The sequence below is a fragment of the Archocentrus centrarchus genome, chromosome 13, assembly GCF_007364275.1.
Source record: "Archocentrus centrarchus isolate MPI-CPG fArcCen1 chromosome 13, fArcCen1, whole genome shotgun sequence".
Lineage (NCBI taxonomy): Eukaryota > Metazoa > Chordata > Actinopteri > Cichliformes > Cichlidae > Archocentrus > Archocentrus centrarchus.
In genome coordinates this window covers 32,644,100-32,716,188 of record NC_044358.1, presented here as the reverse complement: position 1 = coordinate 32,716,188, position 72,089 = coordinate 32,644,100, and the positions used below count along the sequence as shown (strand labels likewise).

Here is a 72,089-nt window from a genome sequence, read left to right as displayed (position 1 = left end):
ATCCTGCAGTCACCTCTTCACTGCTGGTGCTGATACTAGTGTTTTGCCAGTATGATTCAATGAAACTGTCTGTTTATGATTTGAGTCATCATTTACTAAACTGCATACATGTATGCAAAATAGTGTATTGGCAATGCGCTTGTCTTTTGACCCTGTAATGCTAAGTGTATCATATTTGATACCTGAGTTTTTGTGAGCTTTTCAGACCTCTACATCATCAGTGTGTAGTTTTCCCCCTGAAAAACCTAACTAAACTGCACAATACATTTGAAGTAATAAGCTGTACAAAAATGCCAGATGCAGCAATAACTATACAAATTAAAACTGATATTTGATATTTAATTTTTATTATTATTTTTTTTTAATTTGCCAGAAAGTTCAATAAGCACACTAGTTAGAAATATATGTATAATTTTCTGGGAATTATTTCATGGTTCAGGCTTTACAGGAGTTAGAATGAATGTATGCATAAAAAAGTCCTCATTGTCTTTCTTCACAACTAACTGCATTTCTTACCTTGTTGCTCTCTTTCCCACCTGTCCTCGGTTTTATTTTTTTCTATTGATTTATTTATAGTTTACTGTTTATATCCTCAGTGTTAGTTTTGTATCTTTAAATAGAAGACAATGATCAGAAATCCTGACATTTGCTTCTGTGGAATCAAAATAATTACACTTCAATTAACCTATTTTAACACCTAAAGCAGCACAGTAAAATATTTGACTGTCCACAATAAATACAGAGGGGATTTACATTATTTAAAATGCAAAAACTCCCCCTAGTTTCACCCCCAAAATAATTTGCATTTGTGAGTGGCAGACTTACTTGTGTGAGGAAAATATGCAAGCCTTTAAGCCTATAAGCATATGATCACATGAAATTAGGCAGTACATCTTCAACAGCCTAAATGAAAGTTTGACTTGACAGCAGAGTCTTATTCTGAGCATGACTCTCCTTTACCTGTACACTAAAATCTAGTGCACTTCCTGGGAATTATATTGATGTCTTAAGATCCACAAGACATTTAGGTGCTGCTCATTGAGCTCTGGCCCGTGTTAAACTCATCACTAGCTGCGTGAAAATAAACCAGATGTTATTCTCTGCAAGAATAATATGATCATATGCTCCTGTAGCAGATCTCTGCAACTTGAATAATCACATAGTACACTCCATCTGTGCAGTCTTATGTTCACAAATGACAGTCAAGGACAAAAATATCTTTTGGTGTTGAGCAACACAATGACTCTGAGTCTAACAGTTTCCACTTGCTTTTCAATGCAAGAAGTGGAGATCACCCATCTGAGTATCACAAGGATTTCCCTATATATTCTCAGACTGTGACTGTGTCATTTGCTGTAGCACAGAATGAGGCAGTTCCATCTGGGAACAGCTAACCTTCAATGTGTGGATGCTTGTCAACATTCTCAGACATGTTCCAGCAAAAGCACCCTGCCCACGTCTTTCTTAACAGACCAGCCGGCCTGCTGTCTGCTGTTCCTGCTACCTAAGAGGCATCTAATTTTCTATGTTGCATTCTAGATGTATATGTTTTGTGCTAGAGGTATATTCATTGAACACTACACAATTTATTGCCAGAAAAGACACATTTTAAAGGACTGTCATATGACTGAGAAAAATGTATGGTATGAATTTAAGCATCTGTTAGTCCTGTGCATATTCTGTTTGTTTGTTTTCTGTGTGTCTGCTACATTATTATTATTATTATTATTATTATTATTATTATTATATTTTGTTTATTTATTTATTGCTTTTTTAAATTCAGGGTTTGTCTACATTATGTCTAAAATTGTGTTTTTAGGGACAATATTAATTTGTATTATAGCATTATATAACACTAAAACTATATTGTATGTTATATCATATATATTATATTGTTTTTAAATAAATCTTATTATAATGATGATGAAAGACAGACACTCCATTAGATTGCCTATACAGACATGCATTACACAAAACACCAATCCTGTATACTCTCTTTAGCTATAGTATGGTATAGGGGCAGGGAAATGGTCATCAAAGTAGCCTGATGGCAGAAACATGACATCTCATTTTCCAATTTTGGAATTTGTAGTTTTCTCAACCTTTCCCTCTCTTTGACCCACAATTAATGGGATGTCTCTCATATCTCCAGTCTATAAGTGACAGAGCAGATGTGTAGCATCATTTGGTCCATATGGTTCTGTTGTATTGAGGGTATAAATCCAGCAAGAGTTCCTCTGCAACAACAGTTTGGTTGAAATATGGCCTCTGGGATTTGAATTGTCTAGTATAGTCACTGAATACCAAATAATGTAAGTGAAGCTGTGGAACCACCATTCCTCCCATGAACCTATTAAAAGTAGATATGTCTGTTACCATATGGGTGACTGTCATGAACATTAACTGTATGGTTACATCAGTGCAGTCTTTTGGGTAAGGGTCAGTACAACCCTTATAACTAACCTCTTTGGGAATGCTTATTTGATGTGACCAGTATTAACTTCATATTTTAGCTGTACTATCTCTGTATTTATCTGCTTATTACTAGTGGCATTTGCCCAACAATATATTATATTTTGCTGGGTGAACAGTTATTATCATTATACGGGCAGTTTCTTCTAAATGTTCCTTGTTGTTAATTAGTGCTGAGGAACATACCAGAATCAGAATATACCAGCTTCAGATGTTGGCCTTTAGTTCTTGTTATAATTTAATCTTAATTTTAGAGTTTAATTTCTTCCGTCAGTGTTTCCCGTCTTTTCCTCTTGTGCCAACTCCCCTAGGTTAAATTCACGTACATGTCTGCATTTCTCCATTTAATTATGGTTCTCACTTCCTGTTTTATTTTGATAGTTTCTTGTGTCTAGTGTCTTAGCTTTAGTTTTACTTCCCCTCCTGCAGATGACAATAATCAAAGACAATATTTGATTCTTGTCATCTGGTTCTTGTTGCTGTCCTTGATCCATTTCCCCTAATGATCTTGTTTGGATTTAAGCCCTGCTCTTCTTCTGTCCTTGCATTTCAGTTACCCTGTGATTCCAACCAGTTTTGGTTTCAATTTACTTTTCTGATGGACTTAGCATTATGGATTTTTCACCTGCCAAAATAAAGCTTTTGGTTTAGTTTCCTTGTCTCCGTGGGTCTGCATTTGGGTCCTAAACTCTGTAATTCATGACAGGCTTTACACCTGCAGGAAAATAGGCCCTGTTTCTGAGCAATTGTGTGTTCGTGGGTACTACGGAAAAGAGAGTCACAAAAGTTTGTGTGTGTCTATGTGTTTGTGTGTGTGCTTGCTGTTCTTTGTAGATGGTTAATTCATCCAGACTTTGCTGTGATAGTCTCATTAATGACCCAGAGCCTGAGCGGAAACAGGATGAGGGCTCCTTTTTCTCTCTTTGGATTTGTTTGTCTTTCCTCCTTCTTTTTCATTCTTTTTTCTCCATCTCTCTATCCCTTTCTTGAAATATTTTTTCAGTCATCAGGTTGTCCTATTTTATCATTGTCATTTGATTTGCTTTATTTTTGTTGTTCCTATGTCTTAAGTGGCATTGGCCTTGCCACCTGATCTCACACAGCACATTTTGACAAATAATATTTATTCCCTTCCTAAAATAAAGCTGGATTCAATCACTCTGGCATGACATCTGTGCAATGGCACCTGTGTTGTAAGATGGTTCCATCTTATTACTGGCAAACAGTTCAATAGGCCAGGTGCTGATTTCACAGCACACAAATCCTAAATAACATCCAGCAATTAGTTAGTTTTATGTTTGTATATTTTTGCCCCAAGTGCTCTAGCAAAGTGCTGAGCTACTGTGCAAAATTGACTGATTGTTTTCAGATATGTTGTGAAGTGTGTTAACTAGGTTTGGGAAATGTCCAAGGTATAACAGAATATCACATGATTTAGAAGGGTAGGATTTTGAATACCATCAAAAATACATACATTCCTCTTTTACTAAACCTATTCAGAAATTCTGCAGTAAGGTGATAGATTTTAGATCACCCTACAGAAAGTGCCACCAAAGGGCAGTCTCTGTAAATGGAACAGGCAGCTTCTGTCAAAGATGTTGATTGCAAGGATATCAAATGATTTGGGCAGGAAATGACAGGAACCAACTGTCTGGCATGGACACGCAGAAGCTTTTGGTTTGCATCTCATGACATCAAATCCTGCCAAATTAAAAATTTCACACAAGGTGTCCTCTATTGCTGCAGCTGGTAATTTGTCCAGCCGTGGCAATATTGTACACCCAGAGTAAATTGTCCTCTTTCAAAGAGCTACAGAAATTACAGTCATTTTTATACATAGTTCCCCAGTTTCAGAGGGTCAAAGGCAATTGGACAAAAACAAACAAAATTTTAAATATCAGGATTGGAACACATGGACAACACCAAATGCTTCATTCCCTGCCTCGGGATGCTCCACCATACCTTGACAACTTCTGTAAAAGGCTGTTCAAAGAAATCTTACCATTAATTAATGCTCTGATTTTGAATATGATAATTTAATCTGTATTGACAAGCTTTTAGAGTTGCTGTAATTAAATTGCTATTTAAGCCCTTACTTGATCCAGCTGTCTTAATTAATTATAGACTGAATTTTAACCTTTCTTTTATTTTGAATAGGAATAGTTTAAAAGAATTTCATTCAGGTTTTAGTGTTCATGATGCAACAAGACAAGTAGTGAACAAGTAGTCTCTGTGCTTGTCCTGCATGCAGCATATGAGAATGTTGATTGCAACATTTATGCAGAAATTAAAATATATTCTCCACTGTTTTGAATTGTATCTTAAAAAAAAAAAAAAAAAAAAAAAAAAAAAAAAACAGAATGGAATGATTTGCAAATTTCATAAACTAATATTGAACAGAACATTATTAACTCATTTTGAATTTGGTGGCAACAACATGTCTCAGAAAAGTTGGGCCAGGGGCAAGAAAAAGCCTAGAAAAGTGAGTGGTACTAAAAGGAAACAGCTGAGGGAACATTTTGCAACTAATTAGGTTGATTGACAACAAGCCAATAGAATGAATGGATATAAAAAAAAAACATTTTAGAGAGGCAGAGTTTCTCAGAAGTTAAGATGGGCAGAGGTTAACCAATCTGCAAAAAAACTCTCAATTGTCATGGTTCCAGAGTCTTGTATCCAGTGCTTTGAGCTTGTTATGTTGTCTTAGTTAAAGAGTTCATAATTATGATTTTCTATGTTCTTGTATTTATAATACCCAATTATATTTATCTATGAAGACAGATGACATAACTTAATTAGTTAAATTACAAGCATGTCTTAAAGCCATAAAGCCTGGATGATCTCTGATTTCCTGCCTCTAAATTCAAACGTAATTGGTGCTATTGTATTTTACCCTGAAAAATCTCCGAGGCATTCCAACCAGATACTTACTCTGGTTACTATTGTCTTGGGAATCTTGGTGTCATTTTTTTGACCAGAAAATGTCCTTTAGTCCTGACATTGAGGGACTGTGGTCTTTTGTTTGCAAAATATTGCTAAAATTATAACCATTTACAACAGGAATTGGACTATGGAAACTTCTTATATGCCTGTTCTAGACGTTCCCTAAAAATCTTTCAGTTGAGCAAGATTTCTAATGGGGACTAGAAAGAGATCACATTTTTCCCATATTGATTTGTCTTCATTGGCTCCCTGTTGAATCCAAATTTGACTTTAAAATTCTTCTCCTCACACACAAGGTCTTGAATGGTCAGGCACCATAATATCTTAAAGACCTCATTGTATGATATCCCAATACAGCACTTTGCCTTCAGAGTGCAGGCTTATTTGTGGTTCCTAGAGTTTGTAAAAGTAGACTGAGAGGCAAAGCCTCCAATTATCAGGCCCCTCTACTGTGGAACCAGCTTCCTCTTTGGATTCAAGACACAGACACCCTCTCTACTTTTAAGATTTGTTTTAAAACATTCCTTTTTGATTAAGCTTATAGTTAAGGGCTGGACTGGGCAACCCTGAAGCATTCTTTAGTTATGCTCAGACTGCTGCAGGACTTTCTGTGATTTCTCCTCACATTTTTTTCAGCTGAGAAAACCCCAAAAAACAGTCCATATGGCATATACATTCATAGCCAGTATTGCATGCCATTAAATTTTGTCATCTCTCTCTCATAGTTTGTTTTGTCATTATGTCTCTTTGCTCTCATTTCTTTCTCTTTTCTTTTCCCTCACCTCCCAACTGATTTTGGCAGATAGTTGCTGGCAGATACTTGCTGGTCCCTGAGTATGGTTCTCTTCCTGTGAAAAGGGGGTTCTTCTTTTCCATCATCACTAAATACTTGTTCGTATAGTCATAGTGTTTTTTTTTTCCCTCAAATATTGTAGGGTCTTTACCTTACAATATAAAGTGCCTTGAAGCAATTGCTGTTGTGAATTGGTGGCGGATTCAAACCAGGACCTTCTTGCTGTGAAGCAGCACTGCTAATCACCATGCCACAGTGCTGCCCTGAATTAACAGTTTAAATTAATTCAGTGAATTAAAGGTCAAAGTCTGTACTTCAATCATGTGTTGATTATCTGATTGAAAATCTAGTGCAGTGGTATATGGAGGAAAAATCACAAAGAAATTTGTCATGGTCCAAATGTTTATGAGCCTCATTGTATGTGACAACACACTGATACTAAAACAGCTGTATTTCAGTGTGGGAAGGAGAAAGGAGCTGGATGCTTTGGTTGTTTTTGGAGCAATAAGGGCCCTTTAAGGAAATTATCCTCAATCTGCTGTGAGAACAGATTGATACTGGCAGTGACACTGGTATTAAAAAAAAAAAAAAAAAAAAAAAAGAGGTTCATCTGCTTCTGTACTTTGTTAGTTCACACATACCACTGGGTCAGACCCAATCTATTATGCTTAAGAATACCAGCTGTCTAGGATAAAACCAGGATTGTAAAGGATTTTTTGCCCTTTAGGCAAAGGGGATGAAAAAAACTGCATCACTTATGCGCTTCATCATGCTATGTGGAATGTACAGCCTGTACAGCTGTTGCTTGGTAGCCAATTTGTTGTTCTCTAGCACAGTACTTAATGAGTTATACTCTGAGTGGATTTTTTAACCACCATAAGCAAACTTGCATTAAAGTGGAATGTCAGAGGGAGCAAGGTAAAAAATTTCACAAGAGAGCAGATTGCCTGTTGATTTCACTAAGAAACTGGAAATAAATTAGCATTTTTTTTATATATATTTTCACCTGTGAGCATGTGTGTGTGTGTGTGTGTGTGTGTGTGTGTGTGTGTGTGTGTGTGTGTGTGTGTGTGTGTGTGTGTGTGTGTGTGTGTGTGTGTGTGTGTGTGTTTATCTATGTATGAAAGGAATTGTATATATGTATCTCTTTATATGTAATTCTGTTGATAGGGCAGAATAAGCTCTTTTGGCATTGGCATGGAATATTTGGCAAGTTTTTCATGGGTGCAACCCACATATTCATCTCTGTGGGTTGCACTGGGTTTGATGGGGGTTGCTGCTCAACCCACAAATGCATTTTGCACATTGAAGGAGCCAGTTCAGGCAACTGACCAGGATTCCTCCTGGGAACCTCCAAGGTGAAGTGTTCTGGACATATCCCACTGGGAGGGGGCCCTGGGGTAGACCCAGGAAACACTGGAGAGATTATATCTCAGGAAGGGTATTCCCCCAGGATGAGCTGGAGAAAGTAGCCAGGGAGAGGGAAGTCTGGGTGTCTCTGTACCCATGCAACCTTGGCCTGAGTAAGCGGCAGAAAATAGATGAATTTTTATGCTCTAACAAGTTACAAGCCTAAGAGCTGTTGTATTATGACTTATTTCTTTGCCTCATTGTAACTATGTGTCATAGGTCTCTGAGAGCCCATGCCCCTCCCTCTCCTTTTCTTTTTCTCTCTCTTTGGCTCTCTTACTTTCTCTATTGCTCTTAGGCACCTTATGTTTTGGGCTTTCTAGTAGCTGTGGTCAAGGGCTGCAGCAGATGGCTTGTTGCACACCCATTCTCCATCTCAAAGTTTCCATCTAGCTTAATGGTAACTTCAGGCTCCTGCGTTCAGTTTTTGGATTCCTTCATGAGTGTTACATGCTTTCATCTTCTCCCATGGGAATCTTTTAGTGTCTCACCTAACTGTCAGCAACTTTGTTGGAAGCCAGTCACTTGGATCCAATAGAATAAGGACTGTGAACTCTGTGACCTACCTGCTCTCCTCAATAAATCTTTAGTCAGAGCTGTTTCTAGTCAGTATACTTATCTGCCAGGTATCTCCTCACTACTTGCAGTGAATGTGGTTGTCATTCTCATGTAGTTTTTATTGGAGTAGTACGAGGATTGCTTATGTGATCAGTGTGTTGGTCATCTTTTTCCCATCCCTACTTTGTTTCTTATATGAAACATCTCAGTGAAATCACTCTTCAAACAAGGAACCATTAAATCAGCCAATCCTGGATCACTCAATTTATCTTAGAGCTCATAGTGAGCAGGCTTCCACACAGCTTTTGTCCTAAATGTCAAACGTATGCAATTTGTCATACCATGTGCTATTTTTTAAGTATCTTATAATCACTGTCTTCAGTCAGCAAATGAAGACAAAAAAGTTTATGTACACAGATACAATCTTTCAGAGAATATTTACTACATTTACTTTCTGCCAGGCTTTGAATAATATCCATTAAATGTTTTAAACAGCAAAAAGAAACGGAAAAAAAAGCTAATATGAAAGTCTCATTTGTGAAACCAAAGAAAATCTTTTTGAAAAGCTAAAATGAGTCAAGTTGTCACAGTCTGAGGAATATAGACCCAAATGCAGACTCTCAGGCAAAACAGGTGAACATAAAAACTGACCTTTATTGGAGTTAAAGCAAAAGTCCATAAGGTACAAATATCCAACAGAAAAAAAAAACACAAAAAACAAACAAACAAAAAAACCCCCAGAAATCCAGACAGTCCAAAACACAAACTGGGGGAAAAAAAAAGGAGGAAAAACAGATGCTCTGACAAAGGACAAACTGAGCTTACAGAGTGTTGGAAATAATTATTTGATTCCCTAGTTGAATTTGTAGGTTTGCTCACTTACAAAGAAAAGAACAGTATCTAACTTTTATGGTAGTTTAAATTTAATGGAGTTAAAATCAACCAAAAATCCAGAAAAAAAAAAACACATTACATAAAAGTCATAAATTGATTTACATGCCATTGAGTCAAGTAAGTATTTGATCCTCTTCAACCCAGCCAGAATTCTGGTTTACAGAGATTGGCTGTGTGCCTATGTGGCACACAGATTACAATCAATCAATCAATCAATCAATCAATTACAGATCTCAGCTCGTTATGGATATAATGCACACCTGTCCATAAAATCAGTGTCTTCCATTCCAGCCTCTCCACCACAATGGGCTAGACCAAAGAGCTGTCAAAGGATGTAAGGGACAAGATTGTAGACCTGCAGAAGGCTGGAATGGGCTACAAGGCCATCAGCAAGAAGCTTTGTGAGAAGCTTACAACTGTTGGTGCAATTTTTCAGAAACAGAAGAAATACAAAATGTCCATCAACTGCTCCACGCAAGATCTTGCCTCATGCGGTGAGGATGATCATGAGAAAGGTGCCGGATCAGCCCAAAACTACACAAGAGGAGTTTGTTAATGATCTGAAGGCAGTTGAAACCACAGTCACAAAGAACACTGTTGGTAAAACATTATGCTGTAATAGACTGAAATCTTGCAGTGCCCACAAGGTCTCTCTGCTCAAGACGACACATGGCAGGTGTACAGGCCCGTGCCAAGTTTGCCAGTGAACATCTAAATGATTCAGAGAAAGCTTGGGAGAAAGTGCTGTGGTTAGATGAAACCAAATTTAGCTTGTAGGAAGAGAAATGCTGAGAATGACCAGACAAGAACACCATGTTAACAGTCAAGCATGGAGGTAGAAGCATTATGATTTGGTGCTGTTTTTCTGCTAAGTGTGCAGCAGAACTTCACTGCATCCAGGGGCCAATGGATGAGGCCATGTACTGTGAAATCATGGAAGAGAACCTCCTTCTGCCAACTAGAACACTGCAGATGGGTTGTGGGTGGGCCTACCAGCATGACAATGAGCCAAAACATAACACCAATGTCTCAGTGTGTGTATATGAACACAGAGAGTTTATGGGGAATGAAACACAGCTGATCTAAGACAGGAAAAGTAAAACCAAATACAAAGCCCAGGAGACAGCAGGAAAACCAAAACATGAAAATGCCTGAAACACAGAGAGAGCAAAAAAAAAAAAAAAAAAAAGAAAACCAAACAAACAAAAGACAAAAATAAAAGCTAACAGCACAAGGAACATAAAAACACAGTCCATTGGAGGAGGCTGGAGGTGAAGCAGAGCAGGGTGGCAGTTCAGGTGGACGACCTGAAGGGGTGCAAAACCGAGGATCAGATCTGTGACCTAGCCTGGAGGCCAATAGAGGAAATGAAACAGTTCAGGGGGCCACACTGGAGTCCAACATGCTTTGTCAGAGACAAAGCAGTTCAGGGGACCAACTTGGTGGCCAGCCATGGCAATGAGGGAGCCTGGCCAAGGTGTCAAGACCATTCGTGGGCTCAGCCGCAGCATCAAGGCAGTTCATGGGGCTGGCCACGGCATCAAGGCAGTTCATGGGACTGGCCACGGCATCAAGGCAGTTCAGGGGCCCGGCCATGGCTTTGAGGCAATTCAGGGGTCCAGCTGCAGCATGGAGGTCTTTTTTGAGGTCGAGAAGGAGGTTGGCAGCGAATGCAGCGAAGAATCTCTTCTGGCTGGATTGGAGGCCAGAAGTGGTGACAGAGGCCCCTCGGAGGCTTGGCTGGGGGTTGACTTAGATGGAGGCTGGAGACCTGGTGGCTGACAACAGTGACACAGACCCTCAGGTGGCTTGCCTGGAAGTTGGGGCAAGAGACAGAATCTCTCAGGAAGCTGGTGGCCAAGGATGAATCAAGTGAACCCCTCTGGTGGTTGAGGAGGCTGCCGCCAGCGAAGGATATGTAGCCCTCCTGGAGGCTGACCTACTTAGGTGGCTCAAACTTGTATCACAAGCCCCAGGGTTCATGGCACAAGTAATTTAGAAAAAGATAGTATGATAATCAGAGAAGGAAATTTAATTTTCGTGTATGGTTCTTGAGTATCATAATCTTAATTTTTTCTTTCTGGAATACCTATCAGTCCCATATACTAAAATTTTCAAATACACACACATACACACACACACACACACACACACACACAGATATATATATTAGGGGTGGGACTTTAACGCGTTAATTACGATTAATTAATTACGGGGAAAATAACGAATTAAAAAATTTAACGCATTTTAATCACACTTTGCACCATGGATTGTTTCTCACTGCATGAGTTCCAGGCATACAGATTATATCAACGCACAATGTGATGAGCGTTATGAGCTGTGTCCAAATTCATGTCGCTTATTTGCAATAAGTGCTCCTCTGTTTTCTGAGCTGTCCGTTGCCGCTGCTCTACCAGAGGCTCGCCTCGCTAGCTGTCAGCTGACCGGGCTATCGAGGCTCGCTTTAGCCGGAGAGAACACCCGACTGCCGTAACATCATTTTCAACCCCCTCGCTGGTTTTCGCCGCTGAGTGGAAGTTAAACACAGATATAACTCACTCAGATGATCTCTAATGGATGGTGTTTGGTTTGTTTCAGTGTTTCATTTGTTCCTGAGCAAATCGGTTTGGCTGAAATTAAAATTAAGCATCATAATGTTTATTAAACATTTTTAATTAAACGTTAATGCCTCACTTAATATAGTTGGAAATTAATCATTCGCTCGGCTGTATTCCTTGATGCTGAAATGTCTTATGCTTATTTTAACAGCTTATTTTGAATTAAAGACTTAAAATTAAACCACAAAAAGGAGCAAAAGTTCATTCTCCATTTAACCAGCTGCTTTTACACAGCTGTATGTGCTTTGCACTGTCACGGTTGCTACGCTGAGGTGAGGGCAGGTGACGCAGATATGAAGGCTAGCCCGTCCAATTTCACAGACACTCACTTCCGGCCTTTGCGGTCTTCGTGAGCTGCGAAGGACCCGGTGGGTTGGGTCCTTCGAAGGATGCCGCCCCTAAATTTGGACACAGCTACGGAGATGACGGAAGAGACTATGCTGGTGGATGGGAAATTTAAATACAAGAAACTATGGAAGTACAAACAAAAATGCTGAGTTTGCTAACTGCACAAGAGCACTTCCACCCTTTATTGGTCTGTGTAGTAGACTGGTGGGAAAATAAAAAAGATTTTGAAGTGTAAGCTTATGTATATTGATTCATTCATCAACCAAACTTAAATCAATATTTCTCATGTTAAATACTGAAATGCGATTAAAATGCGATTAATTTCAATTAATTAATTACAAAGCTTCTAATTAATTAGATTAATTTTTTTAATCGAGTCCCGGCCCTAATATATATATATATATATATATATATATATATATATATATATATATATATATATATATATATTATATATATATAATGTGTGTGTGTGTGTGTTTAGTGTGTGTGCATATACACAGTACCAGTCAAAATCTTGGACACACCTTCTAATTCAGTGGTTTTTTCATTCTTTAAAAATCATCTGCATTGTAGATTAATACTAAAGTGATCCAAACTATGAAGAAATGCATATGGAATTATTTAGTAATAGTATACTGCCCTCATCACATGCAGCGAATGCATCTAGACAGTCAGCTAAACTCTCCCTGAATATCACGACTCTGAGGAAAGTTGCTTTCTTGTCCACAGGTTTATTGACACCACGGAAGTGTGAAACTAAAACACACAAAAGGATACATCACTTATTCAGTTTTTGCTTTTCTTTTTAACATGTACACATACGATTAATGTGAATAAATGAAATGATTCTCTACATGAATTAGCTTCTAGTTCTTAACTGTTGCTGTTCTACACAGTCTTAATTTACGCCGATAATATGTAACAATTTCCCGTGTATATATGACAATGAACTAGCGTATTTATCACGGTAGCTTGGTCTGATGATGAATCAACAGCAATACTATGACCTTGCATAGAACATTCACAAATATTTTAGTACAAACTTCACAAACCAAAAATTCTATGAACATAACGATCTACAACAAAATATCAAACATAACATACCCACAATGCTACGTTCAGAGCGAAGATGTATGCAGATGTTACTGGATTGACTAAACACATGGATAACACTCAGAAATCTCACTCTCGACCTACTTCCTGGTTGAGGTCACATGACACATAGTTGGGCTGTACCTCTTAAAGGGAAAGTCACGTATATAGATACACCCACTAAAAACACTCAACAGCACACTCCCCGCCTGGCGTGATCTCACGCCACTGCCAGATTATAACAGTTCTTAGCCATCTGGAGAGAAGAGAAGCACTATCTCAGTGACAGGCCTGAGAAAGACTGAAGAACCTCCTGCTTTGCAGACCTTCACCTCAACTTTCTGGACTTTGTCGTCTTTGCTCGGGAAAGTCTGCGTCACAAGTCCAAGAGGCCATTCGTTTCTTGGCGACTGAATGTTCTTAAGGAGTACAACACTTCCTGTTTTGATGTCTGGATGAGCTACCAGCCACTTTCTGCGTGGTTGCAGTGTTGGGAGAAACTGTTTCCGCCATCGGTGCCAGAAGGTGTTAGACAAATGCTGAACCTGGCGCCACTGATGCTTGTAAAGGTCCGAAGCTCCAAACTCTCCTGCAGGTGACATTTTGGTGTATAATCTGAGAATCGAAAGGTGAGAGAGTTCAGTCAAAGATGCTCTCCACGCTAACCAGGCTTCCTCCCTTTCCTTTGGTAGAGGTGCGTCCCAATCTCCACTATCTTGCGTGAGCTCTCTTAAGATTGCCTTGCCTTGGATAGTGACTGGTGCTGCAAATCCAAGAGGATCGTAAAGACTGTTGATGGTAGATAAGACTCCACGTCGGGTGTAAGGCTTCATCTCCTCTGTGACACTGAAATGGAAACAGTCTGTCTGGAGGTTCCAACCGAGTCCAAGACTGCATTGCATTGGAAGCTGATCGGCCTCAAGGTCTAGCTCTTTCAAATCGCTGGCCCGATCAGATGGAGGAAAAGCCTCCATGACCTCCTTGCTATTTGCAGCGACCTTGTGCAGTCTCAGATTTGACTTCAAAAGTACATCTTGTGTTCTTTTGAGCAGGCTGATGGCAGCCTCAGTTGTAGGTAGAGACTTCAGCCCGTCATCTACATAGAAGTCATGCATCACGAAATGCTGAACATCATGGTCGACATGGAACTCACCACCTTGAACAGACTGGTGCAGACCGTTGATGGCCACTGCAGGAGAGGGGCTATTGCCAAAGACGTGGACCCTCATACGATAATCGACAATGCCTTTGGAGAGGTCATTGTCTTCATACCAAAGGAAACGTAAGAAGTTCCTGTCCTCCTCTTTGACTAGAAAGCCGTAGAACATCTGCTCGATGTCTACTATGAAGGCAATTGCTTCTTCTCTGAAGCGGATCAGAACTCCAGGGAGTGTATTGTTCAAATCCGGTCCAGTTAGCAGCACATCATTGAGGGATATGCCATTGAACTGGGCACTCGAATCGAAGACAACCCGGATTTGTTTCGGTTTCCTCGGGTGGTAAACACCGAATGTGGGTAAGTACCACCTTTCTTCTTCTTCGCTGAGTGGAGAAGCTAACTCCGCATGGTTCTTCTCAAGCATTTTGCCCATGAAGCTCAAGAAGTGCTCTCTCATTTCAGGCTTCTTGTCAAGGTTGCGCCTGAGAGATGTGAGACGTTTCAACGCTTGAGACCTATTGTTGGGGAGCCGTGGGCGTGGATGTTTAAAAGGCAATGGCGCTATCCAGCTATTGTTTGAGTCTTTGCGAAGTCCTTCCTGCATTATGTTCATGAAGTACACGTCCTGAATTGACGGTGCTACTTGGTTGTCGTTTTTAGTTCTTTGAAAGACTGAGCATCCTAGGTGGTCAGCCTCACAAACAGATGACTCCTCCAAGCATGCTGGAAGGTGTTCATTGGCTGGGAATCCGCCATAACTTTCCTTAACATGAAACACATTTGGACATGGTCGGAAAAGTGAGGGGCGTCCAATATCAGAGGCAGTGGTGAAGAAGGTGCAAACTGTTGATGGCTTGTGCACGTTGCCCAGGCATACATTGCCGACTATCACCCACCCCAAGTCCAACTTCTGCGCGTAAGGTGAGTTGTGAGTGCCGTTCACCTGTCTGCGGACTTTGTGAACACGGAGCATGTCACGGCCCAGGAGAAGCATGATTGGGGCATTTGGATCGGCCTCTGGGATCAGGTGTGCCAATGACTTTAGGTGAGGATGGTGGAATGCCACATCGGGAGTTGGAATCTCATCTCTGTTGTTCAGGATGTCATTACACTCTATAAGACTTGGTAATGGGAGGCGAACAGTTCCATCCAGAGATTCCACTTCGTAGCCCGAAGCCCTTCTTCCCGATACTTGCTTCACTCCAGCACATGTTCTCAAAGTGTAAGGAGAACTTGAACTTGTGTCGCTGAAGACTTCGAAGAACCATGAGGTAACTAGCGATCGGTTGCTTTGTTCATCTAAGATGGCGTAGACTCTCTTAGCCTTGTCTCTTGACCCAGATGGATAAACCTTTACAAGGCTTATTTTGGAACACGACCTCTCAGCAAGATCTCCACCACAAACTTGAGTGCATTGGGTTTTGACCTGTGGTTGAAGGGAAAGTTCGTCCTCCCCGCCGTGCTCCGATGGAGGATCTACCTCTGCTGCCCAAGGTGGTGGCCCAGGGTGAAGCGCTGTTGGATGCTTTTCACTATTACATTCAGCACACTGGATTTTAGCTGTGCAGTTCTTTGCTACATGCAGTGTGGAGGAACAACATTTAAAGCAAACACGATTCTCCTTCAAGAAGCTCATACGGTCTTCAATGGACTTCTCCCTAAATGAGCGACATTTGCGCAGTGGGTGTGGCTTTTTATGTAGAAGACACACTTTGTTGCAATCATCAGATTTTGAGAAGAGCTCGTTCGTTCTTGAGATTGTTTTGGAGAAAACCTCGGTTTTGTGCGTAGAAACCTCTCGGTGTTTGTTTGACTTCCAAGCTGTCCTCTCAGCCCTTGGACCAATCTCCTCTTGAGTGTTGAGATTAAAACTTGGGTCGTTCCGAATGCTTGCTTCTTGACTGATAAAATCCACAAAAAATCCAAATGGTGGATATGCAACCTGATATCTTTGCTTGTATGCTGAACCTACTGATGCCCATTTCTCCTGTAGGTTACAGGGGAGTTTTCGCAGGATTGGATTGATACCTCTCGCCGTGTCAAGGAAGGTAAGGCCAGGTAAATCTCCTTCATCCTTGGCTGCCAGGAGTTCGCTCAGTAGATCGCTCAACTTGATTAATTTGAAATAGTCTTGGTTCGTTATTTTGGGAAAGGTCTCAATTCTTTTGAAGAGGGCGTCTTCTATAATTTCAGCAGAGCCATACGTTTGGTCGAGTCGGTTCCAAATCATTGTCAGTCCTGCATCTGGGCGGTTTATGTGGATTGCTCTAATTTGCTCCACATGTTCAGCTGACTCTTTGCCTAGCCACTTAAGCAGAAGGTCCATCTCCTCACTAGATGTCAGACGTAAACCATGGATGGCAGACTGAAATGATCGCTTCCAGGCTCTATAGTTCTGAGGTTTATCATTAAACTCGAGTAAACCCGTAGATACAAGCTCCCGTCGAGCTAGATATCTCACAAAGTCATTCACATTAGAATCGTCGAATTGAGGATTTGAATATGATGAATGAGGGGGATGACCGCTGCTGTTCACTCGTGGCATGGAAGGTTGCACTGGAGTAAAATGGTCATGCTCAAATCGGACCGTGTTTTTCTCATGAGTGAGCTCCTGATGGACATGAGCCTGCTGTGGAGTCTGGGAAAAGAACTGAGATGCACGATTATCTTGATTTGGAATGAAGGGCTTAGCATCTGGCATAAGGTGCATAGGTAAGGCATCAGTATCCAGCTGTGGCTTTGAAGGAAGGGTGACTTTTTGATGTTCTACATCCAACTGTTGAACTTGGTTGAGAACATACTCTTTAGTTCGTTCGATGGTTTCTAAGGAAGGCATTTCCCAGTTTGACTGGTTGCTGGGTGGGTTTTTTTTCAAATTGACAGCTGCTTCAAGTGCTTCAGCTTCAGCGACAGCTGCAGCTGTTTCCTTTTTGATGCTAAGAATTTCCATTGAGGCTTCTAATTTGGCCTTTTGAAGCTTTAAATTAGCTTCCTCTTCGGCGAAGGCGAGGCGAGCTTTCGCTGCTTCCGCTTTTGCTCTTGCTTTAGCAGCAGCAGACTCTGTATTTGATGCTCTTGATCGTACTGAAGAACATGAGGCTCGGGATCGCGTCTCCCATGTTGCTGCTTCCTCTGTCATCATTGCCTATTTTCTTGTAATGATTTAGAGAGGTGTATGTTCTATTGATCGTCCACTAGCTGGGTGTAGTGATGTGTAGTCGGATCTTCCAGCTTGCACTGCGATGTCTAGCTCGTTGCGAAGCCGTGGTTTCACTATACTGCCCTCATCACATGCAGCGAATGCATCTAGACAGTCAACTAAACTCTTCCTGAATATCACGACTCTGAGGAAAGTTGCTTTCTTGTCCACAGGTTTATTGACACCACGGAAGTGTGAAACTAAAACACACAAAAGGATACATCACTTATTCAGTTTTTGCTTTTCTTTTTAACATGTACACATACGATTAATGTGAATAAATGAAATGATTCTCTACATGAATTAGCTTCTAGTTCTTAACTGTTGCTGTTCTACACAGTCTTAATTTACGCCGATAATATGTAACAATTTCCCGTGTATATATGACAATGAACTAGCGTATTTATCACGGTAGCTTGGTCTGATGATGAATCAACAGCAATACTATGACCTTGCATAGAACATTCACAAATATTTTAGTACAAACTTCACAAACCAAAAATTCTATGAACATAACGATCTACAACAAAATATCAAACATAACATACCCACGATGCTACGTTCAGAGCGAAGATGTATGCAGATGTTACTGGATTGACTAAACACATGGATAACACTCAGAAATCTCACTCTCGACCTACTTCCTGGGTGAGGTCACATGACACATAGTTGGGCTGTACCTCTTAAAGGGACAGTCACGTATATAGATACACCCACTAAAAACACTCAAGAGCACAAATAGAAAGAAGAAAAAAGAACAGAGACTAAAAACTATTTAAAAAATATTTCTCATGTTAAATATTGAAATGTGATTAAAATGCGATTAATTTCAATTAATTAATTACAAAGCTTCTAATTAATTAGATTAATTTTTTTAATCAAGTCCCACCCTATGGATTCTTCAAAACCCAACATCCAAACTGATGGCGAAACAACTTGTGGCTCAGTGTTCCAATATACGAAGGAAGCAACTGCTATTGCAACTAGAGATTGACGAGGTACAACACAAATGCTATGGCAAAGGAGAGCCAGGATGACAGGTCAGGGGGAAATTTAATCATCCCCACAAACATCCCCAATGCCAGAGCAGCTGACCTGAAAGATAAGATCATGGCTAAGAAGGAGCACTGGACCCCTTGACGCCGACTACCAAGACTACGTGAAGTACTCTCTGAAAATCTACTAGAAGATGCGAATGCAGCATTACGGACAATCCCTGCCATGACTATCACTGAAACCAATCAGTTGATGTATACCACGGCAGCAGTGATCCTTGAGATGCTTGGCTATAAGATGAAGGGGTGGCTGTAGCTCAGGAGGTAGAGCAGGTCACCTACTGATCGGAAGGTCGACGGTTCGATTCCTGGCTGCTTCCTGGCTGCTTCAGGCTGCAAGATACTGAACCCCAACTCCGACGCAAGCGTTGGAGTGTGAATGTGTGTGAATGTTAGATAATAAAAAAAGCACTTAGCTTAGTTAATAATGGGTGTGAATGAGGTAAATGTAAACATGTTGTATAAGCGCTTTGAGTGCTCAGTCAGAGTAGAACAGCGCTATATAAGAACTAGTCCATTTACCAACAGCAATAAGGAGCAGTACCCTCCATGGAAATGATGATGACTAGAGGCTAAAATCAAGACAGCAGGGGAGGGAAGTTAGCCAGCTGTCAGAGCTGCAGAAAGGTGTAATAAAAGAAGAAGAACAATAGGCTGTCCATACCTGAGGCCTTAGAGCTGGCCAAGCAAAGACTCACAGCCTTGGCTAACCGCAGGAGAATAAACCGGATGTTCTCCACCGAACCATCCAAGGTATACTCTCAGTGGCAGAGAAAGTGCCACTGAGAGTGGCACCCCCACCAAGGCTGGAGACAGAGCAATACTGGAAGGGCATATGTGAGAAGGATGTGTCACACAACACCAATACTCAGTGGCTAGTGGATCTAAGAGCAGACCACAGCAACCTCCCTGAACAGGATCCAGTAACCATCACAGTGGCAGACATTCAGAAAAAAGTCTCACATATGAAGAGCTGGACAGCACCAGGCCGTGACATGATACATACCTACTGGCTAAAGAAGCTAACTGCACTCCATGAGCGCCTGGCAGCACAAATGAACCAGTTGTCTAGAGACCAGGATCTACAGCAATGATATCGGAATGTTATTCGGACTGGAGAAGTGTAGTCGACTGATAACTAAGAGGAAAAGTAGTCAGAACTAAGGGGATTGTACTACCAAAAGGCAACACTGCAGACATTGAAGACAGCTACAAGTACCTTGGAATCCCACCAGCAAATGGGAACCATGAAGAGGCTGCTAGGAAAGCTGTAACCTCCAAGTACCTGCAGAGAGTAAGGCAAGTCCTGAAGAGTCAGCTGAATGGGAAGAACAAGCTCTGGGCTATCAACACCTACGCCTTGCCAGCTGTCAGATACCCTGCTGGGATAATAAACTGGCCAAAGGAGGAGATAGAAGCCACTGATGTCAAGACAAGAAAGCTCCTTATCATGCATGGGAGTTTCACCCCAAATCCAGAACCCTGAGACTGTACGCTAAGCAGAAGGAAGATGGCCGAGGACTAGTGAGTGTCAGAACCACTATCCTAGATGAAACAATGAAGATCCATAAATACATCAGGAAGATGACCGCAAAGGATCATGTGCTTAGCGAGTACCTCAGGCAGCAGAAACCCGAGAAAGAAGAAGAGGAGGAAGAACAGGAACCATCATGGAAGGACAGGCCTCTGCATGGCATGTACCGCCAGCAGATTGAACAAGTGGCTGACGTAGAGAAATCCTACCAATGGCTGGACAAAGCTGGACTGACAGACAGCACAAAGGCACTAATCATGGCAGTACAGGAACAAGTTCTAAGCACAAGATCAATAGAGGCTGGGGTGTACCACACAAGGCAAGATCCCAGGTGCAGGCTGTGCAGAGATGCCTCTGAGACAATCCAACACATAACAGCAGAGTGCAAGATGATAGCAGGCAGGGCATACCTGGAATGCCATAACCAAGTGGCCGGCATAGTATACAGGAACATCTGTGCCGAGTATGACCTGGAAGTCTCGAGGTCAAAATGGGACACGCCCCCAAGGGTAGTTGAGAACAACAGAGCTGAGATCCTGTGGGACTTCCAGATACAGACAGACAAACTTGTGATGGCTAACCAACCGGACATCGTAGTGGTGGACAAACAAAGGAAAAAGGTCGTAGTGATAGACGTTGCAACATCAAGAAGAAGGAACACGAGAATCTCGCTAAATACCAAGGGCTCAGAGAGGAGCTGGAAAGGATGTGGAAGATGAAGGTAACAGTGGTCCCCGTGGTAACTGGAACACTCGGGGCAGTGATCCCCAAACTGGGGGAGTGGCTCCAGCAGATTCCTGGAATGACATCCGAGATCCCTGTCCAGAAGAGCGCAATACTGGGAACACCTAAGATACTGCACAGGACCCTCAATCTCCCAGGCCTCTGGTGGAGGACCCGAGGTGGAGGGCAAAAAGACCGCCCATAGGGGCGAGCTGGGATTTTTTTTTTTTTTTTTTTAGAGAGAGAGAGACAGCAAGGCTGACTGTCACCATGCAGACTTGTTTTATAACACAATAAATGTGATTTTTATTTTTGTCAGGGGTCCAAAAACAAAGCCTATCATGCCTATCAACTCAAAATTTCATGCTTTAGGCAGTCAAACTAGTACGTTTGCAAAAGTTTGACATTTCATCTGCATCACTCCAGTCTATCTGGTTGCTGTTTTGTTTCTCTGTAGTAAAATAATCTGATCAGCAGAAAAGGTGCATGACACGTCTCAATACAAAGTTGCAACTAATACATTCAACTACTGTGTACAACCACTGCTACATTTGCTTGATCCACCAGACTGAGGCAAATATCTGAGGGAAAATAGGTCAGATTATTTTTCCAAATCATTTCCCATCAGTTACATCTGTCTTCTGCAGTGGAGTGGGCTCTTGGGAACATGCAGTTTCAGGACAGAGCTCACTGATGCTTACTCCTTTAAAGCTCTTTAGCCACAGGGCAAGTGGTGTGTGGCAGACTGTGGACAAAGTATGAGAGTTTTTACAAAACCATGAAAGGTGTCAGTTTATTATCTGGCCAGTATTGTTGATGTTCATGCTGATGTGGACACTAATAATTGCTAGCTTTTTTTTTTTTTGTACAGTGCTTTGTGATTACATGTCTGTCAAAAGCATTTGATAACTAAACTTCACTTACTTACAATAATGTCAAAAATACAGATTTGAGTCACATCCGACTGAAATCTGATAAACAGATAAAAGATATGTCAAGTCAGATGAGCTGGGAAGGAAAGACATGGATTGTTAATATTAATAATAAAGACTAATATGAGTCACATCTGGGTGCTAGTGGCTATTAGATCCCCTGTACTCAAACTCAATGTCTTTTTACCTCATTCTTTCTGAGAAGTTCACTTTTTACAAATGCACACCTCATTTTCAGTTACACTCAAAAGTAATTCATACATATACAGAAGAAAATGCGCCGTCAAATTACACACACTTTCAAAAATTAGACACTCATCGCAATTCAGCTGCTTTGGCTGTGTGTGTTCTATTATTTCTCACTTCTTTCCCACTTTTCCCTAGTACTCTTTGGAAACCTTTGCTCAGGGAAACTAAATCTGTAATCAGCTTAGTCGTGTTGATGCATCAGACATTTTTAATCAGCGGTATTGAAAAGAGCAGCTCAGCACTAAGGCGCTTGGCAAAAGCAATGCACTGAGAGGACAGGATGGAGGGATAAATGAAGAGGTGCACATTTGTTTTTTTTAATCTATATATAGCCAATGAAAAAACATTTTTAGAGCATTTGAGAAATGCACCATTGCTTTTTTAATAATAACTTAAGTGGACTTTTGTATAGAAAGGCCAATGAAAAAGTTTGCATAATTTGTCTTAAATTAAAGTGACTGTAGGTCAACAGGATAATCAGTCAAATGTATCATAAATTAACACTGTTTCAGATTAGATCATTTTTGTATACAAAAATAAACAACAAAAATATAGAGCTGATTTTAAAGTGCTTAGAAAAAGAAGACACCACACTTGTTTACTTTGTTTCTCATTACCTTTCACAGTTATCATTGTTGGCATCCATCAGTCATACAACTACAGGTTCATTCTTTGGCTGTTACTGTCCCACATATGGCTGTACAGTCCTATTCTTCAAGTACAGTCCCGTGTTTCCTCTAGGCTGCTGCTGTTGCTGCTGCTGGGTCCTTTTCCTTTGTCTTCTTTCAGCTGACTGATGTGCCACAGTTTCTTAGTGTCATTGAAGGCCTATTCTGACATGGCATTTCCAAACAGTTTTGTCAAGGGTGAGGGTCTCCCATGACCGGAGATTAATCCCAAGGGCTTTGAGATTGCGCTTGCAGATCTCGTTGTAGTTCAGCTTTGGTCTACCTATTGGGTGCTTGTGGCTTGTTAGTTCCCTGTAAAGGAGATCCTGGGAAGATGTCTATCATCCATCCACACCAGGTGACCCAGCCATTTCATTCTTCCCTCTCAAGAACTGAGGATAGTTCTTGAGAGCAAAAAAAGATGGTTAAGAGAGTTGGAGCAAGCACAAATCCCTGTTTCGTGCCACTTCGGAAAGTTTCTGGTGCTGAGCCATCAAAGACAACTGTTTCCTTTTTGGGCGTGAAACAACTTAATGATGCTGTGGAGTTTCGATGGACAACCAATCTTCTCTAAGATCTGGAAGAGACCCTCCCAGCTAGCAAGATCGAAGGCCTTTATGAAGTATAAAGCAATGAAGAGTAGTTTATGTTTCTTCTACACTTCTGCTGTTGCTGCTGAATGGAGAAGATCATGTCAGCGGTGGGCTCTGAACCTGCATTGTGACTCTGGGTACACTCTCTCTGTGATGACTTGGAGTCTCCTCAGTATGACTCTAGCAGTTTGCTGACAATACTTAGCAGAGAGATCCCATGATAGTTGTTGAAACCACTATTGACGCGTTTCCATTAGTACCTACTCAGTGCAGCTCAACTCAGCATTTCCATTAGTACCAGGTACTGGGTGCTTTTTCACTATCCACTCAGCCGGGGTTCCAAACAATCCGAGGTGATCCGAAAATGTGATGTCAAAGAACAACATGCCACTGATTGGCCAGGGAGTGTCGTTACTAGTGGAGTCGTGAGTGTGACTCCTTCACCAGAATCAACTGTGCCATTTTTAAAACCCAACAGCAAGAAAGTGGAGGCACGCAAACACCATGGTCGAATAAGGAGGTGCACACATTTCTGTGCTTGGTGGGAGATGATGAGAAATGAGAAAGTTTATCGTGAGGTCTCTGAGCTAATGGCTGCTCACGGGTACCATCGCACAACACAGCAGTGTAGACAAAAGCTAACACACTTTGAGTCGCATACAAATTATGTCATGAGACTTCTGCCTGCATTGCTAAATCGACTCCACCCACACTGAGGTGTTCCTCAATTGTAATGGAAACAAAACAAAACCATCAGCTCCACAAAATACTTTCCATCACTGTTCTTAATCACCCTAACCGGCTGCACATCCTTTCCTGCTCAAGCTCTCTTCCTACCCAATCGGTACAAGTCCTTTTCTCCTTCCTTAGTGTCCAGCCTCACATACAACTCACTATAAGCCTTTTCCTTTGCCTTTGACACTTCTTCTGCCCATACACCTTGGCTCTCAGAATCATTGTCTACTTTCTTTATCTCCCTGACTACTCCATTTTCTCCCTGTCCTGTATTCTCTGTCCAGAGGGCAGTTTTACTTTATTTCCTAAATGTGTACAAATCAAGTTAAAATTTTCTGTGTAACATGAGCGATTACCAGGAGATTATTTTTTTGCTGTTACATTGCTTTTTGGCAATAGTTCTTATACTGTTGGAAAGCCTATTTCCTCTTAAATAGTGCGCAATAGCAGCATAGTTAAATATTTGGGTTGTGCCAATGAAAAACTTCTGCTATTGACTCTTGTTTTGAGCTTCTGGTATGCCAGGTGCTGACAATCGATTGGCGTCTGATTAGCAGCACCTGTGCACCTAAGCATGGACCCTTCTATAGCATGTCACATTTGACTGAATTGCATAGGGCCCATGCCACAGGGCAACTTCAAGCTGGTGTTCCAGAAAACCAAGTTGCAGCCTTATTTGGAGTGAGCCCTGATCCAAATTGAAGGCCAAGTTCCATATAACGGGGGATGTCAGAGAAAGGCCGCAAAGTGGGCATCCCAAGAAGACGACACCACATGACAGTTTCCTCACCCTGTCAGCACTTAGAAACTGTAGTCAGTATTTTACAAATTTGCAGTCAAGGCTCCAGGAGGCCTGTCATGACTGCCCTTCACTGTGAGTCCCATTTGCGCTGGTGTTGGCAACATGTGCACTGGAATCTGAAGATGTGAAGGAGCATTATGTTCAGTGATGAGTCCAGAGTCTGCCTATGGCAGTTGGGTCATAGGTTCAATGTGAGGAGAATATGCAGAGAACGTTATGCTGATTACAGCACCTATGGGGTAACAACTTTTGGTGGAGACAGTGTGATAGTGTTGGGTGGCATCTCCCTCACTGGAAAAATGAGGCTTGTCATCATTGGAGGCAATCTCAATTGTCCTCATTGTTATAACAAAGTAATAATTGACCAAACACAGATTTCCTTATTTTTTGTGCTAAGTTTGTATCATAAGATTTATTTATCAGCATTAACAAATAATGCTATAAACCCTGACTGTGATAACCATTATCTCTCAATTAAGTTAGGTTTTGTGAAGCCAGCTAATGCAAAGAAAGACTGGCTGAGATGAGCTTGCATTACAGAAAAACCCTTTTGTCTCACAGTTCATGATAAACAACTACTCTACACCTAGTTGTGAGAACCCATCAAATTCATGTCCGCCTGCTCTCTTTAGTTTTGTTTGCCAAGTTGGTCAAAAAATTATACAATGAGCCAAGCCTTTTCTTTAATCCAAAACATGAAACATAATCAGGCTGCCCATTTTGTGTCTAGTTAGCTAAATAAATGAATGGACCCTTTAGTTTTAGAAGTTGCACGTTCAAAATGTATCATTTTGAGAAAAACGTGTCTCAAAATCGTTGGAAAGCTCTTATATTTTTAACTGGTAATGCGTTTCAGGTCATTTTATGAAGTAATCCAAAAGTAATAATCAATTTTATTTATTACATGAGTAGTGTAATAAATTACTCCGATGAGTAATTGAGCAATATACTGGATTGCTTGAAGTAGTGACTTGTAGTGAAGTTACTTTTTTGAGAAATGACCCCTACACTGACCTTGCGCTATGATACTGGTAAATTTTTTCCATATTAGTTTATATCACTAGTTTTGAATCTCACTGAATATAACATAATGTTCATTACATAAATTATATATCCAGCCAAAAAAGACTGTCACAAAAGGATATCAGAAACCAGTAAGTAAGTAAATACATTTTATTTATTTAGCGCTTTTTACAGACAGCGGTCGTAAAGTGCTGTACATGGTAAATGCAAAACAAAACAAAGACAGTAATTAAACACCCTAATAACAAAAAACTAATAATGTAAAGATAAAGCAATTAAACACCATAATAGCTAAAAACTAAAACTTAAAAATTCTCAGCAGAAGGCCTTTAAAAAAAAAAAAAAACTTTTTAACTGCTTTTTAAAAGAATCTAGAGAGTCACCTGAGCGTAGATGTAGTGGTAGACTGTTCCACAGTCTTGGTGCCACTGACTGAAAGGCTTTGTCCCCCCTAGTCTTTAGTCATGTGTGGGGAACAGCTAACAAATTCTGAGCCTGCGAACGAATACAGCGAGAAGCAATATATTTTGTGAGAAGCTAGGAAATATAATCTGGAGCCTGGCCATTTAATGCTCTGAATGTGAATACGAGAATTTTATGTCATGTCCTGGGCCGTTTGCCCAGCGTTTTGTGTTTAGTTTCATATTTCCCGAGTTTGTCTCCCCAGTATGTTTTGATTCTTGTTCCCTTTGTCCCTGTCTTCCCCTGTATCTAAGGTCTGCATCTCTGTCCTGAGTCTGTGTGCCAGTTCCCCATGTTGAGTCAGCATGTACCTTGGTTTGTCACTTCCTGTTTTATTTTGACAGTCTGGTTTTCCCTGTGCTTTGTGTTTAGTTTTGCTTCCCCTGTGTTATTAGTTTCATTTGCCTCACCTGCTGTGCCCTGCTGTTTCCTCTTACCTTGATTACCTATCGTGTATTTAAGCCCTCAGTTTCCATGTGTTCTTTGTCGCTTCGTTGATGTTTGCGTGCCAGTCTGTTCCTGTGTTTCCTGTGTTTTCCCTTTGTCACCCTCCGTAGGATTTTTGTATTTATTCTCCTCCCAAATAAACCTCTTTTAAGTTATGTCTGTCTCTGGAGTCCTCCGTTTTGGCCCTTGTCCGCCCGTATCAACCCTGGCCGTGACATTTTAAAACAAATCCTAAAATGGACTGGGAGCCAATGTAAGGAATGTAAAATTGGAGTAATGTGAGCTTGCTTGCTAGATATGTTAAGAATCTGGCTGCAGCGTTTTGTATTGCTTGGAGACTTGAAAGAGATGATTTGTCCAAGCCAGTAAACAGGGCATTACAATAAACTAAACACGAAGACACAAATACATGGATAATTTTTTCCAGATCAGCCTTGAAGACCATATGTCGTAATTTAGAAATGTTCCTTAAATGAAAGAAGCAGGAAGGAGACAAAGATCTTACATGGGAGTCGAAGCTCAAAGAGGAATCAAATATTACACCAAGATTATGGATGTTGGACATCATTGCGGCTCGGTGCAGTCTTTGGTAATCGATTTTACCGAACTTCTAAGTTGATGTTAGTTATGCTTCACAAAGGCACATGATCTTGCAAAAAAATCTTTATTATTTTTTTAATTCATACTATTTAGTGTAATGATACATACTTTTAAATGACTTTTAACATGTCTAAACACTTAGAGAGGCATCATGAATTATGACTTCAGGTATTGGTATTGATACTGACAGCTAAATCTTAGCTGAAAGTGGATTATGGAACAGAACAATGATCGCATGCACACCAGCAAATCTACAACAGAATGGCTGAAAAAGAAGACATAAATAACTGTGCCATTTGCACACCATGACAGTCCAGACCTGAAATGCTATGGCGGGACCTTAACAGAGCTGTGCTTAACACTCCAGAGTCTGGAGTATAATTGGCTGTTTTTGATTACTTTTGATTTTGCTTTTATAAGCTGGCTCCCTCTCCTTGTATCATTCAGTGTCACCAAATTCCTTCTCATTTTGAAAATCTTCAGTCATTCATTATGCGTGTCTACCTTTGTTACATTGCTTTCTCTTGTCCACTAAGTTCATATACAGTTGTTATTGTTGGAGGGTTTGTTTGTTTGTTTTTTCTAGCCTGCATGAGAACAACTTTCTTTCTCCTTATTGGTTGTATGGTATATCGGTATCCACATGAAATAGCCTACTCCCTGCTCTACCTCTGTCTGTTTCTCACTCCTTTTGCTTCTGACACTTTCTCTACTACTGTAGTATCATCTTCCATCAGTCACCATAATTTGTCTTACACATCACTGCAGCCATTGCACATGCCTTTCGGTATCTCCTCCTTTCTTTCTGTTTCTCTTTAGCTGCCTGGATTTGTCCTTCGCGTAATCACCTGTCTCAATTGAATGATGGCCGTCTCTGTCTCAGCTGACAGCCGAGGTCAGGCTCATTCTCACTTTGCTATGGTGTTAAATAGTATTTTTTGGATAGCTCCTGGGGATATCTGAAATGCTTCTTGTTATGGGATTAACCAGCTGAGCAATCCTTTCACAGGCATGCCAATCATGGACACGGGCATACATCCTGACAACATTCTTGAAGGTATTTCAGGTTTATGATGTAAGGAATAGGAGATAATGGGATGAATGCTGAACCTGTCTTGAAGTAGTAAAGAGAAGTTCATGCAAACATGAGCCATTCTATTTCCAGTATACGTATAGCTTAAATTATACATGTCCATGAGATAAATCTCATTTGTTGTTGCTTTTTTAAATCACACTTGCAGAAAAAATTACTAATTTTCATCAAGTCAAGGATAATAAGGATTTTAGCTTTTAACTAATAATTGTTGAATAAATAGCAAGCCCAAATTCTTTTCACAAGGTCTTTAAGATGGTTACAGTAGAATCACAGTGACTGCTTTAAAGTCTCTTTGGGCTGGTTTCAGGTCATTTTAGGGAGTAATGCAAATGTAATGAGTAGCGTAATGAATTACTTTCTCTGGTGAGTAATTAAGTCATATACTGCATTACTTTTAAGAAAAGTAAAGAGTAATATGTAGTACATTACTTTTTTGAGTAACGACCCAAACACACGATACTGGTAAACTTTGTGCACATTAGTTTATATCACCAGTTTCAAATCTCATTGAATATAGCATAATGCTCATTAAATAAATTATACCCATTCACAAAGACACATGGTCATACCTGCATGAAAACCATGAAAACACCTCTTTATCTCAGCTGGAATGGGGTGGATTTGCTCCATTTCAATGAAAAAAAAGCTCTTCTCTTGAGTAAATCCATCAGTACTTGAGAAAAATAAATAACTAAATAAATTTGATAAAAATACAAGAAAAGTAAAGTGAAGTATTGATCAGAGGTAACAGACTTTGCTGCTACCAGCTGAAGTGCATGCTTTAAGATGCAAGGAGACTGGACAAACTAGTGAGAAAATCTGGTTCTTTAATTGGAGTCAGACTGGAAACGTCGGGAGAGGTGGTGGAAAACTGCACACTAAAGACATTAGATGCCATCCTGAACAAGTCTGATCACCCACTTTATAACATCTTTATGGAACAGAAAAATATCTATACTGGAAGATACCTTTTTCTGTTGTTAAATGGAGAGATACAGAAAATCATTTGTACCCACAGCCATCAGGCTTTTCAATTCTCATACATCTGGCAGATGAGCTCTGGCAGACATATGAAGTTCCCTCTGTGATCAATGAAGTTATTCTTATTCTTTTCCAAGACTTTCTTGGAAAAGATCAAAATGTCATCAAGGTAAACAAACACAAATATATTCAGGAAATCCCTTAAGACATCATTATTTAGGGCCTGGAACACAGCAGATGTATTTGTTAGGCCAAAAGGCATCACCAGATATTGGAAGTGTCCTAGCAGCATGTTAAAAGTGGTCTATCATTTGTCCCCCTGACAGAACCTGACAAAGTGATAAGCATTTCATTTTATTCTTAATAGTAATTTAGTTTAAACTATTATAGTCAATACATGGTCTGAGTGTGTTTTTTTTTTTTTTTCTTGGAAAAAAAAAAGAAATCTGCACCTACCAGAGCTGATGAGTAACAAATTATGCCAGCTGCCAGGGACTTACCATGGCCTCCCTTTCTGGGTGAGAGGCTATAGCGGTGACTGGTGGGAAGTTTAGCTTAGTGGAGCAGGTCTATGGTGCATCGTAGGGACAATGGGGAGGCAGGGAAAGGCATTTGTCTTTACTGAACACAATTTGGAGAGCTTGATACTCTGCATACTGTACTCAGGTCTGGAGGAAGAATTTGAGACTCCTTAGCAATTGAACTGTTGTGGAGTAGAGATGGCTATAAACAGTTTGACAGACAAAAGAGACTCCAACTCTCCACTTTCCTCTCTCACCAGCTGATGTGAGGATCGTGTCTTTCTAATCACAGAAAACCAGAAAACCAAGTCCAAACCCAAAAGTATTGGAAGAGTGAGGCCAATCCATTTATTTTTGCTATAGACTCATAACATTTGGATTTGATATTAAAAGATGAATATGAGACAAAACATCTCAGCATTCATTTCCAGGTATTTCTATCTGGATCTGATACACAGTCCAGAAGCTAGCACCTTTTATCTGAAGCCACCCATTTTTCTTGTGAACAAAAGTATTGGAACATGTGACTGGCATGTGTTTTCTGTTACATTTGTTACATTGATTATTCAAACAATAAATAGTATCTACACTCAGTCTACTCTCAGTTTCAGATTAGGGTTTTGCCTGAGCTGACTGTGCGTTTATAGTTTGAGAAGTAGAGCAAAGAGCTGTCTTAGTGAAAAACAAGCAATTGTGAAATGTAAATGTGTAAAATCAATCAGAGCTATTGCACAAACATTGGCCAGAACCAATGCAACCATTTGGAATGTCCTGAGGAAGAAAGCCGTCACTGGTATACTAAGTAACAGATGTTGAACAGGTAGACCAATGAAAACAGCAGCAGATGATGACAGAAACATTTTAAGTGCTGTAAGAAAGACCCTAAAACTGTCATGGTCCTGGGCCAGTGGCCCAGTGTTTTTTGTTATATTTTGTATTGGTCCTCAGTTTGTTGTTTCCAGTTCCTTGTGTTTCCATGTGTCAGGTCTGCGTCCTTGTTCCCCCATCTGACTTCCTGTTTTATTTTGATAGTCATTTGGTCTCTGTCATGTTCAGTTTTGCTTCCCTTGGTCTTGTCTTTATGATTAGTATTTCCTGTGTTCCCACCTGTTCCCACTCCCCTCGTTATCCTCTCGGGTATTTAGGTCCAGTGTTTTCTCTGCCTGTTGTCGCGTCGTTGTCTTCGTCTTGTGCGTCGTCTTCGTCTAGTTCTTAGTTTTCCATGCTGTGTGCCTCTGTCAGTTTTCACTGTTTTCTGGAGAGCTAGTGGAGTTTAATTTTGTTTGTGCCTTTTGTTAGCTCTGCCAATAAAGCTGAGTTTATATCTTACCTGTCTGGCATACCCTGCGTTAGAGTCCTCCTTCCTGCCTGCCACACAGCCGACCCATGACAAAAACAACTGTTAGTGACATCAGCAATAACCTCTAAAGGGCGGGAGTGAAGGAATCACAATCTACTGTTTTCAAAACACCTAATGAACAGAAGGACAGATGCTTCACCACAAGATGCAATCCATTAATCAGCAAGAAGAATAGGAAGAGCGGGCTGGAATTTGCCAAGAAGTACAAAGACAAGCCTCAGAAATTCTGGGACAAAGTTTTATGGACAGATGAGACAAAGATTAACCTATACCTATACTATAAATTTTGAAGAAAGAAAGGATCTGATCATGATCCCAAACATACAAGCTCATTATCTCAATGGAGATAATGTCATGGCTTGGACTTGTGTGGCTTCTTCTGGGACAGGCTGATTAATCTTCATTAGCAGTACAATGAACTCAAAAGTCTACAGAGAAATTTTGTCAGTCAATTTAAAGATAGATGCAACCAAACTGATTGGTAGATCCTTCATCACACAGCAAGATAATGACCAAAGACACACTGCCAAAACTACCAGGAGTTCATCTGGGGCAAGAAGTGGAAGGCTGTAGACTGGCCAGTGGCGGCTGGTGCTAAAAAAACTGAGGGGGGCGCACACAAACAAACAAATGAAAAACAAACAAAACAAATCTTAAAAAATAGCACTATATGAACATGAATTTTGCCCTCCTTTCCTTCTGCCCTGCAAATTTCTCAATTACATTCTTGTTAAAGTCAGTCATCTCTGTGACTAGTCTTTTCTCCATTGACAACATGGCCAATGCATTCAGCCTGTCCTGAGTCATTGAGTTTCTCAGAAAAGTCTTGATTCTTTTCAGAGTTGAAAAGCACCGTTCAGCTTCTGCTGTGGTCATGGGTGTGGTGATGAGGATCTTCAAGAGCGTGACAGTTTCTGAAAAGACTTCTTCTAGATTGTTTTCCATAAACAGCTGGAGTAGGCCCACAGCACCACAACAGGCTTTGAACTCTTCCTTGCTGTAGATGAGAGTAAGCTCTGTCTTCAGCTTACCTCGATTGAGCACTGGATAGGCTTTTAAGGTGTTGCTCAGTGCATCTTCAGGAAATGCTGTGTTGTATTGTTCAAATCTGTCCCCCTGCAGGAGTGTGGCACTAACAAGGTGGTTTGTGAAAGAAAAGCGCTCCCTGGTGTGTCCCAGTATGATATCACAGACCTTAAGAGAGAAGGACAAACATGAAGATTATGATTTTATAATCACATTTTTCATTCTAAATATGAAATGTTATTTTGTCCTTTCTATTAAGTCATAGAAAGAAGGAACACATTTTATTTATAAACTTACTGTTTTTAATAACATTTGCTGCCATTTTTTAAGGCTGTGTTATGAAATGTGTTACAGCATTTTTGTGGGACAAGCTTATACAAAATTCAGTAACCAAATGTTTTATTCCCCATTACCCATAAACTTCAGTACAACTTAAATAATAAAATATCTTGCTGACAAACATTACATCAACATACCTACACAGCATAGACACAACTAAAGGTATTTCTAACTACAACGCACATCTTCCTAATATATTAAATAACACTACTATAAACCAGTGTAACAGTGATTTTCCACAACAACTCACCTCTGCAGTAATCCTTTCATGGTCTTCTACACTGAGTGTCCGACGCTTCTTCACTGGCTGACTACTACCTACACTGCTTTAACCTACCATGGAGTGGAGAGAATTTCTGCCAAAGAGAAATACTTACAATATTATAATAATGAAGAAGAAGAAGAAGAAAAATCAGCTATTTAAACAATTACCTGATCTTTTGAATGTCCTGCTGGAACTGTTGGATGCTCTCCTGGATACAGACTGAATCTATGACCTTCTTCTGGAGTTTGGCATAGAGAAGGTCCACATGAGGCATGATATGGTGGAAAAGTTGCAGAAAGAACTTAAAATCCTGATCCTCCAGTAGCATGGCAAATGCTTCAGCCTCTCTGATGATAATGGGGTCAAAGTCACCAGAGTCTTGTATGCTTTGGAAACAGCGGATGAGGTCCTCTCTGTGCTCAAACACAGTATTGATGGCACGGCTGTGAAAGTTCCATCTGACATTGCTGGATGCTGGTAGTCTGTGGGCCACAACTTTATCAAGAACGCTTGTGCGCTTGGATGATCTGGAAAAAAAGCTGGAAAATCCACTAAGGTTAGAAAAAAAAATTCTAACTTTGGTTATGTGAGAAGTAGCCTGTTGCATTATTAGATTGAGCTGATGAGCATAGCAGTGGATGTAGTGGGCATTTGGGTACACATCTTGTATCTTCTTCTGAACACCTGCAGTGGCACCTCGCATCACGCTGGCTCCATCATATGCCTGACAGATTAGCTTAGCCTTTTGATCCTCAGGAAGAATAGTTGCAAGACGTTCTTTTAGGGCTGTAGCAATGGAATCAGCTGTAGCCGACTGCAGAGGGATAAACTCAAAAAACCTTTCCTGCACAGTGTTTTTGGCATCGATATAGCGTAGTACAAGCACAAGCTGGCACTGCGTAGCAACATCCACAGTCTCGTCTGCCTGGATTGAAAGAAAATCACTGCTCTGTGCTTCTTTGATTATATGCTCCTTCAGAACAGAAAACATACAGTCCAGTAGCTCATTCTGCACAGTTTTCGAAGTTCCCTTAAACACAGTAGCATTCTCAAGGTGCTCTTTTAGTACTCCATCAAGAGAAACAACAAAATCAACCAACCCACGAAAGATCCCGGGATTTTCAGAGCTCTTACTTTCGTCATGACCACGCAAGGCCAGCTCAAAGGCTCCACAAAACTTAACACAGTCTATTATTCTAGAAAGGATGTGCCGATTTTTTGTCACCTCTTCATTGTGCCTTCTAACAGCAATCCTGTAGCCTTCATCTAGCTGTTGAGCAATGCTAAGTTTCCCCCAAAAACTTAGCTTCATTGCATTGTCTAGGTGGCTGCGGCTGTTTTCGTGCCGTTTGCATTTTTCTGAAAGATGTTTTAAGTCTCTTACCCCAGTTGTTGTCCACATTGCCTCCGTGCCAGAACTTTGAAATAGCAAACACGGAAAGCAGTAAAAGGCATTGCTTACATCACATCCAGCTAGCCAACTCCGCTTGTCATAAGAAGAGCTGGAAAAAGGCCGCGTGTAGGATCGTCCAAGATCACTTGCCTGCTGCTGAATTTGTAAATTGGGACGATCCGGTCCAAGCTCCTTTATCCTGTTTTTTTCTTCAAGTGAACGCTTTGTAAAAGCATTTTTTTGTAAAGACAAAACAGAATTTTCTCTCATTTTGAAACTACTCCACTTTGCAAACGTAAACGTGAATCGACCTAACGAACTGCAGCTGCGCTAATGAGTCGAATCGGGGATTGTCCAATCACAAAATGTTTTAAAAAAAATTAGCCAGTACTGACACTCTACCAGTAATGACACAACAGAATGGGTGTGTCCGGGACGCAGAGCGCTGCGCCCTGTGGAAAACCTTAAATAACCAATTAAAAGTCAGCCTCAGATCACCTGCTTGCCAAAAGTTGATGCGCCTACATACACTCTCATTAGAACGGCGCCCTGCACATAGGATAGGAAGTGTGCACAATGTGAGCAATTAAATAGAATTATGTATTTACTATTTTAATAAATTCTAACATGTCTATTGGACACACAATATGAATAAATACATTTCTAAGTATTTTGCAGTTCAGAAATCATTTATTATCTAAACAATTTAAAGGGGGCGGCGCCCAAGCGCCCCCTACTGGCCAGCCGCCACTGAGACTGGCCTAGTCAATCTCCAGACTTAGACACTATAGAGCAGTGGTCCCCAACCTTTTTTGGGCCATGGACCGGTTTAGTGTTACACAGTATTTCAATGGACCAGCCTTTAAGTTGTGGCGGATAAGTACGTCAAAATAAATGATACGACCATAATCAAAAGTGTTATATTTTCTAAGTATAATAATAAAGGTGAATCCACTGTGCATTCATATGCAACTCTATCAGCAGCATACTCATAACATCACGCCACAGCACGAATAACATCCTCTCTGCCTGCAACACTCTCTGGTCGCTATGGTAAAGTTTAAACATGCCTTCAAAATAAGATACACAAATACAGTAGAAATCACCTAAGTCAGATTCAAATGGCCCATGGAATTTCATCCGACTTGTAAAAAATCTGTCTTGTGTGTAAGTCAGATAAAATTTGATTCTTCAAAATATCAGACAGTTTGGGGTCTAATATTGAATTTTGCTGAAATTGCTTCTGTTTCATCTCTGGATTTGCTTCCGCAAATTTTATAATCTCATATTTTTGCCCGTAAGTGCAAGTTTGTAGTTTACGCTTGCCTCCTGCGCTTGCCATGATTCTGGTGAAATGAACTGATATAGACACTAAAGCGATCTCCAGGCACTGTTAGTGTGTGTAGTTGTGCATGAATGAGCCAATGCATGGAAGTGGGCGGCCGGAAGCTGCGGAGGGCTTTAGCACTAACCTCATCTGACTTGTGCGACACATTTAATTGGAAATGTATTACAATGGGACCAGAATTTTCATTTGAGGTAATAGAAAATCTGACTTGTATGATCCAATTTAGGTGATGATTTTATTGGAATTAACGTTAGGAACAATCTGGACCTGCAGAAGCCATCCGAATAGAGCGAAAATCCGATTTATGTGACTTTGACTTTTTTTACTGAAATAAAGCCCATGGAAAATAACAACTCACCATAACGCTGAATTAGTGTGTGCCCTGAGCTTTTTCTCTGCAACTCATTTTTGCTAGCTTGTGGGTTGGCTGTGATCAGCCTCACTAAGTATCGGCACACACCAATACAAGCTTTGATTTCATATGGAGAGTGGCTGCAGAGCCATGGTGTTGAGCGCTGGAGAGTGTCAGCTTGACTTGGCTGGGTCTGCCTCACTGCTATCTCCGGTGTTGTTAAATATAAACAGTAAATGGAGTAGTTCTTATAGCACTTTTCTACTCCTTGCGCGCTCAAATATTTAAATGAGCGTTATGTAGGTCAACCAACCTATTTCGTTAGACAGGCACGGGAACCAGTGAAGCTTGTAGGTTTAATTTTAGTGGTGACGTATCACGTGACCGAGACAAGCGTCTTGACATGGCAAGAGGGAGTCATAGATGGATGTACCGGAGAGAATCCACCCATTTTTCAAAATAAAACATTTTTCAGACTCAGATAATAAGTAAAACTGAAATAATGTAAGTTATTTATTCTTTAACTGCAGCCCGGTACCAAATGACCCACAGACTGGTACCGGTTCCGGGGCCCGGAGGTTGGGGACCTCTGCTATAGAGCATGCATTTTACCTGCTGAAGAGGAGACTGAAGGAAGTAACCCCCTCAAGACAACTGAAAAAGTCTGTGGTGAAAGCCTGGAAAAGCATTACAAAAGAAGAATGCAAAATTTTCTGTGTATCAGATCCAGATGTAAATACCTGGAAATTAAAGCTGAGGTGTGGATCTTTTGTATCATAATAATTTTTTTTTTATGTCAAATACAAATGTTTTCAGTATAGAGCAAAAATAAAGTGATTGGAATCACTGTTCCCATACTTTTGGAGGAGAGTCTAGAATGACAAGTATTCATGATTGCCAGAAATTATTATATGGACCGGTTCAGTCTGATGCTGATGGTGGCAAGGAGTTGACCATTTAGGCCTCACACAGTTATAGCTCAGTAGTTGTAAGGTAAATTGAAACTGTTTAGCTAACTCTGTGTTCATTAAACTTTTCTCAGCACTGGAATCATCAGAGGCTTGTAAACACAAGGAGTCTTGTTTGTTACACAAAGTAGCTGGTAGCATTAAGCTGGGATGGATTGTTTGAAAGGAGCTGCCCACCAGCTTTTGCATCAAAAGCAGAACTGGAAACTAAGGGCAAAGGTGAATGGATGGGAGTGACATGAAACTATGACTGATGGGACTTGTAGTTCTTTTCTCTCTTTCTCTGCCTCAACCTATTGTCTACGCAGGTAGTTAAGGAAACCAAGGCCTTGAATGACGAGGGGAATTGATCATCGATCATCTCGAGAAACAAGCTCATCTTTCATGCTACCACTGAGTGTAACGACACACTTTGCAAAGCTTCCCACCCTGCCTCTGCAGCCAGGGTGTGGAACTCAATAACATACTCTGCCACACTTCTATCTCCCCGTCTTAAGTTTAGTAAACATTTAGCCGTGTCTTCTCCTTTTAGTGGGTGGTTAAAGCATGTTTGAACTCATCTAAGAAGTGATTAAAGTCATTAAAAGGATGTGAACACAGAATTAGTAAGAAAAAAGACTTTGGCCTAGGCTAATGCTTTACATTGATGGAGAGAAATGATGTAGGAGAATATTGAGGAGTTGTCAGGGAAAGAGCAATAATGACAGGAGACAGCCAAAGAGTACTGGAGCAAGAATCCCCCACACTGTCCCAACTACACAGTGAATGGCTCAGGTAAGGGAAACATTGCATCTTGGAAATTTTCCCCTCACCTGAGGGGTGGAGGTCAAAGTTCAGAGGCCACCGGCATGGCCAAGTCAGGGGTTCTGTAAGGGAGTCTGTCATAAATAACCTGAATCTTATCCTGTCATGGTCCTGGGCCTTTTGCCCAGTGTTTTATGTTGTTGTAGATGAAGTCTGTTGATTAATTTCTTTAGTTTTGTTTCTACGTTTGCTTACTGTTGTCATGTCCTGGGCCGGTGGCCCAGTGTTTTATGTTTTTGGGTATGGTTTCTGTTTTCTCGAGTTGTGTTTTGTCATCGTTTGTATTTGCCCTCAGTTATTTCTAGTTCCTTGTGTCTCCCTGTATTCTGTGTCAGGGTTGCGTCTCTGTTCCCTTGTCATACTTCCTGTTTTATTTTGATAGTCGTCCAGCCCCTGTCTGTTGTATTCAGTTTTGCTTACCCTGGTCTCGTCTTGGTTATCAGCGTCACCTGTGTTCCCACCTGTTTCCTCTTCCCTCATCAGCCCTCCTGTATATTTAAGTCCTGCGTTTTTCTCTGCCTGTTGTCGTGTCATTAATGTTTCCGTGCCTGCGTTTCCTGTGCTCCCTTCGTCTCCCCTTTGTCTCCCTTCCAAGGTTTTTGTATTCGTTTCCCCCAATCTAAATAAATACCTTTTAAGTTATGCCAGTCTCTGGAGTCCTGCGTGTTTGCCCTTCCTCGCCCGTTTCATCCCCGGCCATGACAACTGTTTAGGTTTTTGTTTATTATTGTTTTCTGTTAGTTATTTAGTTCCTGATTCCCTTGTACTTGTGTTCTTGGGTTCCGGTTTATGTTATACCCCCTGTGTCTCGTCTTTGGTGTTTGTATTTCTGGTGTCTGTGTCTTCCCCATTTAGTTATATGTTTAGATTCCCTCTGTGTGCCAGCCTCCCTATATGTCAAGTCTTCGCTGTGTCATGTTTGGTCACTTTCTGTTTTATTTTGGTAATTCCTTGTCCGTGTGCTTTGTGTTTAGTTTTGTTCACCTATCATCCTTCTGTATATTTATTGTCTCAGTCTTCTTCTTGTCTCTTGTCGGATCCTTGCTGTCATCATGGCTGTGTTTCTGCTCCTGTGCCCTCCATGATCCTAGTGTACCAAGTTAGCTTTCCCTTTCTAGGTTTTCTTTTGTTTAATAATGTACCTCATTTGTTCATTTAGGTTTGGTCTGCTCACACGCACTGTGACATATCCATCATTTTTGTCAAGCGTTGATCTACTAGATGTTGTTGCTTGCCCAAAAACATGGAATGGTAGCTCTCTGAGTGCCCTGTTTACTTAATTCTGCCTTTACTGGGTCAGCAGACTGCATAATGGCCAGATTGTTCTGTCAAGATACAAATGCCAAAATTTAAGTTGACGGTAGTGCCAACCCAACATAGACTGAATTAACTCATGATCTTTATTTAACACAGGTAGCCTCAGTCTTTTTCTCATTGAGAGAAAACAGATTTGTGTTAGACCCGTGGCAGCAGGTAGGACAGGTCTCAGTTCCAGAAACAGGTAGGAATGAATGCTTAAGCTGTGGAAAATAGAAAATCTAGTTAGAGTGGAAAGTGCACTGGCTTGCTTATGAAAGGTCGTAGGAGGGAGAGCAGGCAGGTGGTGAAACAGAGGAAGTTTTGGTTTGTAATTGTTTTGACAGATAAATAATAGATTTCTGAAAATATGCAATAATCGGTTAGTGGGTTAATGATCAGAGACAGCAACATCTAGAACATTTGTGACTGTGACATCAAGGCCTCTGGAAAAAACTAGCTCAAAAATGTGACCTTTTGCATGGGTGGGCTCAGTCCCATCCTGTATAAAATCAAACATCCTATTAAACTGATGAACTGTTTGGTGTCAGAGTTGTTGCTGTTGTCAGTGTGAGTACTGAAGTCAAATTTGTTTTATAATTTGGGGGAAAATATAGACAGTGGCTTGAGGTGACTATTTGTTGTGATTTGGTGCTATATATATATATATATATATATATATATATATATATATATATATATATATATATATATATATATATATATATATTAGGGGTGGGCCTTCATTAAAAAATTAATCAAATTAATTAGAAGCTTTGTAATTAATTAATCGAAATTAATCGCATTTTAATCACATTTCAATATTTAACATGAGAAATATTAATTAAGGTTTGGTTGATGAATGAATCAATATACATAAGCTTAAACTTCAAAATTTTGTTTATTTTCCCACCAGTCTACTACACAGACCAACAAAGGGTGGAAGTGCTCCTGTGATAAGCAAACTCCTGAAATTAAAGTTAAGCATCGTAACTGGATAGTTTTAGTAAACATTAATGTCTCACTTAATATAGTTGGAAATTAATCATTCGCTCAGCTGTATTCCTTGATGTTGAAATGTGTTATGCTTGTTTTAACAGCTTATTTTGAATTAAAGACTTAAAATTAAACCACAAATAGGAGCAAAAGTTCGTTCTCCGTTTAACCAGCTGCTTTTCCACAGCTGTGCTTCACACTCACGTTGCTAGGCGACATGAGCTACGCAGAGGTGAGGGCAGGCGACGCTGATATGAAGGCTAGCCGCTCACTTCCAGCCTTTGCGGTCTTCGTGGGCTGTGAAGGACGTGGGCCGGGTCCTTCGAAGGATGCAGCCCCTGAATTTGGACATTGTGCATCGATATAATCTGTATGCCTGGAATTCGTGCACTGAGAAACATTCCACGGTGCAAAGTGTGATTAAAATGCATTAAAATTTTTAATTCGTTATTTTCCCTGTAATTAATTAATCGAAATCAACGCGTTAAAGTCCCACCCCTAATATATATGTATGTATGTATGTATGTATATGTATGTATGTATTTATATTTATATATATATATATTTATATATATATATATATATATATATATATATATATATATATATATATATATATATATATAATAAAATATCCCAGCTCGCCCCTATAGGCGATCTATTTTGCCCTCCAAGCTCGGGTCCTCTACCAGAGGCCTGGGAGCTTGAGGGTCCTGCGCAGTATCTTAGCTGTTCCCAGTATTGCGCTCTTCTGGACAGAGATCTGCGATGTTGTTCCAGGAATTTGCTGGAGCCACTCTCCCAGTTTGGGGATCACTGCCCCGAGTGTTCTGATTACCACGGGGACCACTGTTACCTTCATCTTCCACATTCTTTCCAGCTCCTCTCTGAGCCCTTGGTATTTGTCGAGATTCTCGTGTTCCTTCTTCTTGATGTTCCCGTCACTTGGTATTGCAACGTCTATCACCACGACTTTCTTCCTTTGTTTGTCCACCACTACGATGTCCGGTTGGTTAGCCACCACAAGTTTGTCTGTCTGTATCTGGAAGTCCCACAGGATCTTAGCTCTGTTGTTTTCAACCACCCTTGGGGGTGTGTCCCATTTTGACCTCGGGACTTCCAGGTCATACTCGGCACAGATGTTCCTGTATACTATGCCGGCCACTTGGTTATGGCGTTCCATGTATGCCCTGCCTGCTAGCATCTTGCACCCTGCTGTTATGTGCTGGATTGTCTCAGGAGCATCTCTGCACAGCCTGCACCTGGGGTCCTGCCTGGTGTGGTACACCCCAGCCTCTATTGATCTTGTACTTAGAGCTTGCTCTTGTGCTGGCATGATTAGTGCCTCTGTGCTGTCTGTCAGTCTAGCCTTGTCTCGCCATTGGTAGGATTTCTCTATGTCTGCCACTTCTTCTTTCTGCCGGTGGCACATGCCATGCAGAGGCCTGTCCTTCCATGATGGTTCCTGTTCTTTGTCCTCTTCTTTCTCAGGTTTCTGCTGCCTGAGGTACTCACTAAGCACATGATCCTTTGTGGCCATCTTCCTGATGTATTTATGGATCTTCATTGTTTCATCTAGGATAGTGGTTCTGACACTCACTAGTCTTCGGCCACCTTCCTTCCGCTTAGCGTACAGTCTCAGGGTGCTGGATTTGGGGTGAAACCCTCCATGCATGTTAAGGAGCTTTCTTGTCTTAACATCAGTGGCTTCCATCTCCTCCTTTGGCCAGCTTATTATCCCAGCAGGGTATCTGACAGCTGGCAGGGCATAGGTCTTGTTAGCCTAGATGTTATTCTTCCCATTCAGCTGACTCTTCAGGACTTGCCTTACTCTCTGCAGGTACTTGGAGGTTGCAGCTTTCCTAGAGGCCTCTTCATGGTTCCCATTTGCCTGTGGGATTCCAAGGTACTTGTAGCTGTCTTCAATGTCTGCAATGTTGCCTTCTGGTAGTGTAATCCCTTCAGTTCTGACTACTTTTCCTCTCTTAGTTACCATCCGACTACACTTCTCCAGTCCGAATGATATGCCGATATCATTGCTGTAGATCCTGGTGGTATGGATCAGCAAATCAATATCTCGTTCACACTTAGCATGCAGCTTGATGTCATCCATGTACAGGAGGTGGCTGATGTTTGCTCCATTCCGTAGTCGGTATCCATAGCCAGTCTTGTTGATGACCTGCCTGAGGGGATTCAGGCCTATGCAGAACAGCAGTGGGGACAGGGCATCTCCTTGGTAAATCCCACACTTGATGTTGACTTGTGCAATGGGCTTGAAGTTGGCCTCTAGTGTTGTTCTCCACATACCCATTGAGCTCTTGATGAAGGCTCTTAGGGTCCTGTTGATCTTATACAGTTCTAGGCATTCCAGGATCCATGTGTGCGGCATCGAGTCATAGGCTTTCTTGTAGTCAATCCAGGCGGTGCACAGGTTGGTCAGTTGGGTCTTACAGTCTCGAGTGACTGCACTATCTACCAGTAGCTGGTGTTTTGCTCCCCTGGTCTCTCTGCCTAGCCCTTTCTGGGCCTCGCTCATGTATTGTGGCACATGCCTACTCATCTTAGCTGCTATGATGCCTGACAGGAGTTTCCATGTTCATCACCGCATAGGGCAACTTGAACATTGTAATAGATTATGTTTATTTAGTGTGCATATTACCTGTCTACTACAGCAGAAAAAGAGGCACATTTAACGTACTTCATTTATCCTTTCCAACACAGATGCATACACTGCTGGCTGCGACTGTTCTACTTTGCCACCTGAGGCACAGCTTCTCCATATTGCATAAAGGGTGCTCAGGAAGGAACTTACAAACTGTCAGTTTAAGAGGTCAAATTAAAAAACAATTTAACGTGTTCTGTATGATATTTATAGGTGTTTGTCTATATGTGTGGTTTTGGTAGTGAAGGAGATGTAAATAGATTTTGACAGCAATAAATTGCTTGGCATTTAATAAGTTCAGTTTAGCTGAAAAAAGCAAATGATTGCATGTAACAAAAACATGTCCTGTGAAAAGTCTTTGGAACTGTAAATTATCAAAAAGTATCCCTCACTTACAATTACACGCAATTTACTAGGTGCTCAAACAAAGATAAATTTGGTAACAGTAGGTATTAACTAGAATTCGAGGTCATTGAATCAAAGCAGCTCATTTCTTTCAAAGCTCTCATTAGCTTTTTGTATCAACAATCTGACCTTTTCTTGGCGACACTATTTATTATCATATTATTGAATCCAATGACAGAGAGATAAACAACAATGCAGAACCAAACTGTGAAACACTTCTGATGACGACTCAAATATCATTCAGCAAGTTTCTGCACAGACATGGAAAATAGCTTGTTTTCATAATAGTGTCCTATTTATTTTTACCCCCATCCCACCTGGAAAAAAAAAAAAAACATGTTAAATTACACACTGAGATTTTATTAATTCCTGCACTAAAAAAAAACTGAAAACCATTTCTTTTTCCAAAAAAGATTCACTGTAGACTGTAGGAAATGAATGATAATCTAAAGTAAAGTGAGAAAACTGCCGGTACATGTTCAATTATGCTATGTGTATGCAATGTGTATTAATAATAACTGTGAAATCAATTAACAACATAAAAAGATGGAATCTGTTAGACAGGGAAAAAATTACCAATATTCAATATAAGAAAAGCTCCTTGATAAGACAGATAAATCAGTAATCACGTGGTAGTAAAGACCAGGTTTCGTTTATCCTTTTTTGTATGGTAACATTACATAAACAGCCCGACTTTGCAGAAGTTTGGAATCTTAACACTGGTTAAATTTGTAACCTGTAAAATGAGCAGTAACAAGTAATTACAGAGGAAGAAGGCTCTAGGAAGAGCTATAAAGGATGTGGAAGATGAAGGCAACAGTGGTCCCCTATGGTAATTGGAACACTCGGCACAGTGACCCCCAAACTGGGGGAGTTGCTCCAGCAGATTCCAGGAACAATATCCAAGATCTCTGTCCAGAAGAGTGCAGTCCTAAGAACAGGTAAGCGCAGGATCCTCAAGCTCTCAGGCCTCTGGTAGAGGACCTGAACTTGAAGAACAAAGACTTGCTGCTAGGTGAGTAGGGAATTTTTAAATTTTTTTTTTTTATCATTTTGTTCAAAAAGGCTGATATAAATCTATTTTAAAATTGCTTTGATCCTCCCCAAAATTGATCTCTGAAATCTGAATCGTACATACAATGTACTATAATCACATATGTAGCATCAACTACTTACATCATGGGTCAGAAGTTGGAGGTGTTTGAGTCAGCGAGGGACAGGAGGTCACTGAACAAACTGCTCTCCATCATGGGCAACCCATCTCACCCAATCCACTCCACACTGCTGAGGCAGAATAGCTCCTTCTCCCTCAAACCGATTCAACCCCGCTGCCATAAAGAATGCTTCAGGAAATTATTCCTACCATTCTCTATAAAACTGTATATTAACTCTTCTTTCAGTGAGAGGTAAACACACCTTTCAGGAGATAAGATCCAGGACACATTTTTTTTGTATTATATCTTCTTGCAATGGTCTTTCAGATTGCTAGTGTACATATTATGTATTAATGCAATTTGCACTACTCTCTTGCACAATGTCATTGTACTATTTTCTTGCTGCTGTAACATAATTATCTATCTATCTATCTATCTATCTATCTATCTATCTATCTATCTATCTATCTATCTATCTATCTATCTATCTATCTATCTATCTATCTATCTATCTATCTATCAAGGTGATATGACAGAAAATGCATGGAACCAATAATTCATTGATAATTGCTCATTACCTATGAGTGAACTCAAGCACTGGGCAAATGAACAAGTGATTTCCAACCAGACTACCCAGTGAGTCATGGTTTTTCATCTTGTTGTTCTCATCTGTCCAATCCATGTAATGGAAAATGATTGCTTCTTTTGTGATATCACTCGCATTGTGAGCCCCACTCCTGCCAGGAATTAATTTCTTGTGATGAGATTCTCACTGGTGATATTAAATCCAGGTGCTCCACAAACAAGAGGGAAGGTTCCTTCATCCTGGTTTAAGCCAATCACCAGATCTTTCTTTGGGGAGTTACCAGTACTTAGAAGCACCTGCAAGGTGTAGACAGAAATTGGTTTGGTGCTTTTGATCCAAGATAAGTTATTTTTTATTGATTTTTATATGTGCACTTAATTATTTTAATGTAGATACACAATGGAGTTTTAATAGAGTAATTAAAAAAACATTTGAAACAATTATATACAATTGGTAAACACAAGGCGAACACTCTTTAAATTCTAAGGGTTTACACATCATAAAAGTCTTATGGTCCTTAACAGGTTTTAAACACAATGGCACACATGACAGAATTACACCGAATCATTATTTATTCAACAAAACAAAATTTGTCCAAGCATGCAACGTGATCTGTGCATATCAGGCAATTGGTTTTGTAAGTGAGCCAATAGAAAGTCACTAATATTTTTAAACATCTGCATACAAGGAAGCTTTTTAAAAGAGAAAATGAATCAAATTTGTGAAACTAAACTTAAAAAAAAAAAAACCTAAATAATCACTCAGGTTTGGGTGTATGCAATAGTAAAATAGTGTGATGTGTGGTCAAATGGCTTTGTATTTGTGTGTGGATAGGCGCACACATCTGTGAGTCCCCAAAAGTTACACACAAATCAATAGACATTTGTAAATCTTATTTTATGCTTGTGGATATCATACACATTTGTTACACTTTTGTTACATATATCTCTCAATATCATTTGAGCTACCAAATGCACAAACCAAATGCACAAACCAGATGCACAAAAATAAATATAAACACACATTTCAACTGTATCTGGTAGGAAGTCCCCATCAACATGAGGGCTAAAGGTTAATGGGTGAGAACAGTATATTGCAACATATTCCTTCATTGTGATTTGTTGAGGATCAGCCTGCTGTAGAGTTTCTAGACAGGTGGGGTGAGATGTGGGACATTCCAACAATCTTGTCAGTATAAAGAAAGAATAAGGAGGAATCTGTGGAGCTAAACTTACAAATCTGGCTTTAAAATCTTATTTATAGGAATTATGGACTAAATGGTAAATGGACTAGTTCTTATATAGCGCTTTTCTACTCAATCAGAGCACTCAAAGCGCTTATACAACCTGTTTTGCATTCACCCATGCATACAAGCACTTCCATCATTAATTACGCTAAGTGCTTTTTTAATTAACTAGCATTCACAAGCATTCATACTCCGACAGAACGGTCGGAGAGCAACTTAGGGTTAAGTATCTTGCCCAAGGATACATTGGCATGTAGCCTGGAGTAGCCAGGATTCGAACCGCTGACCTTCCGATCAGTAGGTGACCTGCTCTACCTACTGAGCTACAGCCACCCTAGTAATATGAATATGAACATTGAACAATATTTGTCTTTTGTCTTAGGCATTTATGATTGTAGTCACACTTGTTATTTAACAGGCCTCAGTCTGACTGATTGTGGTCCAGGGTATATTAGGAGAGCTGCTTTGCATCACAGCCCAGGTAGCAAGGGTCTTATAATAATAAGACCCTTGCTACCTGGGCTGTGATGCCCAGGTAGCAAGGGCATCACAGCCCAGGTGAGGTAGCAAGGGTCTTATAATAATAAGACCCTTGCTACCTGGTGAGAGCAGATTGAAGCCAACATTTGCTGACCCAGCAAGGTGTCCAAAGAGAGTTTGTTTTGTTGTTTAAACATGTACAACCTCTATGCTAGTTAGCTAGTTAGAATCAAAACATTCTACCATTGAAGGATCACTTCCAAAAGCTGCAATATTATTTGCTACCATTTAAGAACTGCTACCCTTTATAGGGTAGCATAGGTGTCAAAAAATGGTTAAAATAATAATAATAATAATAATAATAATAATAATAATAATAATAATAATAATAATAATAATAATAGACTCTAAATAGACTACAATTCCAACTCTCTCACTGTCTCACTCTGTACATGTACATTGCAACAGACAGGAATGGAATGTTTTGTTCTGCCTTATCCAAAGCATACTGTTCTGCTTAAAATAAAGTACATAAATAAATAAAATGATTGATTTTCCTTATCAATCAAACAAGTGATGCCTGAGTACTTCTGGGCATCATACAAATTCTCCTCATTTACACACAAATCCAAGTTTCATTTTGATAAAACACTACTAATCATAAATTCATAGTAATGTATCTATTTTTCTTGGTTAAGTTTAGTTAAAACTAATGTGCTTAATACAATAAGAAGAAGAATCAGTAAATATTTAAAACCATGTTACGGACTTTGTAGAGTCCTTTGATTAGTTCATATTATGTAGTAACTAAAGATATGCATCTGTACAGATGTACACTGTCTATTATACAGTACATGTATGCATTGTGTCCATTTAGGTATACACAAGTCCTACCAGGAAAGGTTGTAGAAGGAATTTGGAAATTGGATAGTGTCTTTCACAACATTCCAGCTCTCTACTGGCTCTGGAGCTCTGAATCAGCTTTCTAACAGGTGGTTTTCCATAAGGAATTCCAAGAAATACTTTAATATCAGCATCCAGCACAGAAAGCAAATTCCCTTGAATTTTCCCATTGCTAGCGCTGATTACAAGGTCATCTTGAGTGGCAAGTGATAATATCAGAAAATGAAACAATATAAGAAGAAGTACAAAATGTCCACACTGAGAGATTGCAGCCATGGAAAATCCTGAGGAAAGAAAAATTAAAGGAAAAAAGACATGGATTATAATTATAGATATTTTCATTACATTCAAGCACTTCACATGATAAACCAATGATTAAAAAAAGTTTAAAAAACTTTCAGTGATGCCTTACCTTATCAGTTAGCAGTTTCTGTCTGTCTAAAGTGAATGAGGACACAGGGCTGATGGGAGGAGGGTGTGGACATCTTCTGTACAGCGCTTGCTGGGTTGGTCCAGTGCACCACCAACTGCTACTGCTGCTGTAACTACACTTATAATTACTTTAATAAAGTTCATCACAGTGATACCCTGAATCAAATTATCAACAGTAACAACAAAACACCAATAATAACAATAATAATAATAATATAATATTAATAATAATTATACAGTAAGAGCATAATTATATTAATGTCTTCACGTATATTTAGGTTTTAAAAAACTTAAAACTGAGTGTAGAAAGGTTCCCATTAATGTAAAAAACTTACATATATATGTAAGAATGATTAAATTCCCCCAAATTATGTTTATCACTTATCACACATATCTCACATTTATCGATGTAGGATTGACATTCAGATACTGCCATACTTATTTTGATGTTTAAAAAAACCTTTTTGCTAATAAAAAACTTCAAGCCCGGATGTGCCGTTGCAGTGAAACTCTGATGTGCAAAATATGAAGTCAACCCCATTCTCACCAAGTTTCAGTAACCTCTCCCCAGCGGTCCCTTGGTCACCAGTGCTGGTGTGCACAAACATAGTGCAGGATGCACTGTGGTAAACATGGTTGCTCGTGTGAGACAGAGAGGCCAGTTGAGGCAACTGAGCCTCAACAAATTCCTTGGAATGGATGGAAAAGGTAAGACACTGTGAATTTGTGTGGAGAAGTTAAATGGCCTATTTAAGATCACAATGACTGTTAAGAAATCATCAACCTGTACTTTGTTTTGTTGTATTTGTCAAAGTTTGATTAATGGGTTAGATGTCCGATGAGCTGTACTTAATATATAGCTACTAGGTATGTCTTGAGTGATCGGCAGGCATGTACACGTGGTCCTTCTACATGTAGATCTAGACTGCTGTGAAATATATGCTTACAAACCAGCTTAAAATTTTGGAATGAGAGAAGAGAGGAAAAAATCAGGCAGATTTATCTCACCAGTTCAAACTTCCAAAACACTGATAAACACTTTAAAAATGAGGAGTAATAACTAAATTAGTAATTGAATTGAAATGATGGCCAGTATTGATTTTACCTTGACCATGCATGCCATACGAATTAACTCACTTGAGGATGATTTGTGGTTGTAAATTTTTAAAAAATGAGAGAAACAAATTTATTAATTTTCACAGAATGTGGTTCACTGATAACCTAAGATATCAAATGATCAATCAGTGAACCACACCCAACTCTGTCCCACTGCTGTCATTCAGGATTGTTTGATTTTCACCACAATAGGTCTTACTGTGGTCAACCCTGAAATAAATCAAATAATGGAGGGCTGCCATCAGTATTTTTAGAGGCTTGGGACTCTCAGCCACTCCCCATGTTTGTCTGTCATAGTCTGCGCACATCCACTGCTCTCTCCTCCTCTAATGAATGATTTAGTGAAGGGTGGGTGCCGTAGCTATATGAGTACATGAAAACTAAATGAGGACCACTAACACCAAAAGCAAGAGGATACCAAGCCTCTTGGATAGTAGTTTATCACTACCAGTGGAGGGAGGTGTATAGCATGCAGGTGCTGTGAAGTCTACAACATCTAAACCTAGTGAGTGGCAGGCTGGCTTACAACCAAGAAATGAGAAGCTGGCTTTAATATTAAAACTTTAAAAGTTTCTTGAATTTATCAGGCAAGAGACATACTTTTCTTGAAGTCATTACTAAAGTATAGCCAATTAACCAACTTAAAAAAAAATAGGAAACAACTTTTTTTGAAGTAAAAATTAAAGAAATTTAAATTAAAATTACTTTTAAGAAAGTTAGACTTCACAGGGTAGTTGGAACCCTGGTATAAAATGCAAGTTTTTAAGAACAAAATGTGTGAATGATTTATAATATTATGATAAATTATTTTAGTAGTTATTTTTATTGAATTGTGAATAGTGCTGATATGTTAATGTGTAAGATGCACCTTTGCTGTAGCATTGTACTCTTGAGACATAAGTAACTCAGATGTTGTGGATGGGCCCTGGGGGCCAGTCCCACCCATAGAGTCATTGTGCCCCCTCAGCTGAATTCTACAGACACACTTCAACTATAAGTTACATTAATTCATACAGTTTAGAAATCCAAACTTAATCACCCACATTGCAGCTAAGTTGTTGCAGTGCCAGCTCAATTTAATTATTCAGTTAACAGTGTCCTCCTCATTCGTGCTGAGGACACGAAGCAGATGGCCCTACACAGGTCAGATTTTGGGAAGTACCCATCATGTCTCTTTGAAACTAATAAAAAGGTCATTCCTCAACTTATGCAGCTAGTTTTAAAGCAGTCAAAAATTGCAAAACCAGAGAATGTTGACACCTTCATCCTGTTCATACCCAATGATGACATTTTTGCACACAATTGTTGTTTAAATTTATAAATGTTACCACTGGGGCAAATTAACCAAAAAAAAATAAGAAGTCTTTGGTGAATTTGCAAATATCCATACAATACATACATTTTTATGTGAAATGTTACATGTCAGAAATCTTGGGAATGTTTCTTTCATAATGATGCAACCTTTATTAACATAATTAAGCTACTGAGGGGTCACTGCCTCTCTTGAGGTAAATACAACAATACATGCAGACAGTGGTTCTAATAAGAAACAGTAAACAAGAAAAATGTTGCATAATTAAAACAGGAATACATGTTGAGTCAAATACAGTGAAAATGAAAAAGAACCATTAATATTATAATGACTGTGTTTCTATTGCTTTAGAAAAAGCAAATCTATCTGTAAGTATTAAACAACTTGAATTAGGCATGAATTAGAATTGAATTAGGCATGCTACTGGGTGTAACTCAGAGAGTAATCCAGGCCTGACATGCAAACTATCCTTGTGAATATTTTTACGTTATTTATAGCATGTTATGTGCAGGTGGATTAACAATAAACAAAACATTAGTGGTGCAGTGTCTTGGCACAGAAGACTGAGGCACAGACATAAGCTGCATCTGTGTATGTCAACCTGATTAATAATGTGCTCCCTATCATAGCGAATACTGAAGACTGAAGTTAAATTTAGACATAGAAAGATTCAATTCAATTTAATTTTGCATCTCCTTTCTGTCTGATAATTTTACATAAATAGGGCGCCTTTGTAGAATGCAGGAATCTTCAGTCCGTCAGTAGGTTAAAGGTATAACCAATAAAATGAGCAGTAAGAAGTAATTACAGCGGAGTATAATCCCACTTGTATTAGAACAAGACACCAGCTTATCTGTGGAGAAAAAAAGCACAAGGACATTATTATGTTATTTCACAAAGGATCACTCACCTTTACTTGACGTGTGTGTGCATAAATCTATGTGTATAGTTAAATGTTTCCTTTGCTTTCTGTCATGTAATTTTTCAATAAAATTTATTTTAAAGTGTAACATTTTGTCTGATCAAAACAGCATCTGCTATTCAATTCAATTCAATTTTATTTATATAGCGCCAAATCACAACAAACTGTCGCCTCAAGGCGCTTTGTATTGTGGGTAAAGACCCTACAATAATACAGAAAAAACCCAACAGTCAAAACGACCCCCTATGAGCAAGCACTTGGCGACAGTGGAAAGGAAAAACTCCCTTTTAACAGGAAGAAACCTCCAGCAGAACCAGGCTCAGGGAGGGGCAGTCATCTGCCGCGACCGGTTGGGCTGAGGGGAGAGAAAGACATGCTGTGGAAGAGAGCCAGAGATTAATATCAATTAATGATTAAATGCAGAGTGGAGTATAAACAACGTAAATAAGGTGAATGAGAAACAGTGCATTATGTGAACCCCCCAGCAGACTAGGCCTATAGCAGCATAACTAAGGGATGGTTCAGGGTCACCTGATCCAGCCCTAACTATAAGCTTTATCATAAAGGAAAGTTTTAAGCCTAATCTTAAAAATAGAGAGGGTGTCTGTCTCCCGAATCCAAGCTGGAAGCTGGTTCCACAGAAGAGGCGCCTGAAAGCTGAAGGCTCTGCCTCCCATTCTACTCTTAAGTATCCGAGGAACCACAAGTAAGCCAGCAGTCTGAGAGCGAAGTGCTCTGTTGGGGTGATATGGTACTATGAGGTCTTTGAGATAAGATGGTGCCTGATTATTCAAGACCTTGTATGTGAGGAGAAGAATTTTAAATTCTATTCTAGATTTAACAGGGAGCCAATGAAGAGAAGCCAATATGGGAGAAATATGCTCTCTCTTTCTAGTCCCTGTCAGGACTCTAGCTGCAGCATTTTGGATCAGCTGAAGGCTTTTCAGGAAGCTTTTAGGACAGCCTGATAATAATGAATTACAATAATCCAGCCTAGAAGTAATAAATGCATGAATGAGCTTTTCAGCATCACTCTGAGAAAGGATGTTTCTAATTTTAGAAATATTGCGCAAATGCAAAAAAGCGGTCCTACATATTTGTTTAATATGTGCATTGAAGGACATATCCTGGTCAAAAATGACTCCAAGATTTCTCACAGTGTTACTGGAGGCCAAAGTAATGCCATCCATAGTAAGTATCTGGTTAGACACCATGTTTCTAAGATTTGTGGGGCCGAGAACAAGAATTTCAGTTTTATCTGAATTTAGAAGCAGGAAATTAGAGGTCATCCAGGCCTTAATGTCTTTAAGACATTCCTGCAGTTTAACTAATTGATGTGTGTCATCTGGCTTCATTGATAGGTAAAGCTGAGTATCATCTGCATAACAATGAAAATTGATGCAGTGCTTTCTAATAATACTGCCTAAGGGAAGCATGTATAATGTAAATAAAATTGGTCCTAGCACAGAACCCTGTGGAACTCCATAATTAACCTTAGTGTGTGAAGAAGACTCCCCATTTACATGAACAAATTGGAGTCTATGAGATAAATATGATTCAAACCACTGCAGTGCAGTACCTTTAATACCTATAGTATGCTCTAATCTCTGTAATAGAATGTTATGGTCAACAGTATCAAAAGCTGCACTGAGGTCCAACAGGACAAGAACAGAGATGAGTCCACTGTCAGAGGCTCTAAGAAGATCATTTGTAACCTTCACTAATGCTGTTTCTGTACTGTGATGAATTCTGAAACCTGACTGAAACTCTTCAAATAAACCGTTCCTCTGCAGATGATCAGTTAGCTGTTTTACAACTACTCTTTCAAGAATCTTTGAGAGAAAAGGAAGGTTGGAGATTGGCCTATAATTAGCTAAGACAACTGGGTCAAGTGATGGCTTTTTAAGCAGAGGTTTAATTACAGCCACCTTGAAGGTCTGTGGTACATAGCCAACTAATAAAGACTGATTGATCATTTTTAAGATTGAAGCATCAATAATTGGAAAGACTTCTTTGAACAGTCTAGTAGGAATGGGATCTAACAAACATGTTGCTGGTTTGGAGGAAGTAACTATTGAAGTTAACTCTGAAAGATCAACTGGAGCAAAAGAGTCTAAACAAATACCAGCAGTGCTGAAAGCAGCCGAACATGAAGAATAATCTTTGAGATGGTTATGAATAATTTTTTCTCTAATGTCTAAAATTTTATTTGTAAAGAAATCCATGAAGTCACTACTAGTTAACGTGAAAGGAATACTCGGCTCTACAGAGCTCTGACTCTTTGTCAGCCTGGCTACAGTGCTGAAAAGAAACCTGGGGTTGTTCTTATTTTCTTCAATTAATGATGAATAGTAAGATGTCCTAGCTTTACGGAGGGCTTTTTTATAGAGCAACAAACTTTTTTTCCAGGCTAAATGAGCATCTTCTAATTTAGTGAGACGCCATTCCCTCTCCAGCTTTCGGGTTATCTGCTTTAAGCTGTGCGTTTGTGAATTATACCACGGAGTCAGGCACTTCTGATTTGAAGCTTTCCTTTTCAGAGGAGCCACAGTATCCAAAGTTATACGCAGTGAGGATGTAAAATTATTGACGAGATAATCGACCTCACTGGGAGCAGAGTTTAGGTAGCTGCTCTGCACTGTGTTGGCACATGGCACTGAAGAGCATAACAATGAAGGAATTAGATCCTTAAACTTAGTTACAGCACTTTCAGAAAGACTTCTACTGTAATAAAACTTATTCCCCGCTGCTGTGTAATCCATTAAAGTAAATGTAAATGTTACTAAGAAATGATCAGACAGGAGGGGGCTTTCAGGGAATACTGTTAAGTCTTCAGTTTCTATGCCATATGTCAGGACAAGATCCAGAGTATGATTAAAGTGGTGGGTGGGCTCCTTTACATTTTGAGAGAAGCCAATTGAATCTAACAATAGATTAAATGCAGTGTTGAGGCTGTCATTCTCAGCATCTACATGGATGTTAAAATCACCCACTATAATTATTTTATCTGAACTGAGCACTAAATCAGATAAAAAGTCTGAGAAATCAGACAGAAACTCTGAGTAGGGACCAGGTGGGCGATAGATAATAACAAATAAAACAGGTTTTTGATTTTCCCAATTAGGATGGACAAGACTAAGAGTCAGGCTTTCAAAAGAATGAAAACTTTGTCTGGGTCTTTGATTAATTAATAAACTGGAATTGAAGATTGCAGCTAATCCTCCTCCTCGACCTGTGCTTCGAGCATTCTGACAGTTACTGTGACTCAGGGGTGTTGATTCATTTAAACTAACATATTCATCCTGCTGTAACCAGGTTTCTGTAAGGCAGAATAAATCAATACGTTGATCAATTATTAAATCATTTACTAATAGGGACTTGGAAGAGAGAGACCTAATGTTTAATAATCCACATTTAATTGTTTTATTTTTTGGTGCAGTTGATGAAGCTGTATTATTTATTGTTTTTGAATTTTTATGCTTAAATAGCTTTTTGCTGATTTTAGCTTTGGTTTTTGGTGGTCTGGGAGCAGGCACCGACTCTATGGGGATGGGGTTTTGGGGGGATGGCAGGAGGAGAGAAGCTGCAGAGAGGCGTGTAAGACTGCAACTCTGCTTCCTGGTCTCAACCCTGGGTAGTCAGTTTTTAGGAGGGTTAATAAATTTGGCCAGATTTCTAGAAATGAGAGCTGCTCCATCCAAAGTGGGATGGATGCCGTCTCTCCTAACAAGACCAGGTTTTCCCCAGAAACTTTGCCAATTATCTATGAAGCCCACGTCATTTTTTGGACACCACTCAGACAGCCAGCGATTCAAGGAGAACATGCGGCTAAACATGTCGCTCCTGGTCTGATTGGGGAGGGGCCCAGAGAAAACTACAGAGTCCGACATCGTTTTAGCAAAGTTACACACCGAGTCAATATTAATTTTAGTGACCTCCGATTGGCGTAACCGGGTGTCATTACTGCCGACGTGAATAATGATCTTACCAAATCTACGATTAGCCTTAGCCAGCAGTTTCAAATTTCCATGAATGTCGCCTGCTCTGGCCCCTGGAAGACATTTGACTATGGTCGCCGGTGTCTCTAGCTTCACGTTTCTCAAAACAGAGTCACCAATAACCAGAGTTTGTTCCTCGGCGGGTGTGTCGCCGAGTGGAGAAAAACGGTTAGAGACGTGAACAGGTTGGTGGTGTACCCGGGGCTTCTGCTTAGGACTACGCTTCCTCCTCACCGTCACCCAGCTGGCCTGTTTTCCCTGCTGCTCGGGATCTGCTGGGGGGGAGCTAACGGCGGCTAAGCTACCATGGTCCGCACCCGCTACAGGGGCCTGGCTAGATGTAGGTTTTTCCAGGGTGCGGAGCCGAGTCTCCAGTTCAGAAAGCCTGGCCTCCAGAGCTACAAACAGACTACATTTATTACAAGTACCGTTACTGCTAAAGGAGGCCGAGGAGTAACTAAACATGTGACACCCAGAGCAGGAAAGTGCAGGAGAGACAGGAGAAGAAGCCATGCTGGTAGTGAGTCGGCTAAGGGCTAAGCTACTAGCTGAGCTAAGCTAGCGAATTTCTAAAAACAAATAAAGTGAGTAATGTGAATACAGGTGATTCAGCAAAGAGTATGCTATTTAAAGTAGGTGAAGATTACACTAAAATATGTTATTATTCAGATAAATCGAGTTATACAGATATAACAGCTAACAGACAGCAAAACACTGTGCTCCGAAACAGGAACAGGAAGTGATACAATACCGCAGTGAGAGCCAACACCAAGTGACAGCGGCTGCAAGGACACATATGTGGCGTATGATTACACACTAAGTGTAATTCTGGAGATATGAGTATTATTCACCCTCTGCAGGATCATTGTTCAGTGAAGTGATGAGTGACCCGCCTCTCCTCCCACTTAAACCTCCAAAACTAAGGTGAAGCACAGGGGGAGCAAGACAGCATACAAATCTCCTACACAAGCTAAACAAGGCAGAACACCTCCCTGGCAGAGCATGATGCAATGCTTCTCACTGCAGATAGCTGCAGTGATGGAAAAAGCGTGTACACCCTCAGTCAGTTCAAAAGTTTTACATATCAGGATATAATAATAATAATAATAATAATATATATATATAGTCCTCACAAAATGTTAAAGTTAGTTAGTTAAACAACATGAGATGAACAAGAACAGGGCATATTATATTGCGTCATTATTTATTTAACAAAAACTAAGTCAAAATGCAGAAGCAGGGTGTGAAAAACGTTTTTCACTCTTCTTTACAATCTTGCTTCAGTTTATGAGGGTTTGCAGACTGGGCCATTGCAACACCTTGATTCATTTCTTTTTCCTTCATTCTTTTGTAGATTTGCTGCTGTGCTTGAGATCATTGTCCTGTTGTATGACCCAATTTTGATAAAGTTTTAGGTGTTGGACAGATGGCCTCACATTTTATTCTAGAATACTTTGAGATTTCATGGTTGAGTCAATGACTGGTCTCACATGTCTTGCGATTTGTTCCAGATGTCTTGGGATTTGTTCAGATGCAACTTTGCAAACCAATGCCATGCTGCCATTTTTTTGAACATTCGTGAACTTTAACATTTAACATGATAACTGAGGCCTGTAGAGTCTGCAAGTAGAGTTTAGCTGTGTTTTTTTTTGTTTGTTTTTTTTTTTGCAATTTCTCTGAGCATTGCACAGTTTGACCTTAGGGTGAATTTGCTGGCATGTCTACTCCTGGGAAACTTGGCAACTTTCTTGAATGTTTTCCACTTGGGGGTGGCTGTAGCTCAGGATGTAGAACAGGTGTGATGGAAAATTTTATATGTTGTTCAACTAGGGAGTGGTTGACCATAGAGTGACCGTAGGTTGTAAAAACCAGATGCCTTATCTGTAACCTACACACATCCTTCCTCTCTCAGGACCTTTTCTTTTAATGGGGTTACATTTGTTAGTTTTATTTTCCTTCTGGTTAGTTTCTTTTATGTAGGGAAATGTAAGAGGATTTCCTCTTCTTTATTGGTGGGTTAAGGAGGGGGAGAACAGGGGGTGAAAAGGGTATAAGTACATTGTGTTTCTATGCAAGATTCAGAACTCATATACATTCCTTGAGGTGTGTATGTGACTTCTCCTCCTACGAGCAATAAACTATGTAACGGAATCTTGTCTCTCTCATTTGATAAATAAATTTCCATAACACAGGTCACCTACTAATCGGAAGGTTGGTGTTTGATGCCTGGGTGCTCCAGTCTGCATGCCAAAGTATCCTTGAGCAAGATACTGAACCCTGCATTGCACTCCATCGAAGTATAAATATGTGAGAATATTACATAGAAAGCACTTAGCTGTAGAAAGATTGTGCTTGGGTGAATAAGGCATGTTGAGTGCTCAAAGTAGAGTAGAAAAACACTATTTAAGAACCAGTCCATTTACCACTTGTGTCACTGCAAAACAAAGGGCTTCACATTCTTTGGAAATACCCATATAACCCAGCAACAACTGATTCTCTAAAGAGGAAATACAATTGCTGATGTATTTCCTCTGAAAGCTCCAGACCAACAAAGTGCCAAACTTTCAGCTTTCGTATTCAGCATGTGCTCACACTTGCTGATGATCAGTTAATCAAGTGCATTTTATTAGCAGCACCTGGCTGCTACTTACCCTCTTAATTCCTATGAAAGCAGAAAGGGTGTACTTACTTTTTCAGACACTGACACAGTATAATATGTCATGTTTTATAGTTTATCTGAGGTTGTATTTACCAAATTTGAAGATCTGCCAAGTTTAAAGAAGGTGTACTGCATATAGAGTGATGTTTCTGTGTGTGTGCATGTGTGGTGGTGGGTATTTTTGTGTCTAACCTGACACATTTTGTACTTTTGGGATAAATTCGTTCCAGAGCTGACATTCTTTAGCTCTCATCATCATCTTTTCTTCTGGATGGTTGTAGTTCAGTGTAACATACTTCTGCTGTTCAATAGTAAACATAGGCCACTTAGCTCCTTCAAGGCCTGGATTTCTGAAAATAAATAAATAAATAAATAAATAAATATAGGCAGTTTCAAGGGCCATAAGAGTCACACAGGTTAAGTGAGTGCTTGACCAACTGGTTATGTTTACCCTGTTCGAGCAAAGTTGGCCCAGTGTTTCATAAACTTCTTGGTCATATTAACTTCCTGCTTTGTGTATCCCAGAGATACATTCAGAGGCACTCCGAATACAAATTCTATCTCATAGCCATGCATAGCGCCCATCCACTCTGGCCAAGGATTGACTGATGAGCGGTGATCAAATAAATATACGAAAGGCTTTCCACCATGCTGAGAGAGCCTGCAAAGTATAAATAACACAGATATATTTTTGCATTGCAATAGGTTAGCTCAAGGTGGATGAAACATAACAGTAAAAAATAAAAGAAAATGGTCTCACAAATTTAGGAAACAAACATGTAGTGATATTGCCCTAATTTCCTTTGGGATCACTAAAGTATCTAACTGTAATTCAGGGCCTCACAAGAAAAATGCACACATTAACATTACTGGTGTTGGTAATTGTCATTTTTATGCTCGTTTATAGTTTTCAACCATTAGTGAGGTTGCATTTTTTTGAAACGTCAGTGTTAGGATTATTTAGTTTGCTATAATAGCTAGAACAAAAGAGTTGTACTGAGTCTTGCTCTGCTATTCTTCTATATCATAGTGTTACAGGGAGTGGATTAAGGACATGTACCATTGTACATTATTTCTCTTCTTGCACGAAGCACAAAAAGTTACCAAGGGTCACACTTTAAAAATCCTAGGCATAATCTGTCATTTTTACTCATCTATAGAGTCAGTTATATAGAAATACTGTGGAAAAACAGCTCATGTACTGAACAACAACAACACACTGGCTAAGGCATGAAGACAAGCACACAAAAAAAAATTGATAAAGGAATAAGGTCAACAGAAAGAAAAGACAAAAAAAAAAAGGAAAAGCATATTAATCACAATGTAATGTTGCATAAAGGTTAAACAGAGGCAAAGAGTGTCACCTGAAAACAGACAGTATTTTGGGTGGCATATCTGAAATTTGGAATAAATCCAATGTTGTTGGGCTAAAGAACTGAGAAAACTTGTGCAGCAATACTAGCCTTTCAGAGAAATTATTATTTGCCTGCTACATTGTAGAGGATTGGTGACCTTGGAATGGTTTGGTCTGTGAGGGAACTCTGAACGTGAACAACTGATTATAAGGTGGTCACAGTACCTGTTTGTCTTATTCTTGTTTAAAACAAAATCAAAAACATTGCCAAGGTCGCTGCTTGCTGGGTTTTTAACATGTTGCAATGGAGCTTGGATTTCCAGCACATCCCAGACATGGTCAGCTGGATTGAGGGCTCAGAAATTTGAAGGCAATGTCAGCAAAAGAAGGAATTTGTGCATTTGCAATGTTACAGAAACCTTCCAGAATAGTGCAGTGGAATATAACAGGGTGCATCACCCTGCAGCCATCAGGGATTATGAAGCCTGTATCAGTGTTTGGTAGGTGATGTGCTTTTAAATAACATTCACATCTATGACAGAACAGACTTTTCTCATCAAAACACCACACTGCCTCTGCTGGATTGCCATCCAATAATGTTTTCTAGTGCTATCTGTATGATGCAACAGAAACCATTGTAGCCCCTTTTGGTAGTATATTGCCAAAAGTATTCAATCACACATCAAAATCATTGAATTCAGGTGTTCCAATCACTTCCATGGCCACAGGTGTATAAAACCAAGCACCTTGGCACGCAGACTGCTTCTACAAACATTTGTGAAAGAATGGTCAGGAGCTCAGTGAATTCCAGTGTGGCACTGTGATAGGATGCCATCTGTGCAACAAGTTCAGTTGTGAAATTTCCTCCCTGCTAAATATTCCACGGGCAACTGTTAGTGGGATTATAACAAAGAGGAAGTGATTGGGAACAATAGCAACTCAACCATGAAGAGGTAGGCCACATAAAATTACAGAGCAAAGTCAGTGTATGCTGAAGCGCATAGGTCGCAGAAGTCGCCAACTTTCTGCAGAGTCAATTGCTACAGACCTCCAAACTTCATGTGGCCTTCAGATTAGCTCAAGAACAGTGTGCAGAGAGCTTCGTGGAATGGCTTTCCATGGCTGAGCAGCTGCATCCAAGCCTTGCATCACCAAGCACAATGCAAAGCATCAGATGCAGTGGTGTAAAGCACACTGCCACTGGACCCTAGAGTAGTGGTGATGTGTTCTCTGGAGTGACGAATCATGCTTGTGGCAATTTAATGGACAAGTCTGGGTTTGCCAGTTGCCAGGAGAATGGTACTTGTCTGACTTGTCTGACAGTGTAAAGTCTGGTGGAGGTGGGATTATGGTGTGGGGTTGTTTTTCAGGAATTGGGCTTAGGCCCTTAGTTCGAGTGAAAGGAATTCTTAATGCTTCAGCATACCAAAACATTTCAGACAATTTCATTCTCTCAACTTTGAGAACAGTTTGGGGATGGCCCCTTTCTGTTCCAACATAACTGTAAACCAGTGCACAAAGCAAGGCCCATGAAAACATGGATGAGTGGGTTTGCTGTGGAACTTGACTTAACCTCAACCTGATAGAACAGCTGGAGCCTGCGAGCCAGGCCTTCTCATCCAACATGAGTGCCTGACCTCACAAATGTGCTTCTGGAGAATGGTCAGAAATTCCCATAAACACACTCCTAAAACTTGTGGGAAGCCTTCCCAGAAGAGTTGAAGCTGTTATAGCTACAAAGGGTGGGCCAACATCATATTAAACCAGGAGTCTCAAACTCCAGGCCTCGAGGGCCGGTGTCCTGCAGCTTTTAGATGTGTCCCTGATCCAACACACCTGAATCAAATGGCTGAATTACCTCCTCAGTATGCAGTCAAGTTCTCCAGAGTCCAGGTAATGACTTCTATATTTGACTCAGGTGTGGTGAAGCAGAGACACATCTAAAACCTGCAGGACACTGGTCCTCGAGGCCTGGAGTTTGAGACCCCTGTATTAAACCCTATGTGTTAAGAATGGGATGTCACTCGAGTTCATATGCATGTGAAGGCTAACAAGAGAATAATTGTGGCAATATTTAATTTAATTAAATAACATTTTTTAATTAGAGCATAGCATCAAAGTCAATTAAACTTCTAGCATATTGATCTGGTCAGTTAAGTAGCAAAAGGGGTTGTTAATCAGTTTCAGCCGCTTTGGTGTTAATGAAATTAATAGCAGGTGCACTACAGGGATAACAATAAGATAACCCCCAAAACAGGAATGGTTTGACAGGTGGAGGTCACTGACATTTTGTTTTTCCTCATCATTTTTTTTCTGTTTTTTTTTTTTTTTTTTTTTTTTTTCACTAGTTTAGCATTTGACTAGGGTCAGTGTCACTACTGGTACCATGAGGGGATACCTGGACCCTACATAGGTTGCACAGGTAGTCTAACGTCTCCAGGATGGCACATCAACTCGTGCCATTACCAGAAGGTTTGCTGTGTCTCCCAGCACAGTCTCAAGAACATGGAGGAGATTCCAGGAGACAGGCAGTTACTCTTGGAGAGCTGAACAGGGCTGTAGAAGGTCCTTAACCCAATTGTAGGACCAGTATTTGCTCCTTTGTGCTAGAGTCCTATAAAATGACCTCCAGCAGGCTACTGGTGAGAATTCTCTGACCAAACAATCAGAAACAGACTTCATGAGGGGGGCCGGAGGATGTGAAAGGGCCTGACAGACGTGAAAGGGTCTGGAGAAGCTGTTATACTGCCTGTAACATCATTCAGCATGACCGGTTTGTTGGTGGGTCTGTGATGGTCTGCGGAGGCATCTCCATGGAGGGATACACAGACGTCTACAGGCTAGGCCAGGTTGTACCTCACACTGTCCAGGAGCTCAGTGATGCCCTGGTCCAGATCTGGGAGGAGATCCCCCAGGACACCATACATTGTCTCATTAGGAGCATGCCCCAACATTGTCAGGCACGCATACAAGGATGTGGGGGCCATACAAACTACTGAGTACAATTTTGAATTGCTGCAATGAAATTTAATCAAAATGGCCTAGCATCACTTTTTCACTTCGAGGGGGCCTTTGAATTCAGCCATCTGTAGGTTACCCAGTCCATATCAGTATAGATATCCAACATGATTTTTCCCCATTGAAATCTGACAGGTTTTCCAAGTTTTCTTTGAATTTTCTTTTTTCTTTTTTAGCAGTGCTCCAAAAATGTAGAAATCAGTTTTAAAAGTTGCTTGGATTCTCCTCAATATTGATGTTTAAAACACATATGTAGCATCACCAAGCAAGGAAAATACATAGAGGCACATACTACTAATATAGCCATAATTATTTTTCTTGTGCTTACCAGAAAAGCTCTCACCTGTCCCTATGATCATGAGTTAAATCTCAACTTGTCTAATTTACCTTGCAGAAAAAAAATCTATCTCAATTATCAATCCCATTATGGGATTTTAATAATTTAATTTTGAGTTTATTACCTATAGCTAATAAGTCAGTCCAATGAGAATTGGTTGTTACCTGTGAGCGAACTGTAGTACTGGACAAATGAAGTCTTGATCTCCAACCAGACTACTCAATGAGTCACGGTTTTTCATCCCATTGTTCTGATCTGTCCAATCCGTGTAATGGAAAATGGCTGCTTCTCTTGTGACATCACTCGCTTTGTCCATTGCAAGCCCCACTCCTGCTAGGAATTCATTCCTAGTGATGAGACTCTGACCACTGATATTAAATCCAGACACTCCACAAACAACAAAGTAGGTCCCTTCATCCTTGTTTAATCCAATCATCACATCTTTCTTTGGAAAGTTACCAGTACTTAGAAGCACCTGCAGGGGGAAGAGAGAAGGTGGTTTGGTGATTGTGATGCCCGATGTGTGTTTGTTAGTTTCTTTCTAAATTAATTTATGTATGCTTATATATATTTTAATGCATATACAAAATGGTCCATGTTTCTACAGTGAGAATGATTATTCACAAGCATAAAGCAAATTCAGCCCAAGGTCAGACTGTAACAATCAGAGAAACTGCAAAAACATCTCATACTTTATAGACCTCAGTTACACGTAAAGGGTCCTGATAGCACATTAACAAAACACTCAACAGATTCTATCCTTTCATACATTTTCCTGCACTTATCCAATTCAGGTTGCAGGGGTGGGGGGACTGGCGCATATCCCAGCTGCTGAAATCTTCTCTCTAACAACATGGTAGCACAGCTTAGCTTTGTAAAGTTGAATCTGAACAAGCCACAGGACTTCTAGAACAATACCCTTTGGACAGACAGGACCAAGGGAGATCCAGTGGTGTTGGTAGAGTAAAATGTGAGGCCATCTGTCTGATCAGACAGATTTAGCTGATTTAGATTAGATTAACTTGACCAAAGTAGGGCCACACAATAGGACAATGATTCTAATCACAGCAGCAAATCTACAATAGAATGGCTGAAAAAGAAAAGAATCAAGATGTTGCATTGGCCCTCAACCTGATTGAAACAAAATGTTGTGGTGGGACCCTAACAGACCTGTGCACAAAGTAAAACCTAAGAATCAAAAGAAGCCATACTTTCTTTTTACTATGACTCTACATACAAAATTGCTTTTTTTTTCAAGAACATGTGGACTGGTTGCATGTGATTTTTCCTTAAAGCAATCAGAACTGAACTAATTTTAAATATTAATTGCACTCATTTGAACTCAGTGATTGACATTGTGCAAATATAATTCTTAAAGAAAAAAAAGTCAAGCAAATGCACAAAAGCAAATATGGATACCCACTTCAACATCATCTGGTAGGAATGCCCCGTCAACATGAGGGATAAAGGGAATGGCCAATAGTAATGGCTGCTTGAGAACATCAAATTGCTTCATTGCGATTTTTTTCACATCAGCCTGCTGCAGACAAGCTTCTAGACGAACTGGATCAGATGTAGGACACTCCAATAATCTTGCCAGTATAAGAGACCTGTAATATTGAAAAAGAAAAAAGCAAGGCAGTCAGTGAAAGAATAAAGAGAAATCTATAGAGATAAACTTTCACTGTGGCTTTAGGAGTTTATGAATATGAACTATTTGTTGTTTGTCTTAAGGATTTATGATTCTAATCACACTTTTACACTGCTCATTCATTTCTATCATTATTTTTAAATCAAAAATTGTCATTGTATATATTTTCTTCTTCTCCACCCATGTTAGGAAAAACAGATGAAATTGTGTCCCCCAAAGCAAGTTACATAGCAAAATGTGAATTTTGCTAAATGTTATATCCCTTGAAATTTTGTCTAAGATTATGAATGCCAACCTCATAATGGTTCTACGGGGTGTACAATCTGTGCTTTCCCGTCATGGTTGAGAGGGTACAATATTTAGGTTTACAGCATTTAATGAATATGTAGATGTACAATGTAATCCCATAGACAGTATAAAAGATTAACCTAGCTTACTGAAAAGTAAAGTCAGTGATTAAGTGCATTAAATCTGCATTCTTCTTAAAGGTCACCATGGGGTAATATGCGTGATTGTAAAACAGACTTCCAGTCCTATGGAAGGCTATGGAAAGTTGGCTTTCCACATGGATCTCTGGACCTCCGTCACTCTTTTTGAACAAAAAAATTAAGTACATTTTGTAAGTCTTAGTCATTTTATGTTTTATGTTTCAGAAAACAGAATGCTCATTGGCCAACAACATGTGACTTACACGTTTTTAGCCAATGTGGTTTCACAGTCAGACCTGCCCCTGCCACCTGCTTTCAAAATAACTAGTTGGCGACAGCAAAAATGCTTATCTTGAGGTTTCAAAACAGGACTTCAGAAAGCAGTAGATGACATCATGGTGGCTACATCCATGTTTTATACAAAAAAATATATATTCCAAAAAAAATATAATAATAATAAACAAATGAATAAAGATCTTGCATGTAACACAATCTAACACAATGAAGTATCTCCTGAAATACATCATTTAAATATCTCTCTCTGAGAAAAACAAACAAGCAAGACCCCCCCCCCCCCCCCCCCCAAAAAAAAAAAAAAAAGCAACAGCAAAAAACAGCTAGCTTACCTTGATAACAGGTTAAGAAAATGGGGCTGCACCAATGGTGGTAACAGTGGCTATCTTTGTCAATATAAAGTATACAGTAACTAACTTGGAATATACAAACAGTCTTAAGCACTTTTTGTTATTAGTGCAGTCAGTCAAACTGAATCCATTCTCAATTGCTAGATAAGAGAAAGCCAAACCAGAAAAGCTGTTTTATTGTTATTTTATTATTTTATTGTTTTATTAATTTATTTTATTGTTCCTCAACAAAAAGGATAACTGTCAGGATAACATGATTGTCACAGAAGAATAAGGAAGACTCTGTTGAGCTAAATGTACACATCTGCTTTTAAAACCTTTTTATAGTAATTATGAATACAAGCTGTTTGTCAATTGTCCTAAGCATTTATGATTCTAGTCAAACTGACATTTTACATTTGCCTTACATTTATAGTTTTTATTAATTAAAAAAAACGGTATTCCACATATTCCTTTTTTTTTGTCTTCACCTGTGTTAATAAAAACATATCACCCCTCCCACCCAAAAAATAAAATAAATACATACAACTAAAATAAAAACAAGTTATATACCAAAATTTGAACTGTAAATGTTAAATGTTATATACATTAATAGTTCCACTATGCAGTTAACATGTAAATATTAAACAGAAACATTTTTTTCCAACCATAAAGATGACATGACTATCACTGATGTAATGTATGAGTGCAGCCTCTCCTCTCTATCTGACGCACATGCAGTATATAAAATGGATAACAAAAGAAACTGCACTATGGATGAAAGTTAACCAACTTTACACTGGTATGCAAAAGTTTGGGCACTCCTGATAAATTTCATGATTTTCCTTTATAAATCATTTGTTGTTCGGATCAGCAATTTCAGTTAAAATTATCATATAGCAGACGAACACGGTGATATTTGAGAAGTGAAATGAAATTTTATGATTTACAGAAAGTGTGAAATAATTATTTAAACAAAATTAGGCAGGTGCATAAGTTTGGGCACCCTTGTCATTTTATTGATTTGAATACCTTTAACACTAATTATTGGAACACAAAATTTGTTTTGTAAGCTCATTGACCCTTGACCTACATACACAGGTGAATCCAATTATGAGAAAGGGTTAAGGTGACAATTGCAAGTGTTTCTCCTCTTTGCATCTTCTCTGAAGAGGGGCAACATGGGAGCCTCAAAACAACTCTCAAATGACCTGAAGACAAAAATTGTTCAACATCATGGTTTAGGGGAAGGATCCAAAAAGCTATCTCAGAGATTTCAGCTGTCAGTTTCCACTATGAGGAACATAGTGAGGAAGTGGAAGACCACAGGCACAGTTCTAGTTAAGGCCCGAAGTTGCAGGCCAAGAAAAATCTCAGATAAGCAGAGGCGAAGGATGGTGAGAACAGTCATAGGCAACCCACAGACCAACTCTAAAGACTTACAACATCATCTTGCTGCAGATGATGTCACTGTGCACCGTTCATCTATTCAGCGCACTTTGCACAAGGAGAGGCTGTATGGGAGAGTAATGCAAAAGAAGCCTTTTCTGCACACACGCCACAAACAGAGTCGTTGAGGTATGCTAAAGCACATTTGGACAAGCCAGCTTCATTTTGGAATAAGGTGCTGTGTACTGATGAAACTAAAATTGAGTTATCTGGACATAACAAGGGGCGGTATGCACGGCGGAAAAAGAACACAACATTCCAAGACAAACACTTTTACCCACAGTAAAATTTGATGGCAGTTCCATCATGCTGTGGGGCTGTGTGGCCAGTGCAGATACTGGGAATCCTGTTAAAGTTAAGGATCACATGGATTCCAGTCAATATCAGCAGATTCTTGAGAACAATGTTCAAGAATCAGTGACAAAGTTGAAGTTCCACCGGGGCTGTAAACTTCAACAACACAACGACCCTAAACACTGCTCAAAATCTACTAAGGCATTCATGCAGAGGAACAAGTACAACGTTCTGGGATGGCCATCTCAGACCCCAGATCTGAATATTATTGAAAATCTGTGGTGTGATTTAAAGCGGGCTGTCCATGCTCAGAAACCATCAAACCTGACTGAACTGGAGATATTTTGTAAAGAAGAATGGTCCAAAATACCTTCATCCAGAATCCAGAATCTTATTGGAAGCTATAGGAAGCGTTCAGAGGCTGTTATTTCTGCAAAAGGAGGATCTACTAAATATTGATGTAATTTTTCTGTTGGGGTGCCCAAACTTATGCACCTGCCTAATTTTGTTTAAATAATTATTGCACACTTTCTGTAAATCCTATGAACTTTATTTCACTTCTCAAATATCACTGTGTTTGTCTGCTATATGACATATTTAACTGAAATTGCTGATCCGAACAACCAATGATTTATAAAGGAAAATCATGAAAATTATCAGGGGTGCTCAAACTGTTGCATACCACTGTGAGTGTGAGATAATGTTCTTCTCAAGTTAATAAAAATTACTGTTTTTACTGCAATCAAAACCTTCGTGGGTAAAAAGCCAATCAAAATTCTTTATCACACCTACAAATCAACAAGATTAAACAAGCAGTCTTTCATCTGTTTCCTTTCACCACTATGTATTACATAGCCACAAGGAGCTTGTTACTCTGATCTCTAAGAATAAGCTAAAGCTAAGCCTGTCTATATGCAGACAGACTGCTGTTTGCAAAGTATACTCAAATTTGGCAGATCCTTGTAAACTTAGCTGTAGCCTGGGACAGCAGCCAACCCCTCACTCTAGTAGGATATTTTTAACAGTGTGGGATCTCTGCTGCCATTGACCTGAAGCACAAAACTAAACACCTCCATACCTGGTTAGTATAAAGCTGCAATGAAAAACACCATTGGTGAGCTAGCCAGCACTTCAAAAGTAGCCATAGCCATTGTTGTGTCTTTGTTTTACAGTACAGCAAAATGTGGAGGGTAGTATTAATATGAGTGTATTGGTATTGTTACACAAGGTAAGTGAAAATGTTGACCTGCTGGATGAGCTAAAGGAAAAGTCATCAAGACTGATCCTCTGGAAATCTTACTGAAAGCCCTTTAAGATTTTATAAGTTTTAAATTTAGTACCTGCCATGTGGTTAACAGACTTGTCGTTTTGACAATCTGTTGAGTAGTTTGTGAAGTATATCAGTCTAAACCAACCAAGTGACATATAAATAACCAAAGACTCAAGGCAAGACACACACTACCTGTCCCATGCTTCAGTTTGACTGACTGTGGCCCAGGGTGCATTAGGAGAGCCACTCTGCATCACAGCCCTTTGAAAAAGATCCTGGCTGCCGGGTGAGAGCAGATGGAAACCAACAGATGCAGAGCCAGCACTCTCTCCGAACAGAGTCACCTGGAAACAACACCAAATTAAAACCCTACTGCCTGTTTTATTGTTTGTTTCAACATGTACAAAATCTTGCTAGTAGGATAGGATAAAAATATTTTACCTTTGAAGGATCACCTCCAAAAGCTGCAATATTATTTGCTACCCATTTAAGAGCCAAACGCTGGTCCAAAAGGCCTGCATTGCCCCGGATATTTGTGTTGTCAGGAAGAGACAGGAAACCAAAGGCTCCCACTCTGTCATTGAGGAAAAAAAAAAATAGAATGCTGACAATGTATGACTTAAAATAAATCACAAAATCGATTGCTCTTGTTATTCTAAAACAATATCAAACAGATTTTTATGTTTCATAATTTTTTATGAAGGTCTTCATGAAGGTGAAACCTTGCTCCAGTTACATCAACAGCTTTGTTGCTTGTTAATATAGCATTTCTAGTTACATCTAATAACTATATCTGCTTACTATTAGCATTTTTTAAATTTTCCGCTTATACCACTTTTTACCTGTAATTCATTGATACCACAACAACACCTTCAGATTTACTCAGGAAGCACCCATCGTAAATGTCCAGGGATGATGTTCCTGAGGTAAACCCACCGCCATGAATCCAGACAAGGACAGGGGCAGCTGGTGAGGGCTGGGTCTTGTTGAAACGTGGCGACCAGACATTTAGGTACAGACAGTCTTCACTCAGAGGAGTGTTTGGGTTCCACATCTCTATACCCTTGAACCCTGAAAAGAATGTTGTTACATAACACCAGATATATAATAATATAATTTCATTGAGCCTGATTGGGACTGCATAATTGTACCTTGCAAGTTCAAATTCCTTATGACATTTGAACTTGCAACCTGATACTGTATCTCTATCTATACTACATACTAGTTGCAACGGTCTTCCAACAAACTCTGACAGGTGGCTGTAGCTATAAATAGTTATATATCATAACTCAGCCCCATTAACTCTTGAGTAAGATGACAGGCCTTTGAATTTTGACTTCTGTATGTGTGCTAAGGAATGTGTAAGAGTAGCGTAAAACTATTTTTAGTATTATTATTTTCTAGACAAAACGTTTATGGCTTATGTCCAAAATTTACTTCTGTCTCTACTAAAACTGAACATTGGGTGTAGATGGGAAAGGGTAGGCATACAGTATGCATGCGATTATGTAATATGACTGCCACTCCTTCTGATATGTCTTAAAATAATAAAAGATGAATAAAGATTAATTATTAATCAAACAAGTGGTGCAAGACAACAACTAGTTCAAACTTGTGTGCACAATATAATAATAACAATCAAATATTAAGAATAAAAATATAAAACTATTTTTGGACTTTGTATAGTCCTTTGAGTATTTCATATCATCCTACCAGGAAAGGTTGTATCAGGCATCTGGTAGCAGGAATTTGGAAACTGGATCGCATCCTTCACAGCATCCCATCTCTCTACTGGCTCTGGAGCTCTGAATCTTAATTTCCCAACAGGTGGTTTTCCATAAGGAATTCCAAGAAATGCTCTAACATCGGCACCCAGCACAGAAACCAATTTCCCTCGAATTTTCCCATTGGTAGTATTGATTACAAGATCATCTTGAGTGGCAAGTGATAATGTCAGAAAATTAAACAATATAACAAAAAGTACAAAGTGTCCACACTGAGAGACTGCAGCCATGAAAAATCCTGAGGAGAGAAAAAATGGAAGAAAGAAAGAGACACAGATTATATATATATATATATATATATATATATATATATATATATATATATATATATATATATATATATATATATATACAGTATATATATATATATATATATATATACTTCTGAGTACAATAGACATTGTGTTCAAAATACTTCGGGTTGAACTGTAGTTTTTTACTCTTTCATATTGGTGTGAAAAACACTTTGTAGGGCACTAACATTAAAAATCGTATGAAAACAAACTCAGGAGAATTCGGGATATTGCGGAAATCAATCAAGCACATCTTTCTGTTTCGACCATGCCAAACTAAGACAGCTTGTTTTAATTACATTCAGGTCACAAAGCTAAGGGTGGTGTGTGTGTGTGTGTATTAGAGAGAGATAGTGTCTATGTGTGTGTGTGTGTGTGTGTGTGTGTGTGTGTGTATGTGTGTGTGTGTGGGCGAGAGAGAGAGCGAGAGAGAGTGAGAGAGAGGATCATTGCCGCTGCCAGGGTGTCACTTTAAAAGCGTCTTTAATCCTCGGATATTCACAAACACTAAAGCTTTTGGCGAATATAAAAACTGCAAGCGACTGCACGCGCGCAGTTCATGTTGTGTGTATGGTGCGCGAAGCCGCATTACTTTGAAAAGGCACCGACTAAGCAAGGTTACAGAGTGAAAATCGCGCACAGCTGGTTTGATGCGCGCACTGGGGACACAAGCGCTCACGCAGAGATTAATATAAATGACTGCAAGAATTAAATCCGCCAATACCAGTTTATAAAAGCTTTAGTGATGTCTTACCTTATCAGCTAGCACTTTGTGTCTGTCTGCAGTGAGTGAGGACACAGCACTGACGGGATTAAAGCATGGACATCCTCTGTCCAGCGCTCACTGGGCCAGCCCAGCGCACCACCCTCTACTACTGTTGCTGTAGCTACACTTGCAATTAATAATTCAACACAGTAACACCTTTCCCTGAATCAAATTAGCAACAGTGGCAACAACAACAATAACCCCACTACCACCAATAATCATAATATGAACGATAATAAAGATGAAGTGCACATTTTGAAAAAGAGAAAAAAAGTGTGTTTGACTTGCATTTTTATGATAAATGATTGTAGAAGATTGTGACTAATGATGATGTATTAATGTCTAAAATGCACAGTTGCTGTAGCATTGTACTCTTGAGACATACAAGTAAGTTTAAATTAGAAGACCAGAGAGGGGAGGTCTTTTGCCAGAGGGTTACAGGGTAAGCAGGACTGCAGCTATTTGAGTATTTATAGCTCGGGTCCTCTACCAGAGGCCTGGGAGCTTGAGGGTCTTGCACAGTATCTTAGCTATTCCCAGTATTGCGCTCTTCTGGACAGAGATCTCGGATGTTGTTCCAGGAATCTGCTGGAGCCACTCTTCCAGTTTGGGGGTCACTGCCCCGAGTGTTCCGATTACCACGGGGACCACTGTTACCTTCATCTTCCACAACATTTCCAGCTGCTCTCTGAGCCCTTGGTATATGTCGAGCTTCTCGTGTTCCTTCTTCTTGATGTTCCCGTCACTTGGTATTGCAACATCTATCACCACGATAGGATGGCTGCCATCAGCCTTTAGCAAGCTGCCTAATTTAAACATTGTTTTTAGAATAAGTTAACAGTTCATCTGCATATTTGATTTTAACTTCTGCAGCTTTACTGTAGATTTTC

The 72,089-nt window shown here is 39.8% G+C and overlaps 1 protein-coding gene across 2 annotated transcripts; it reads right to left on the bottom strand.

Annotated features, from left to right (window-relative positions):
- Positions 1–50,429: 50,429 nt before the first annotated feature.
- LOC115790673 (acetylcholinesterase) lies at positions 50,430–71,268 on the bottom strand. 2 transcript variants are annotated; one of them, XM_030744547.1, is made up of 10 exons: positions 71,188–71,268; positions 70,070–70,378; positions 69,199–69,427; positions 68,798–68,930; positions 68,549–68,700; positions 64,065–64,251; positions 62,806–63,116; positions 58,384–58,593; positions 58,125–58,282; positions 50,431–51,206 (listed from the first exon to the last, which is right to left on the bottom strand). In XM_030744547.1, the coding sequence occupies exons 2-10, from the start codon at positions 70,368–70,370 to the stop codon at positions 51,112–51,114; spliced, it is 1,776 nt and encodes a 591-aa protein (XP_030600407.1). In that variant the 5' UTR covers positions 70,371–70,378; positions 71,188–71,268; the 3' UTR covers positions 50,431–51,111. The 2 variants fall into 2 exon arrangements, with proteins under 2 accessions (XP_030600408.1, XP_030600407.1); XM_030744548.1 differs by lacking the exon at positions 58,384–58,593 and having other exon boundaries at positions 50,430–51,206.
- Positions 71,269–72,089: the final 821 nt, after the last annotated feature.

Coding starts and splice junctions, on each gene's coding strand:
- LOC115790673 (XM_030744547.1), bottom strand. CDS start 70,370: ATGGCTGCAGTCTCTCAGTGTGGACACTTTGTACTTTTTGTTATATTG. Junction 69,428..70,069: donor GCCTGATACAACCTTTCCTG/GTAGGATGATAT, acceptor CATTCTTTTCAG/GGTTCAAGGGTATAGAGATG. Junction 63,117..64,064: donor TCCTACCAGATGATGTTGAA/GTGGGTATCCAT, acceptor TTCCCCCTGCAG/GTGCTTCTAAGTACTGGTAA.